Consider the following 72089-nt stretch of genomic DNA (forward strand, 5'->3'; position numbering starts at 1 on the left):
TACTATCATGAGGGATGTTGGGAGTCTATATTACCAAAGGTCCTTTGATTAGATATGTCACATGATTGCCTTAAGGGTATAAGGAAAAGTTGTGCCAAAGGTCACTTGAATGCCGAAGATCACATGCCTAACATCTGCCTTCGTCGATTAACAAGTGTATTTCAGGATCGTCCTCATTGACGAACGAAGCTAAACTTCGACAGAAAGCGGCACACAAAAGCACTTCGTCTATATGCAAACAATAAAAACAATGGTCGAAGGTAGCGACTTCGGTGTCACACCCGATTTTGGGGGCAAAACCGAATGCATAGCATATGTGTGCCATGATCCATTTTCCACACATATGTTGACGTCACAAGTGTAATATATCAAAAGACAATGCAATAAAGGCATAAAAGGGAGTAGATTAACTTTATTACATCATCCAGATCACAGTATCTTAACAAGTATCATTATCAAAGTACAACAGAATTATACATGGACACTCTTCCACAGGAAGGTGACTGGCGCATCGTTAGACTCAATATTCATCAACGTCATCTGCAATGTCTTCATCATCACCCTCTGATCAAAATAATAGCAAGGGGTGAGCTCACTTATGGGGGCTCTGCAAGTGGGAGGAATAATGCAAAGTTAACAAGGTAGGCTATGGATAAGCGGTAAGCATTTTAGTTGGTCAATATTTTATTAGCAATGTCTGACTTACTAATTGTAAGTGTATCCCAAAACCCCCAACTCAACATATGTACAGAATTATGTTAAAAACACTTAAGTGAAACCACTTAACCAAACCATCTGTGAATCAATGGATCACGATTTATTTTCCATCTTTAAGTTCAATTATCATGTGAGGGTCCAGGTTGCTCTTAACCATGAGCACGGCTGACATATCAGTTTTACACTCTGCAGATGTGGTACAACTTTACCCACAAGCCGTGTAAGGGGGAAAACGGGGGGCAGAAGAAACAACTTATGATGAATATAATGGAAGCTATTGAACAGACCCTGTCCTCAACTTCGACGGATAAAGCTACTATATCCGCCGATGCGAAGCTACAGCCGAAGCCAAGAATCTCGCAACCACCTTGTCGGAAATCGACAGACTTATATCGGATGTGGTTGTGGAGAAAGATGTAGCCGCAGTGACCTCTGATTAGGGGAAGAAAATTGAAGAAACCTCTTCGTAAAGCATGAATTTCGACCTACGGCACCTGGGCGACCAACAGCTTTCCGAAGAAGACATATCAGAACTAAAGGAATTTGCAATATCCTGCGGCTACCAGCCTAGATCAATGCTCTTCGACGGGGTTGATGAAGAAATTGTGGGATGCATTCGCGACCTCGCCGGGGCTAAAATTATAAACACTCTATCCAAGAGCATTGGATTCCCGAACCTTGAAAAGGATATCAGCTGCTACAGACGTCAGCACATCATCGGCAGCTTATTTTACTCGAACTTCAAAGTAAGACTCCTTTGCAAGTTACCGTTGATATCTTCTCGTTGATTTAAGTATTCTAACTTTACTTAATTTTTACAAATTTTATTGCTAAGCAAAGCTTTGAAAATGCAACAAGATGACGAAGATAGAAAGAATGAAATTGTTGTCAAGGGTTTTGAAGATAAAATCAAGAAACTTGAAGATTCTTTGAAAGAAAAAGATGATTTGCTGCATGCAACCGAAGGATCGCTTGCTAAAGCTCAGGCTCAGAATGAGAAATTACGCAAAGAGTTAAAGGAGACTCATATACTTTTGGAAGAGAACTCCAGCCGATTCAAATGTGAAACCGAAGCTTTGAATATGACAATCAAGGTTGAGGCTGAAAAGAACCTGAAGCTGAGTGAAGCACTTAAACTTTTAAGAATAAATGTTTTAACTTTGCAACCCAATGCACTGCTCGATTAAAAAGTATATTCAATTCAGTCGGAGCTGCATCCAAAGAAGCTAGTCTCTCTGTCGAAGATATCCCCGGAGCACTTGAATGCGTCAAGGAAGAAGTTGACGTCCTTGATGAAGTCATAACTGGCCACAGTGACTTCTGTGCGCTAGTAGCTTCTCGTGGCACGACTGTCGCTTTCATAAAAGCCGGGTGCAACCATGCAAGGGCCGTTAATAGGACAAACTTTGGCCTATCTCCAGCTGACCTTATTGACATTCCGGCTGAAGCCCGAAGCATTGGTAACAGATTTATTACCCAGATATGAGCGAAGGGCGGCCGAGAACTGGCTAGAGATGAAGCTCAAAATCTACTTAGTAAGGTACAAAACCTTTTTACCTTTGCACTTTTATTTTATATTTTATCTTACCACATTCCTTAGTACCTGCCTTTGTCATTCTTCAGGATGATGATACCAAAAGCTAGCAGACCGAAGCTATAACTGAAGCATTAGAGGAAACTTCGGAAGCTTCGTTTGCTAGTATCTGTATAAATACTTTTTGGAACTCTTTGTGGAAAATAGATGTATTATTTGACAAAAAAAAATTGTAATTAACTATGAAGAAATAGTTGTAAATATTTTTAAAATGGTTGGTAATGCTATTTTACCTTTTCTCCTCGTGTTATCTGCTTTGTTGTGGACGAAACCACTGCTCGTTACTTTTTGAGCCGAAGGCGAAAAACACCTTCCCTTCTTTTCATTCACACCGAAGCACCTTTCGATCATAATCAAACATCAACTTCCTCATATGCAATGAGACGAAGCATCTTCGTATATAGAAACCTTCTCTTTTCCTGTTTTGCTTTGTGCTTTATGTCATGATGATGAATCTACGGATGCCTAATGCATGTTTGTATGAATGCAAAAGTTGATGTAATGAAGCATGCAAATGTATGCCGAAGGTAAAAAATTCACACGAACGCATACACAGACTCTGCATCCCCTTAGGAATGACTTTGGAGTCTCTTCACCTTTTACTTAGGTGGTACTTCAGCTCTGTATTCCCTTGGGAACGACTTTGGAGCTAAGCTTTGCATCCCCTTAGGAACGACTTTGGAGCTTCTTCACCTTTTACTTAGGTGTCATTTAAGCTCTGCATCCCCTTAGGGACGACTTTGGAGCTTCTTCACCTTTCACTTAGGTGGCATTCTAACTCTGCATCCCCTTAGGGACGACTTTGGAGCTTCTTCATACTTTTTTACACTCGATGGTGTAATCCCAGATCCTTACATTTAACATGTGGGGAATCTGGCCCTTGTATTGCATAGGGCTGCACAAAAAATAAAAATTACAACCTATGGCCCAATTAAAAACCTTTCTCCCCTCTTGAAAGGAAAAGGGTGCCATAAGGAAAAAGTAAGAAAATTACAAAATTTATGCATAATATCTCCGAAGCTCATCTGCATTCCAAGACCTTGGAATGTCATTGCCGTCCATGTCTTTCAACCTGTATGACCTAGGTATTGACGAAGATACCACCAAGAAAGGACCTTGCCATTTAAGCTGAAGTTTTCCCACTGTATCTGGGTTGGCCACTCTCCGAAGTACCAAGTGTCCTGGCCTGATATTCTTTAGTCTTACCTTCCGATCACGCCATTTGACTATTTCGGCTTGATACTTATTGATGTGATCTATTGCTTGAAGTCTGGTCCCTTCAATGGTATCTTTTGTTATTTTACAATCATCTCCGTCTTCTGCCGAAGCTAAGGTCCTTATCGAACCCGCTCTTGCTTCTTCTAGTGTTATTGCTTCATCGTCGAATAAAATCTTGAATGGGGAAAATCATGTTGACCTTGAGACAACAGTGTTGTGGTTCCATACCACTTTTATTAGTTCATCTGGCCATTTTCCTTTTGGTCGATTGAAGATTGACTTTATTATTCCTGTTATTATGATTCCATTAGCTCGTTCTACTAGTCCATTTGATTCTGGATGTCTTATCGATGCAAAATGTATTTTTGTACCGATTTGGTCACAAAAAGCTTTGAACGTTTCAGCATCAAACTAAGTTATGTTATCAACTGTAATGGCCTTCGGCACACCAAATCGACAAACAATATTCTGCTAGAAAAACTTCTGGACCGTGGCCGAAGTGATTGTAGCTAGAGGTTTAGCTTCAATCCACTTTGAAAAATACTCCACTGCTACCACAACGTATTTTAAATTTTCTTGCGCTGGTGGAAGTGGGCCTAATAAATCTAGACCCCACCTTTGCAATGGCCAGGTGTGCTGGATTAGTTGAGTTAAAGACGAAGGTTGTTTTTTTATCTCTGGCGCACTTCTGGCAGCTTTCACATTTTTGAACTAAATCCGCTACATCCAAAGCTGCCTTCGGCCAATAAAATCCTTGTCTAGAAACTTTTCCAAGTAAAGGTCTGGACCCAATACGAGCTCTGCATAGCCCTGCATGTATTTTCTTCATTAGCTCCTGACGTTCGGTTCTAGACAAACACTTCAACAATGGAGAGCAAACGACTTGTTTATACAATTCTCCTTCTATGATTATGTAAGGCCTTGTCCTAGCTTCCATTCTTTTGATATAAGCTTCGTCATCCGAAGGACAGTTGCCTTGTAAGAAGGATACAATCTCAGTCCTCCAATCTTCACTGTGCACTAGTGAGATTGTAAGCACGGCTCGCGCCATGAGCTCGACTGAAGGTGCTTTTATTGTTTCAAAAACACTTCTAAAGGTAATGGGAGCCCCTGTGCCACTGACTTAGCTAATAGATCTGCATGTTCATTTTCTCCTCTTGGAATATTCTTTATTGAGAAGGCTTCCATTCTTCGGACTGTATCAAGATATTTTTCAAGCTTTGGATCTCTTGCTTTGTTGCTTTTTGTCGATGTGGCCTGTGATAACTTGTGAATCAGATTTGAGGATTGCCCTTCTTATTCTCATCGCCTTGAGTTTTCAAAGCCTCAAGAGAAGGGCTTCGTATTCTGCAATGTTATTTGTGCAATTGAACTCCAACTTGGCTGCATAGTAGGTTCTGATCTTTGATGGAGAAATTAGAATAGAAGTTGCACCTGTGTAGCATCCCAAAAATTCAAATCTTGGAATTTTCTCAAACTCGCTCTAAATTCAAAATGAATTTCAAATTTCATTTCAAAATGTTTGTTTGCGAGTTGATATCAGCAAATAAAATATAGTGGTATATATTCTCTCCAAATTCTCCTCAAAATATCCTACAAATATTTCCCTAATGATCACCCTCAATTTCTTTTCAGAAATACTGCCCAGATATTTCTCCAGTGATCCCCCTCAAATTCTTCCAGAAATACCGCCCAGATATTTCCCGAGTGATCCCCTTCAAGTTCTTTCCAGAAATACTGTCTAAATATTCCACCGATATGTCTCCAAGTATTTTCTTCCTAAGAAATACCTTCAGAATCATTTTTCAAGTCCCTACAAATATTTTCTTCATAACTTTCCTCATGCCCATACATATACGTATGCCTCCAGTGTCATACGTTAAGCTCTACAAGCTAATTACACTCATATAAGACAAATCCATGCTAATCTCCCACTAATCCTCTCATCCTCCCACTAATCCTCTCATCCCTCCCCCCTAATCCCCCCACCATGGCTATAAATAGAGGGGCAAGGGCCTCCTCTCATCCCACCCCAAGCCATTTCATGGCAACTCTCCCCCCCCCCCCACACACACCCACTCCATGTTCCACACAAGCACACACTAGCACAAGGATCGTTCGGTCGTTCTTCGATCGTTCGTCCCCCTGTTCTTAGTTGTTCGTTCGTTCGTCCGATCGTTCGATCGTTCGTCCGATCGTTCATGGTTCGTTCGTCCGATCGTTCGATCGTTCGTCCGTTCGTTCGTCCAAATAATCTTTTTCCTGCCATTATGCTGCCGAAATTCCGATCGTTCGTTCGTCCGATCGTTTGATCGTTCGTCCGATCGTTCATGGTTCGTTCGTTCGTCCGTTCGTTCGTCCAAATAATCCTTTCCTGTCGTTATGCTGCCAAAATTCCAATCGTTCGTTTGTTCGATCATTCGATCATTCATCGTTCGTTCATAGTTCCTATTCATCGTTCATCGTTCGTTCATCGTCACTATTTACCGTCACTATTTTACCATCAATATTTACCGTTACTATTTACCGTCACTATTTACCGTCACTATTTACCGTCACTATTTTACCATCACTATTTTACCGTTACTATTCACCGTCACTATTTTACCATTACTATTCACCGTCACTATTTTACCGTTACTATTTACCGTCACTATTTACCGTTACTATTCATCGATCATCCGATCACCCCAAATTTCAACTACTCATCCATCATGCTGTCCAGTCCACCTAAGACCAGCCAGACCCATATTCCAGTTATACAAACTCCGGTGACTGTGATTTTCCTTCCAGTGGGAACTTCCCATCTGGTCACCCATCCTAGGTTTCTCCAAGTTGAGCACGCTTAACTTGAGATTCCTTCGAACCAGGCTTCCAAACTCAGATTCCAATAATTCTCGTTTCTAAATTCTTATCAAACTATTCCCTATCCAACCATGTCATCCCTTAAGCATGGTTCATATTCCAGAAAACTCCCAAAATACTTTCGTCCCATATTCTGCCTATAACTCTCCTGTTCATACTAAGTCAGACGATTCATTCGTCACTATTCTCACCAACATTGAACTTCACCGTGCTACACCACATACACCCAGCTATAAATACACCCAGCTACCATCTCCCTCTCCACAAACACTCAACACTCTCAGCCAAGGAAAACACCTCACCCACTCAGTTACTCCGCTCTGCCGGCTACACGCATAGTGTCGCTTCGCCTCCAGTCCACCCTCCTGTTATCGGAGCGTTCGTGTCGTCTCGTGGAGGCCAGATCTGCAAGTCTACGCCAGGCGGTGGAGCCAGAAGCCAGTTTCGCGAGCTCTTCTTCCCCCTTCGCGAGCTCACTGGATCCCTTTGATGCATAAATTACCTATGATTTTTCAACCACAACCCTCAGCCTGTTATTTTATGCATGATATGATTTTGAGACAAGTTATTATGGCCACCTAGCCGCTTGCCGCAATCAATCCCTGATATATTTGTTACAAATGATTTGAGGAAAGGTGTGAGTTTTCAAAAGAAAATGCTTTTCAAAATGCGTATGATGAAGGGTTTTCACCCTTATCACCTTGTGAGTGGGATAATCAGGGACTCCCTGGTTTAGGGGAGGGCCTAAGGTGATGGCTCAGCTGGTTTAGGCGTGAGCAGAAGGATTGTCCCCTCGTATAAGGACCGGTTTGTCATCTTTCACTACCTGTACTCATGATAAGTACAACCACTCGAGACTGTGTGGGCAGTCACTCAATCTGAACTCGTACGGTCCAACCCCAGGGTTATGAAGGCTGGGGAGCACCGGGAGGATAAGGAGGGGGAATGTTTTGTCCGGTTTGGACATGGTGGTGGCCTGACTCCTTCCGGATAACCGTTAAGGTTAGGACGTGCAAGGGAGGAAAGAGATTCGGATTCGGGTCTCACTGATCATGAGATCGCAGAGCCGGACTAGTGGGTAAAGTGTACACCTCTGCGCAGAGTTTGAAAACCTATTCGAATAGTCCGTGTCCACAGGAATGGACGAGTCTGGTATGGTATGGCAATTAATGTTTTGTTTTCATAAAAGGCTGCGTTTGAGAAAAATGGTTTTTAAAAGGTTCGGCGGTTGAGTCGTGAGCTATGGTGGACGGGAAGTCCAGTAGCTATTTTTGAAAATGAAAACCAGTGGGAAACTGCTGATATACCTAGATGGTTTAGTCCAGGGGATTTTGTTATAATACTGAAAAACTTCCTGCTCCTTTTGGAGAGGATGCGCTTTGCAAAAATACGAAATGTTTTTCAAAACAACTCTGCATAAAATATTGTTGTTTCTGCAAAATATCCTGAGCTCCACATATTCCATGCATTATATCTGATTTCCCCATTCCGCGGGTGAAGGTGGGCTGCTGAGTACGTTTGTACTCACCCTTGCTTATTTGTTGTTTTTCAGAAAAAGGAGATCGGGTAAGAGTTACGACTGTTCCCAACCTTGCCTGTGGCTGTTGGACCGCTGATTTGCTTCACTGCGTATATCGGGCTGCTTCAGCCCCACTCTGATGATATGTCCCGAGTTGTGGACCAACTCTTAAAGTTGTTCGCCACCTTTATAGGTTTGTCGTTTAAGCAGATCTGTAATCATCTGATGTATAAATGTGTTTACTAGCCTCCTGGGACTAGTAATTGTATCACATTTGAGTCCCAGAGGATTGGGGACGCTTCAACCTGCGCCGAAGGTTCCCCATGACCCATCATAGAACAATGTCCAAGCTTCATTATCTTTTGTTCTTTCGTCGTCCTGAGCCCCTGGCATCCAATCAGCAATAAAGTCTGCTAATGCTTGAGATTGTATTGAAGACATGTGGACATAATCTATAGTGAATTCATTCAGCTCTGTAGTCCACTTTCCAACTCTTCCTATGGCTTCCATGTTCCTTATTATGTCCTTGAGGGGCTGAGAAGAAGGTACTACAATATGGTATGACTGGAAATAATGTCGAAGCTTTCTGAATGCCATCAATACAGCATATAGTACCTTCTCCATCTCTGTATAATTTCTTTTTGACAAACTAAGTACTTCAAAGATGAAGTACACTAGCACTTGCATCTTCGCTTGGCCATCTTGCTTTTCTTGCACCAACGCTGCACTAACTGCAGCGTGAGAAGCAGATACATACAATAGCAATGGGGCTCCTGGCGAAGGTGGGATTAATGTTGTCAGTTCTATTAGATATTGCTTCAGCTCTTCGAAAGCCTTTTGTTGCGTTGGTCCCCACTGGAAGACTTCGACTGATTTCAGCACTTCAAAGAATGGCAAGTTCCTTTCTGCTGATCTAGAAATAAATCTGTTTAATGTGGCCAACCTTCCTGTCAATCTTTGAGCACCTTTTTTTGACTTCAGTGGCTCCATCCGAAGTATAGCTTCTATCTTGTTTGGGTTAGCCTCAATTCCTTTTGTTGACACAAGACACCCAAGAAATTCCCCTTCTTCACTCCGAAGACACATTTCTTTGGGTTGAGCTTGAGGTCGACCTTTCTAAAATTGGCAAATGTTTCTTGTAAATCGGCGATGTGATTTTCTTGCTTAATACTTTTTACTATGATATCATCGACATATGTTAGAACATTCCTGCCAATCTGAGAGCAAAAGACTTTAGCAGTCATCCTGCTGAAGCTTCCTCCGGCGTTCTTGAGCCCCTCGGGCATCCGAAGGTAGCAGTAGGTCCCGCTAGGGGTTATGAAGCTTGTCTTGGACTCGCCTTCCTTCATCCAAATTTGATGGTATCCTGAATAACAGTCCAATAGACTCATGAGCTCCGAAGTAGCTACTGCATCCACAAGGGAGTCTATCCTTGGCAAAGGGAACTCATCCTTCGGACATGCCTTGTTAAGATCCGTAAAGTCATTGCATATTCTCCACTTTCCATTAGCCTTCTTCACCATCACAGTATTAGCTAACCACTTTGGATATATCACCTCTCTAATCACTCAATCACTTAGGAGTCTTTTGACTTCGTTTCTTGCACCTTTGGCTTTATCATCGGACATCTTCCGAAGCTTTTTCTTCCTTGGCCTGATAGCCGGATCTACATTAAGTGAGTGCTCAATAACGTCTCTGTTGACACCACAAATATCATTAGCTGACCAAGCAAAGACATCCTTGTTGTTGAACAGAAACCTCAACAATGTTTTTTCTTGTTCACCAGACAACTGAGACCCCAGCAACACCTTCTGCTCGGCTATGTCTTCACCTAGAAGCATGGGCTTTGGTTGATCTGCTGAGGCAGCCTTATCTCTTTTATGCTTGTACTATTGATGAGCTTTGGCTTCATCTATGTTATAGATAGCTTTTGAATCTGTCCAGTTCCCTTCGGCCCTTCTAGCGACCTCTTGACTTCCATGCACTGCTATGGGACCTTGGTCAGATGGCATCTTCATGCATAGATATGCTGGATGAAGTATTGCTTCGAAGGCGATTAATGTTCCTTGACCAATGATTGCATTGTAGGGATATTCCATATCAACAATGTCAAAAACAATCTGCTCTGTCCTTGTGTTATGAACATAACTGAAGGTAATTATCATTGTTATCTTCTCGAGTGCCATTATCTGCCTTCCTACGAAGCCACACAGGGGTGTGTTGCATCATGTATCTTATCATCCTGCTCCTGCATCTGCCTAAAAGCTTTTGCAAAGATGATATATGCTGCACTGCCTATGTCTACAAGGACGTTGTGCACTAGAAACCCCATGATGACACGAGATATGTTCATTGCATCATTATAAGGGTAGTCCTTGAGCTGAAGGTCTTCCTAGGATAAAGTGATTGGTATATGAAACCACTTGGACTTGATGAAGGGTCCCTGCACTCCAACATGTTGTACTCTTCTTTTTGCCTCCTTCTGCTTCTTGTTAGCTGGTTCAGAACTTGAACCGCCCGTGATTGGGAGCACCAGCTTCGTAGCCGAAGGTGCCATGGTTTGCGTTCCTTGCGAATCCATTGTCACTGTCGTGGAAGTGAGTTCACCGGAGGTGGTTGCCAATATTGGTCACTTGTTCTCAAATTTTGCGAATCAAGAACAAGGCAACACAATTGTTAAGTATTAAGGACCTTCGTCCTCCGAAGCATTGCCTCCTCTTGGATTTAGTGATCGTCGGACAAAGGTCATGAAGGACATGCCTTCATCATTTTGTGGATAAATAAGAATACATAAGGATGAAGAATATAATTCATTGGTTCATTCACATTTATATTTCATAATATACACATGAATATTAACACGGTGCTACTACTCATCAGTTTATATGCACGGGACGCAGCCCGGGTAAATTACATCTATGACCTTCAACACATGCTCATTAACGTGACGTAAATCGCTAAGGACTAGATAGTCTTTTCATCCTCTGCTTGGTGGCAGCTTCGGCGCTCGTCGTTGCTGCTTTCAGACGAGACCTTCATCTTGAGGAGCTTCGGCATAAATAGAAGTAAATCCTCAGTATCTCTTTGCTGATGGTCTATATCTTGAAGACCTTCGGTGGAGAAGAAGACCCCCAACACTATGCTTTCTTTAATTCGAAGCAATGACGAGGAAAAATACCGAAGTCGTCCCTAAGGGGATATAGAGTCGTTACATCTAAGAAATATATGCACACGTTTTCTTTTCCAATATGTGAAAAGAAGGTAAGATGTTTTTCGCCTTCGGCTCAAAAACGCGTGATTAAAAATTTCACACATCTCAAAGAAAAAGAACAAAAGTCAAATGTAAATGCAAATATATTACAAAACAGCCGAAGAAACATCGGAAGGAGTTTTAAACTTCGAACTATTACAATAAAACAACAATTTTTTTACAAATCAATTCCCTGGATCACTTCACATAGCTTCATCATAAATTGTTCACAGATCTTCAAGATCTCATCATCTTCAGCCTTGGCTTTGGCAGCAGCATCCTTAGCTTCAGCTTATGCTTTACCTCAATCACAACCTGTGAGGTGGAAACTAGTCAACAAAGGTTAGTAAAGCAGTCATTCGATACAAGTTTATTGAAAGTGTAAAGTCAAATACCTTAGGATTTTTGCTCTGAAGCTTTTTTCTAATATCCACTGCCTTTTCGGATGCTTGCCTTGCCTATAAAATTCTGCAGATAGCATAAACATAACACGCGGATGTAAAAAACTGACAAAGCACTTACCTTTTCTCTGTTCTTTATGGATTCCTCAATACTCGAACTCTTTTCCACCCCTTCTCCAAATCTCAGATAGAAATTTTTGTGACCATTCTAAAGCTTCGACAGTTGACCTTCGAACATCATCACCAGAGACTTTGAAATCAAGGTCTCTGCAGGCCTTCATGTGTTTGCACCCGACTTTTAGCAAAAGTGAAATAGTGATTCGGGCACCTATCCAAGCACATTAGTCCTCTCGAGCCGAGAGGACACCATTGAATGCACGAGTCTTGCTAAGCACCCACCACATTAAACCTTCTAAGTCAATATCTAAGAAATTTCTTTCGTTCGACAGAGCTTCGGCAGCAGAGAAGGTCTTCAACATCACTTGGTGGCATCTGTTGCCTAGAGTATGACAGTTGGCCAATAAGATTCAATAATTTTCATTCAAGCCCCTTACATGGTTTATTTCAGCCTTCATGTCATTCATTTTTACTTGACCACTGCTAAGGTTGGAAGCCACTTTGGTAGACGATTGCCTCAGCTTCTACATTTCAAATTCATACTCTTTTCTCATCTACTCCATCTCAGCTTCGAGTGATATGATGCGTTTTTTCTGTTCAACATTTGAAGTTTCAAGCCTCTGGACTTTGGTCCGGCTATCAATAAAGTCCTTTTCTAGTATCTTGAAACATTTCTCCTTTTCTTCGCAATCAAACTGAAGCCTAGACACTTTGGATCTGAGCTTTAAAATTTCTTTCTAAGCAGCTTCGTTCTCAAATTTTCTCCTGTTTTTCAAGGCTTTGCCTAGGAACAGGCCCTGTGAAGATACAAAGGATGAATTTTTTCGTCAAAGCAACCCGAAGCTAAAAAACAAAGGTTAACAAAATCACCTTGAGATGAGTATATGCTAGACAATCAGAAAAGTCTTCATCAAACATAGTTGATAGCATCGCTTCCAGCTTCGGGAAGCCAACATTGTTGGCCATATAGTAGCACACATCTATTTCCAGGTTGTCAGGGCAGCAGTATAGATAACCATCTTGCCCGCCCCCAAAAATAGTGGACCCCAAAGAGTACCCTAGTTGTTCGGCGAAGCCAGCGGCTTCGGCCAATTGCATTGCCCCCATCACCTTCCTCATGACGTGTTGAACCCGATACCTTTGGCCACTCAGGACTTGGTCAAAGGGCCCTTCATCGAGCGGTGTGTCATCTTTGATAGCCTTTTTGGCTTCCTCATCTTCAGCAGGCCATTTTCCTTTCTCCGCTATGGCAGGCTTCGAGGAACCCTTGTCTTTGGCTGCTATGGCTACCGAAGGAGTCACCGCTGCAACAGTCTGTCCAAGTTCTCCCTCATTCGGACCTTTGGCAGCAGTCCCATACCAGAAGTATCCTTCTCATCTTCTTCTTCGAAGACAACAAAGAAAGAACTCATTACTAGGGCTATTCGCTCCTCGTCATCCTCTTCTTCATCACTTTCTGGAAGAACCTCCAAAGGCTTAACCATCTGTGCTATCAAGTTGATAGCTTCTTCCATTTTTGCTTCTTCAACTCCCATGGGAGGGATCTCTTTAATCTCAGCTTCTACCTTGGCTTCGGGTGCAACCTGAGAAATTCAGAAACATAGAGTTAATAAAATAAATCCATAACAGTTATACCTACAATAAAAAGGCTTATTTACCAAGATTTCCTCCGAAGCCTGAGGAGTTGATCCGGCGTGGACCTTCGAAATCTTGCTTTGCCTTGTGGTCACTTTCTTCTTCCTTTTCTTTGAATCTTGAACCATTACAGGATAGTCAGGATAGAAGAACCCGATGGCATCAAAGACACGATTTAGTCGACACCTCTTTTAGGCCATGAGCCTCGGCTTGCGACTTGCTAAAATTACCAAGAATTTCATTGCACTTTGCTTGAACATAATCTAGCCAACCATCACTGGGTTCTCCGAACTCATCTTCGAATCTATACTTATATCGAAGCCTAACTAGCTCAGGCTCAGTGTCTGAAGCGTCCCCTTCAGACACCTTTGTCATGTCCCACTCAGCTACCAGTGGCCACGTTTTAAAGGCTAAGAACTCTTGAACAAGATCCCTCGTCCCAATATAGGTACTAACAACATTGAAGGCAACGTACTATGGCAGCTTGGGCTTCGAAGTTAACATAACATGTTGGCTTCTTAAATCCAAAACGTATGACAATAGGAGATTGAATGATGCTTGATATGTCAGCCTGCACGGTCAAGTCATTCATCATATAAAACCATTCCTTTGCCCATTCATTCGGCCACTTGCTTTGATAGACTAAGGCCGAGAACATTGAACCCCTTCGGTACATAAAGTTATAACAACCAAAATTGTTATGGAGGCCCCTTGTCACCTTCGTCTAAAAATGCAGTTCATGAATATGACTGAAGGCCTCACAGAAAGCTTCGACAACAAATTCTATTCCTTGACTTCAAACATCCCAAAAAAAGATTCATAAATGCACTATAGCGTTTGGGGTAAGCTTATGAAGATAGATGTTAAACCTATTCAACACTCCAACTACCGTATTATGTAAAGGAAACCTAAGACCAGCCTTCAAAAAGCATAGAAATACAACAATTTTGTCCTCCCTTGGACTCGGTACTAACTCATCACCCCTAACCGAACCGAGTCAATGTAGGCGAAGCAGTTAAGTACCTCGATGTGCCCTTCTTTAATCTTGGATTTCCCAAAGTCCACATGGTTGGGCTTCGTAGGGTAGATGACCGTGTTGTCCTCTTCAAAATCAATGCCCACGTTATCCTCACATTGGTTCAACGAGCCAGCTTCGGCCTGGGAAGCAGTAGCTCCGACCACCGTAACAGTTTCCTCAACCTGTGCCTCTGGCACATTTTTTGAAGGTGTCAGCGACATCTCTAACAACACTCTAAGCAAAAAGCAAGCAATCTCTAAAACTGGCTAAGGCTAGTTCGGGCACAAACACATAGTGTTCGAAGCTAGTTTCGAAGGCATAGCGGGCACTAGCAGCAGTGAGTACAAGCAGCAAAGGTCGTACCCTATAACACTAGGTACCGCCCCTTTTATATGTGCAATGATTTCAATTTAACTGTCGCACCTAATGATCATTGAGTCCCACTACGCGTGTCAGACGTTTTCATAACGAGCTTCGAGAAGGTGTTTTCTGACCTTTGGCATAAGGCCTCCCAATTATAATTTTTTGCGATCTAAGCTCGTTATGAAAAAACTAACTCATCGTGTAAGGGGCTACTGTTGGGGCCTATATTGCTAAAGGTCCTTTGATCGGTTATGTCACATGATTGCCTTAAGGGTACAAGGAAAAGTTGTGCTAAAGGTCACATTAATGCCAAAGATCACTTGCCTAACATCTGGCTTCGTCGATAAACAAGTGTATTTCAGGAACGTCCTCACGGACGGACGAAGCTAAACTTTGACAGAAAGCGGCACACAAAAGCACTTCGCCTATACGCAAGCGATAATGACAATAGCCGAAGGTAGCGACTTCGGCCACAAGTCGAAAGGAAGAAGTAACTGAGTGACGAAGGTTGGAACTTGTGAAGTCAAGAATGAAGAAAAGTACATTACTGCCCTAATACCATTTGTAAGTGACTTATGTAAAAAATAGATGGGCACTATTGTAAATCCGTACAAAGTCGATTTATCTCCCCTATAAATAGATGAATAGTACTCTGCATAAAGTACCTTTGGCTAGGTGCTACAACTTCGTACTGCTTAGCCTCCGAAACTCCTTAGTGCTATCTTACAAATAGAAGCCGTAGGTATGACTGTAATCTCGTTTCATATGGAGAGAGAAAAAATAAAATGCTAAGGCATATGAGATGAACTTCTATACCATGTGTCATTGTGTGACGTGTATTTCATTTGATTACACTCTACCTTCGTCCTTGACTTGTTACTTCGAAGGGATAACAGATAAAGGACGAAGGTTTCTATCTTTTAACTTTGTGTTGCCTTATTTTTTATTCCATGTAGTAATTAAAAACAAGTGACCAACAAGGATGCAATTAGAGCATCCCTCCTAGCCTTTACAGCATACTTAAACAGCCACCTAGATTCCCACCTATTCCTCTAAGGCTTCATGTTCTAGGTTCTATCTTTAACGTTCGTAGGTCCTAACCAACATTTAGTTTTCTAAGCAAGTTTTATTTTTGAAAAGTTAGTTATTATAACTTATTGACTTCTCTGAATTGGTTATGCTTCGGTACCAGCTATGGCGGAACTGCCTAGATTAGTCTAGCTGAAGTGCCCAAGACCAACCTCAAAGGCGGTGACATAGTTAAATCGGATTAAACTGTCTGTACGTTGGATCGAGTCCGATAAACCACTTACTCCAGATCGATAACCACTTTCTCATTCGATGATGAGACAAAGAGAAATACAATAATTCATAGAACCACAATTTAAATAGTAGCAAATGTTATTACATTATCAAAAATTATTCATGGAGCCCAGAAGCAGTAATTCAATTGTTTTCTTACATCTGAAATTCTGACGAAGGTAAATGAACAACATGGTGAAGTCGGGCCAAGCTACTGCTCTTGGTCGTCCCCCACAGAGGTAGTATCCCACTTGATGTCAATCTCGGTGGCAGGGTAGAAGACCAAGTCACACCATCAACCAAGTATAGGAGTGATGTACCTAAAAATTTTGGTACCACAAGCAAGACTGAGTATACTAATACTCAGCGAGACTTACCCGATGTGTGAAAATTACTCCAATACCTCTAGACATATGAGGCTTTTTGGCTGTGGGGTTTGGTTGCCAAAAGTAGTTATTAAGTCTAGTCAATTTTTAACTCTCAAGTTCCATAGTAGCATTTATCTAGGTAAGCTTCCTTCTAATCACACATGGTAGCAACCAACAATTATTGTCATGTAACCTCATTACCTTTCTTACTCAGTGCAATACATCAATCAAGCAGTTTCATTAGCTGTGAGAAACAGATGATTCGAATCGAGTTTTTAACTTGCAAGGTAAACCTGAAGACATAATATGTAAGGGTACTTTCGTCGCCACACACATTAACCGTCCTCATCGATTCCCAGAACGCAGATCGGAGCCCACTCCCTTGGATACAAGGCCCCATTGCTCCGGACCCAGCCGTGTAGTAACTTCACTTGTACCCACAATTGTCGGTATGGGAACCTCGTTCAGGAAAGCAGGGTAAATCGTCCATGGGTAGGTTCAGGTAATAGACTTACCGATTACCATATTCCTCAGCATGTGTATAGTACATTCAAACACTTGGCACAAAGTTTTCGCACATTAATCCCAAGTATTCGCACATTAATCCGATCATCAACAAGATACAAAGCTACCGAAGCAAAAGACTATGAACCGGTCAAAAGGATGCTCGAGGCTTTCTCTGTAAGAAATATGACTGTGCATTAATCCGTGAAAGTCTAAATTACAGAAAGATGACGTCGGAGGAAATGATTGGCAAAATAATTAACCATGAGATGATAGACTAAAAAGCCAAGTATGTGAAGGGCATATTCTATTCTTCCTCGCTACTCTCAACACAAACAACATCCTCATCCTTCGTTTTGATCTTCTTAGCTCTGTGTTCATCGCCAGCCTCCTTGCCTCGGCCACTTCCTGAATTGTCATGTGACCTCATCAGCTCAATGATCTTGCTGCCGTACTTCCTTGTCTTCACCTTCCCTATAACCTTTTCTAGCTGCAGGAGATGTGCTCGTCTTATATATCACACAAAAGATACACACTAGCGGAGGGGCACAGCTTGCATCAAATTCAAACCTCACCTCAGCTGGAGTGGTTGGCTTCTGGCTGCTCAGTAGTGAAATTTGTTGCGCAGTAAGAACTGCATGGGGAAATATGGCATCGCTACCCGTGGATGACAGATCCCTACGCAGTTCATCTAGTTTGGCTTCCAAATCACTCATGCGACCTCGTTTTGCGCCCTTGGATCTAACATCTCTATCTTTAGAAGCAATAGCAATCTCAAGCTTGACTACTCTGTTTCCTGTGTAGTAGGCAACATACTCATCACCACATTCCATAATCCAATTAATTGCAAACTAAAGCATTAGCATGGTACAGAAAATGGTTGAGATAGGTGCATAAATTCTGCTTATTGAACTGTCAGCAATAGGAACTACTAAGTCACTGCATATTATCTAGTAATCCCCAACACAACATATACGTGGAAAGATTGAGAGAAGAAACACTTACCTTGTAGTGCTGGCTTCCACAATGCTCCTAAGGTAACATAAGCGTTGGTTGAATATGCTGTGTGCTGAAATTCTTCTTTCTAAAAGTGAAAACAAGACCTTACCAATCATTTCTAAACCAACCAAGATCTCTGAGGCAACTGAAAGTCAATACAAACTAAACAAAACATAAGAAACTCTAAAGTGTTCGCAGATAATGTGTAACAATACATGCAATCGATGTATGGGAGTTAATGGCACAGTACAAATATTCTTAGCCATACATGTTCAAATAAACTATCATCATATACGACACAATGTAGAGAGGAATAGGTTTAGAAACCTTGTGTAGCTCAAATTATTTTTACTGTAGCAATTTCTTTAATAAAAGAGTATGCAAACATATGTTTGCATTTTTGTAACAAAAATATTTTAGTGGTTAGTTATGGACCAGTTTGGGCTAAAGCATTACTGTAGCAGCGCTACGGTTTCTAGGGTTTAGATATTTATTTCCTTAGTTGCGATTAGTTTCTTAGAAATCAAGTTACCTCGTCTATATATAGATGGGATTGTGCCCTAGTTCATTAAGCAATCATAGAAGTCAAGCTACCTCATCTATATATAGATGGGATTGTGCTCTAGTTCATTAAGCAATCAATCAAACAAAGAAATCCTTACCCAATCCTGTAATGTCTCTCAAGCTCTTGGCAAAGTATAAAGCCCATTTATCCCCTACCTCCCCATTATATGGTTATACGAAAAATGTGGTACCACAAATGAATATGCAGCTGCACAAACAAATGCCACACAACTTTTTGGAAGTATAAAATGATCTATGACATCAACTTTTAAGGATTGACAGAGATACACTATTGAATTAACTTGGCAATATTTGCAGGGCACACATACCAAAACATTGTCGAGTATAAGGTTAACTATCAACTGCTCAACTTCTTCTTTTCTAAGATCAACAGCTTCATTGAAACTACCTGCTTGAACATTATCAGCTGTAATGTAAGATCGGTTGAAATGATTTTTTCCTCCAAAGCGTAGAAGAACTGCGGATCATTGTATTAAGAAGAAAGATTGGGGTCTATTTACAACATATAATGCTGGATGATGATTGATAGCATAATAATTTCCAGGAAACAAGGCATTAACAAAAAAGGTAAATTTTTTTCTTGAACGCGCAGAAGAACTACGCATCATTATATCAAGAAGGAATAAAAGGTCGGTCCAAAGAGGACCAACACAGAGTACAAAACAGCCACTTCATGGCGGCCAAAAACGAGAGTACAAGAAAGCATCTCTATCCATTAAACTAGAATAAATCACCCTCTACTACAGCCCTGGAATAGGCGCCATGAAGAGGGAAGACTTCTGTCTCCTGCCATCTTCCATAGGACACCTTCCTCCTTAGCTTTTGTGATGGCTGTCTCCATATTGGGGTTTGCCATATCAAAAACACAACCATTTTTGTGGTTCCAAATGGTCCAAGCTCCTAGGATGATTAACGAATTATGGCCTTGCCTTGCGATGCCATGCACCTGCTCAGACACTTATTTCCACCAGTCCATGAAGACACAATCACCTGGCTGAGGCGCTAAGGTCTGAAGGTTAACAAGTCCTAGGAAGCGGAACCAGAATTCACTAGCAAAGGGGCAATCAGTGAGTAGATGATTAATTGTTTCAGGAGCCTGATCACAGAGGAGACATCTGTCCAGATGTGCAAGCCCACGCCTCTGTAACCCCCCACACCTCCACCAATCCCTCGCCGGATTCCACTCCGGACCCGGCGACCAACTCCTCGACCCCCACCCCCTCGGTGAATGCCCCCAGTCTAGCTAGTCGCCTGGTCCTCCAGGAGGAAGGACGTTCCAAGACCCAGAGATGGTGTGATGATGATAGTGGCGCTGCCTCGTCGGGAGGATCCTCTCTGGCCTCTTGTTCCTATAAAGAGGCACTTCTCCATACTTCAGGGCGTGCTGATATTGCTGCTTCCGTAGCAAATCACGCTCCTGCTCCGCCCTTCACGAAGACAACGGTTGGTGACCATTCGGAGGTACAGCGTCCTTCTGTTGTAAGCCGACATCTGGATGATGATGGATGCGGGTGGTTGAGCGCAGGAGGAGATATCGTGATGTGCACCTTCCTCGTCGAGGGTCCATAGTGGATCTCCGAGGGAAGTGTTATAAGTGTTTCTCTGCCTCCCACCTGGTGGATTCTTGCCGACGCCCTACGAGGTGTTTTCGCTTCTTCAAGTTTGGTCATCAGGCGGCGAGGGGGAAGACAGTGTGGTAGCGTCTGGGTCCTTGCGATGAGCGAGTTCCAATGTGGCAGAGGCTATCTGTTATGGACAATTCCACTCCACCGGTGGGCGTGCGTCCATCCTTTCAGCACAAGGCCCCAGACCCCAGTGTGGAGAAGGCTCTCCCTGCCACAAGATTCCTCAATGGTGGGCAGAAGATCGGAGGACGACATGCATCTGGCTGAGTGGCATATGAAGAAGAGAAGACGTTCCAAGCAAGGAAAAGGCAATTCTGGGTTGTACTCGGGGCCGAGCCAGCCCCACCCCAATCCTTCAGGTGTTGTTCAGACCTCTTTGCCTTGGAAACCTTCCTGAGTTTTGGAGTTCTCCACTGCATTGGCAAGGGAGGAAGTGGATCTTCGGAGAGCCTTGTTTGTTTCGGTGATTGGCACCAGGCCGACTGTTCGCGGTGAAGATGTGCTAGAGGAATTGGCGCGAAGCTTTGACATCAACCCTGATGACATGTCTATTCAACATGCCATGCCAGAGGATTTCCTATTGTTCCTGCCTGATGAACACACAACAACACAAATTCTTAATGAGGGAAGACCTTTCAGAGGCCCTAGGTTTTCTCTCAGTTTTAAAAGATGGTCGAGATTCTCGCATGCCTCGTCGACGTCCATGACGGCACTGGTTGATATTGAAATTCAGGGGATTCCAGCGCATGCATGGGAACTCTCCACGACAAAGATGCTGCTGCAGGACTCTTGCTGGGTCTTGGAACTACTTCGTGATTCAGGATCGACATTTCTGCTGCGCGCCTGGTGTTTTGATCCGAATCGATTATATCGGGAAATGGATCTGCATATTGTTGAGTCGGGTGTTGATGAGCAGAAGAACCGATGTCTGACATACAACATCAGTATTGCAGTTTCTCCGGTGCCCCTTCAGTTAACCTCCATCAGTGTTACTTCCTCCCCTTCATCAGAGGGTGGGCAATTTGGTGAAGGGGATGACCGTGATCCGTCAAGTTCTCAGCAGCGCCGCCTTCCCCCTCAACCTCGGCGGGGTTCAGTTCATCTTCGGTTAGGCTCACAGTGTGTACCTGGAAAGAATCGGACGGCGTGCATGGATGGGGAGAACAAGGGGACGTTTCCAAGCGTCTCGGGAAGTCAAGCGCAGCATTAAAAGCAGCCCCTTGAGGAAATCCTGGTCCAGGTGGATGAGTGGGAGAACAGAGTCTTTGTGGCGCCTCGTGTCCTACAAGGACTTTATGCAGCCAGCTGCCCACTAAAGCACGCGCTGCCTCCTTAAATGAGCCGCACCCTGGAGCTCGTGTTGCCTCCTTTAAAGACGTCGCTAGAACCAAGGTGCCGCCTGTTGTTGGGTCGCTGGACGGGTCTAGGCCAACCTCGCCCCAACACTACACTGTTGTTGCTAGGCCGCTGGAGTTGGACGGGACGGATTCGCCCCAAGATACCGGGCCTTTGGGATCTATTGATGATGGGCTGCGAGATCCGCTTAGCCTGACTTCGCCTCGCCAGGACGTTCCCGGGGCTGAGCCGCTGGAGCAGGCTATGACAGGTCCGTCCCATGACGCAGGTCGTACCCCAGGAAATATATTTGAAGTCATGTGGGCGCCTGAGGATCTAGGATCTACTATTTCTCCGGACACTGGGATGCCGTCCTCAACCAGGCCATCTCTGCCCCAACTCATCCACTGCACCAATGATGAGAATCTGCCTGAACATGATCATTTGAGGACACCGCCAATTGGGTGTCCTCACTCGCCCAAGCTGGTAGTATATTCAAGAAAGAGGATCAACAAAAAGAGTATTTCAGAAAACAAGGATGAAGAAAGGAATGGGCCAAATGAATCTGAGATGGGGGGTAAAGGTTTGCATGAGGGTCTGAACGATACTGAAGAAAATGCAGTGACAACGGTTCAGGAGAATGAAGTCAGCCCAGCTGCTAGCGTTGATGCTATTTAGTTAGCTCCACGGGTGGCTAAAACGAACAATATATCCTTTATGCATAAACAATTCTTCGACAAACTAGCCAAAAAGGTCTCTGACCTCCTTGCAACACCTCATGATCCATCTTTGATGTCGAAGAGTGCCCAGGCTCCTGATATTATCCCACGTCGTAGTCATCAAATTGCAGGGGTGGGGGTTGAATTTGACAAGCAGGACTTATGCTCAAGGTCCACAAAGAGAGTCATGCAGGCCCTGAAAGTGATTGGGGACTCGGAGGGAATCAGCCAGCAAGCCAAAGAAGACTATCTGAAAGTTTTCTCCAATGAACTACCTCTTTCTCATGTTGAAGCATTGGTGGCCTTCTTTGGATGGGCGGTGCCAGATGAATTAAAGATAGGCAGTAACAGCGTTGGCATTAGTGCCTGTTAATTCTCCTTCCCTAATTTAGTTGATGAAAATGTTATTAAATGGATCCAAAAAAATCTTGAGTTGGAATTGGAATGTAAGGGACCTTAATTCTGCATCTAGGAAAAGTTCCGTTAGAACCTTTATCGAATCATGTGGTGCAGATGTTATCTATCTTCAGGAAACAAAAATGCAGGAAATCAACAAAGGAAAGGTGTTGGCTATATTGGGAACATATTTTGACCAGTTCATCTTTTTACCATCTAATGGAGCTAGTGGAGGAATTCTGGTTTCTTGGAGAAGACATATAAAGGTGACAGGGCTTAATAGAGTGGATTCCTATAGTGTCCCAGTGCAAGAAAACTAATGGTCAGCCCTGGTGGTTAACCTGTGTTTATGGACCCCAAAGTAATAATGAAAAGATCCTTTTTCTCCAAGAGTTAAGGCAAATCAGAAGTGTTTTTTTGATCCATGGGTTATTGTAGGAGACTTCAATCTAATTTACAAGGTGGAAGACAAGAATAATGACAATGTAAACAGAGCAATGATGGGTCGAGTCAGGAAATTTATCAATGATGTTGGTCTGATTGATGCTCCCCTAATTGGCCGCAAATATACGTGGTCTAACCATCAAACTTCACCATCATTGGTCAGACTAGATAGAGTTCTTTGCACCTCAGACTGGGAGGCACTGTTCCCTAATCATCTTCTTCAAAGTGCTGCATCGGAGGACTCAGATCATTGCCCATTGATTCTTGGGCTTAATAGTAAGTGTTCTGGCACGCGTCGGTTTCATTTTGAATCTTTCTGGCCAAAACTGGAAGGGTTTCAGGTGACAGTTCAGGAAGCTTGGACCTCGGTCAAGGAAAGAAACTGTCCTTTCCTGACCTTTGAATTGAAATTGAAAGCAACTGCTAAAGCTCTTCAAGGGTGGAGTGCTAAAAAGGTAGGTCATGTGGCCTCCCAGTTGGCCCTTGCTAGAGAAGTCCTACATCAATTGGAAGTTGCTCAAGGTTTTCAACTCTTGTCTCCAATGGAGGTGTGGCTTATGAGGGGTCTTAAAAAGCATTCTTTAGCCCTTGCTTCCTCACGCACTATTGCCCGTTTGAGATCAAGAATCAGTTGGATAAAGGAGGGTGATGCCAATTCCAAACTTTTTCATATGCACGCTAGACACAGGATAAGGAAGAACTTTGTCGCCAAGATTGTCTCGGGTAATGACACATTCATTGATCAAGATGAGAAGGCCAAAGAGGTGGATGAGTTTTACTATAAGCTTTTTGGGCTGCAGGGTGGACAGATCCTTGACTGTTGATTTGGACTACTTGGGTTTACCCTCTCATGACTTGGCTGCTTTAGATGCACCGATCGATGAAAATGAGGTTCTGGAATCCATAAAACAGCTACCTTCAGACAAGGCGCCAGGTCCAGATGGGTACACAGGCAGATTCTATAAAGTGTGTGGGCCAATTATCAAAGGATATGTAATGGCTGTTGTTTCTGCAATTTGGTGCAGGAAATTTGGGCAGTTTGGAAGGCTAAATACAACATTTGTTACTCTTATCCCTAAGAAGGAGGGGGCTGAGGAGGTAAAGGATTTTTGACCTATCAGTCTAGTGCACAGTATTGCTAAGCTTGTCACCAAATTGATGGCTAACAGACTGTCCCAATTGCTGCATGATCTAGTTTCTCTAAGGCAGAGCGCTTTTATTAAAGGTCGTTTCATTCAAGACAACTTCATGATGGTTCAGCAGCCTGCCAGATTGCTTCATCAACAAAGAAAACCAAGGGTACTTCTGAAGCTAGACATCACCAAAGCCTTTGATTCTGTCTCTTGGCCTTTCTTGCTTGAAGTTCTCCAAAAACTGGGATTTGGACAGATATGGAGAGATATCTTAAGCGGGCTATTGGCAACTTCCTCCACACAAGTTCTCCTCAACGGAGTTCCAGGGGACATCATTCATCATAAGAGAGGGTTGAGACAAGGGGATCCTCTCTCACCTATGCTTTTTATTTTAGTAATGGACATCCTTGGATGCCTTGTTACTAAAGCAGAAGAGGAACCTCTCTCCTCCAAACCTAAACCCAGCTTTTTATTTTTTTCATCCAAGGGAGAATGAAATCCATACTATTCTCAGTATTTTGAATCTGGTTGGAGAAGCTTCAGGCTTAAAAACTAATATTCAGAAGAGTAGTGTTTATCCCATCCGATGTGGTGAGGAGGAGTTGATAACCCTTCATGATCGGCTTCCACGTGACCTATCTTCTTTTCCCTGCAAATACCTTGGTCTGCCTCTGTCTTTAAAGAAACTGTCCAAAAATCAGGTGCAACCCATTATTGACAGAGTGGCTGATCAACTGTCTGGGTGGAAAGCGGATCTAATGACAAGGGCTGGCAGAAGAGTACAGGTTCAGTATGTGATGACAGGCATGCTCATTTATTTAGCCATGGCAGTTGACATACCCCCAGGTTCACTCAAAGCTATTGACAAGATCAGAAAAGGCTTTCTCTGGCGTGGAAGGAAAGATGTCAGAGGAGGACATTGTTTAGTGGCTTGGGGCAAGAGTCTATAGACCTATCGAAATCGGCGGTCTTGGTATTTCTAGTCTCAAAGAATTAGGATGGACCTTAAGAATGAAATGGTTGTGGCTGAGAAAAACGGAACCGGATAAACCGTGGTCCTCACTGCCTATACAGTTTTCCAAAAAAAATGAAGGCCTTCTTTTACACTGCCATGCTCATTGAAATTGGGAATGGTTCTTGAACCTTATTTTGGCAAGACCGTTGGGTCCATGGAAAGAAAATTGAAGACCTTGCTCCTCGACTGCTTGCAGTTGTGCCAAACAGGATTAGGAACAACAGAACTGTTCTTGAGGCCTTAACAGATAGAAAATGGTTAACTGATATTAAAGGGGGCTTGACAGTAGGAGTTTTTGCTGACCTCATAGATCTCTGGGATGCACTTCAAACAATCCAGCTTCATCCAGACATGGAGGATAAACATATTTTCAGGTTTGCTACTGATGGAAATTACTCAGCTAAAGCAGCCTATGAGGGTTTCTTCATTGGGTCGACCCAAGCTGAGCATTGGGAGTTAATTTGGAAAACTTGGTCTCCTTCTAAATGTAAATTCTTCTTATGGCTTGCTGATTTAGGAAGATGTTGGACAGCAGACCGTCTAGAGAAAAGAGGTTTAAGCCATCCTGACAAATGTCCTTTGTGTGACCAAGATCAAGAAAGCATAGACCACATTTTGGTGGGTTGTGTCTGTGCTAGGAACTTTTGGTTCCAGCTGCTTGGACAAGTCAATCTACCTGGTTTTGCTCCTCGGCTGGGGGAAGTGAACACTATGCAGTGGTGGAGTAGAACCAGTGAGCAACTGCAGGGGATTGCAAAAAAAGGGCTTAATTCTTTAATCACCCTCGGGCTATGGACTCTCTGAAACCATAGAAATGGGTGTCTGACAGAATTAAACCCAGTCTAGAGGTAGCTATAAGAATAGTTGAAGAAGATATTGATTTATGGACGTTCGCGGGGGCCAAACATCTTGCTCTTCTCACAGCTCCCATTTCAGGTGTCTTACAGGAGTCTGGTAGAGGGAGCAGTTGACAACATCATAGATGAAGATATTGTCTGGTGCTGGGCTGGTGCGTCGGGTCTGTGTAGATGGTGGCCTTTTTAGGTGTCCGTTTATGGATGTTTTCATGTTTTCTAAGTTGCGGCCACCATAGGGTGTCCTTTTTTTTCTTTTCTTGTATTTGTAATTGGTCTATTTTTGGACCCTCCTTCCTTTCTTAATTTAATGATACACAGCTCTCCTGCGCGTTCGAGAAAAAAAAGTAGACAGAGCCAAGGAGGGGGAGGAAGCCAGCGCCGCCTGGGCGGGGAGGGTGGTCGTCAGCGCCGGAGTGGTTGCTGGCGAGGGGCTGGGGGTTGCGTGGCGCCGACATTGGTGGGAAACAAGGGGTGGGGGCATGAGCCGAGGGGGCAGGCACAGGCCGACTATCCATCTCTATCAACAAAAGAGGTAAAATTACATCAATAAAAAGTTACAACATCGTAAAAATTTTGTCGAGGAGATGTACCTAAACCTTTCCACTTTGACTTGAACTTATCCACCAGCTGTAGTAGTGTAGCTCTTTGATCATTAAGTTGCATATCGTGAAGAAGTGAAACTATAATTTTTGTATGGTCTAAACAGGAAGTAGAAAAAATTACTGTGAGAATATCATGAAATAAAAAACATTTTCCCCCTGAAATAAAGTGAATAAATGTTGGTCATTTGTTGTAATTTTTAAACTGACGCAAAATAAATCATACAGGTGACATCAATATCCTTCTGCTCAATAGTGGAAGCACAATTGTCGCACATTCCTGCAAAAAGAAATCCTTCAGAATGAATGCCCAAACGTTTGGCTCCTAACAAACATAAAGTATAAAATAAAATACCGTTGCAGTCCTGAGGGACCTCTCCAAAATGGCGAAAGAATGCACCATGACGACAACTCCTCTTAGACTGGGAAATAAACCTTACAATCAGATTTTGCTGACAAATGTACCACAAGGTTTCTCAAATGCAAATACTACAATAATTTGAACCCAAGTGAATCTATAAGGCTATCTTCTATTTGTATTTAAGAGATAATATATGCACAATTGTGTTTAGGAAGCTTCGTGGAAGAATCTCATAATTTTGCTTTCCACTCTATGAAGAACAATTGCTCTATCTTAACTTTGAGACCTTCTATTTCTAAGGATATGAGCATTCTTTTTTTTTCTCGAACGCGCAGTAGCGTTGCGCATCATTATATTAAGGAGAAGATAAAGGTCCAACATAGACCGGTACTATCTCCAGAACTCCACAAAACCCCTAACTACGACCAAGCACTAGTTAAAGGCTTCGTCTAGGAGATTCTGAAGAAGTCTCTCCAAACTGAGTGATGCTCCATTAAACACCACCTTGTTGCGATGTTTCCAAATCCACCATGCCACCAACATCACCAAGGAGTTGAAAACATTCCTGGTTTGAGGCGGGACTGGTGATTGGTCTCTCGGCTTCCCTCCACCAATCATGGAAGACTTTGACACCTGGATTTGGGCTCAACCGCTGGAGGCCGACTCTTGTCAACACCCTGTGCCAGGCCTCCCTAGCAAACACACAACCTTCAAGTAACTGTTGCACTGTCTCATCCTCCTGATCACACAACGGGCATTTTTCTGGGCGATCCAAGCCCCTGCGAGATAACTTGTCCGTGGTCCAACATTGGTTGCGAGAGGAAGCCAAAGAAAGTATTTGCATCTTGGTGGCGCTGAAGATCTCCAGATCCTATTAGCTGGCTCAAAATGGACAGCACCAATGAAATATCTGTCATACTAAGACTAGTAGCAGCCCGAGGAGCATGGAGTCCAGACATGGCAATCAGGTACATCCACATTAAGCTGAAAGCTTTGAAGCACATCCAACAACAAGAGGTATTCGATGATTACCTGGGCGGAAGGGTCACCCCGTATGTCTCTTACCCACTAAAGAATAGCTAAAGCATCCCTGACCGGCCTTTTCATAATCCTCTTCCAGATCAAGCCCACCAAAGCCAGCGCTAACTGCGAAATGGACTGCCTGTGCAGCCATCTGTCAGAGTCCAAAAGAGAGTGTTAGCATCATCTCCAACTTCTGTGATTACCGAGACAGCAAACATGTCTGTTGACATTGGGAGAGCTTGTATGTCTAGATTAGCCCAAAGGCGGTCAGGTTGAGTCTTCTTAAACCATAACCATCTCATGTTGAGAGCCCTACCAAGCACCTCCAAATCGTGTATCACAAGCCTTCCTAAATCCAGAGGCCTGCACACTTTATCCCAGCCAACTAAACAATGTCCACCATTAACAATTTTTCAACCTTTCCACAAAAAAACCCTTCTGATTTTGTCAATGGCTTTGACCAATGACCACCTATTTTGGACATTGAAGAGCAATGAGATGATGAACTGGAATGGCAGTTAGCACTGCCTTGATTAGCACTGCCCTGCCAGCTGGGTGGATAAGAGTTGTTTTCCGTGTGGGTAATTGATCTGCAATTTTATCAATCACCACCAACCACTCTGTTTTAGGAAGCCTATTGACTGATAATGGCAAGCCCAAATATTTGCAAGGAAAGTTGGCGATATTACAATGTAGAATCCCCTGTAAAATGGTCATATCCTGCTCATCACATTGGATCGGTGAGACCGAACATTTCCTGATGCTGGTCACCAACCCGGAAGCAACGCCAAAAATCCTTAGGATCTCTTTGACCAGGCAAGTTCCTCTGCTTTTGGATGGATAAACAGCACCACATCACCTCATATAGAGAAATCCTCGGTCCATTTCTCCTAAAAATGGGCTGCAGCAGGCCTTGCTCACTCGCTTTAGAGATAAGAGAATTAAGCACACCCATCGCTAGGATAAACAACATAGGGGATAAAGGATCCCCTTGCTGTAAGCCCCTCTGGTGGCATATAAGATCACTCGTTCACCATTCACCAACACCCTAGTGGAGGAGGAGCGCAACAGCTTGGAAAGAATATTACACCACCACTGTCCAAAGCCCAAGGCTCTTAAGACTGTAGGAATATGAAGTGCATGATGTATTGATAGGAGATGGGGTACAATATATAGACTCACAACCCTAACCCTAATGGGCCGGCAGCTCAACAGTGGTGCCGGCCCACTCACTCACACACACATAGTCTAACATCCCCGCGTAGTCGCAACGGGGGCACCACACACGATGAGACTGGAGTAGAGGCCGAAGGTAGGAGCCGACGGGTTGAAATCCCCCCGCAGTCGCAGAGTCGTGAGGGTGCGAATGTTGCGGCTGGAGAAGAGACCGATGTGAATTCCGAGAAGGCGATAGCCCCTGGATGCCGAGTTAGCCGAAGTCGAGGTGGCCGAGGTTGGGAGACACGCAGCAGAAGCATGTTCTTCGGGAGGGGTCGACGTTCGAGCGTCAACGATCAGCAAGGGCGACACAACAAAAGAGCACTAGCAGGTCGAACTTCTTGCTTCTTCGATCATGCGGACGTCGAGGAGGCCCGCCAGGGAGGCCGACGACAGTGCACGCGTCGGCGCCGGTCATGGTGTCCGCACCCGTGGTAGAATAGAAGGGGTAACGACGGATCCAGCCGCGAAGGCCACGGCAGCGACAGATCCAGCCGGGAAGACGCGATCCAGTCAAAGGGACGACGGAACGAGCCGCGAAGATCGCAGCAACGGTGAATCCGGCCGGAAAGGCCGCGACAGCGACGGATCCAACGAGGGCGATGAAGGGGTGGGCGGCGGGGCGGGTCCAGCCGGGCAGGTGCCTGTGCCGGACATGGCAGGACGGGTTGACGCCGGCGACGGGAGGGGCGTGAAGAGGCGTTGTTGGGCGTCATCGCGGGTAGTTAGGAGGTGGCCAGCGCGATGACGAGGGGCTGCACGGGCAACGATGTCGGCGCAGGGGTTTGGGCTGCACTAGGCCCAACGGCGGCGGGCACGCCCCCGAGGTCCCTCCGCAGCCGGTGTTGAGCGGCGGCGGATCGGGGCGGCCGGTAGCACGGGGAGGCGACGCGTCTGCGGCCAAGAGACCACTAGGGGCGGCGCCAGCGCAGCCTGGAGGGGGGCGCCAAGGGCGGTGCATATCGTGGCCGCCGGCTGCAGGGGGAGGCGACGCGGCCAAGGGATGGGGCGTCGGAGGAAGCGCGCATGGAGGGGCGTTGTCCAAGCGCGCGAGCGTCGAGGCTCGTCCTTGAACTCCGGCGAGCGGCACCGGCGCGCTGGCGGCGGCTGCCCCGACACGCGGGAGGGAGGCGCGCATCCGAGCATAGCAGGGGTGGGGCGACCACGTGGAGGGAGTGCGCAAATCCGACGTGTCTGAGGCGGCGGCGGCGCGCTGGGCGCTGGCGGCGGCACGGCCTGGAGAGAGGCGCGCCAGGGGTGGCGCGGCCGCGCCAGTGAGAATGGGAGGGGCGGCTCCGCGCCGTGGCTGGGGAGGGGCGGCCGCGCTGGGCGCGGTCGGGGCCTAGATGAGCCGCTGGGTGGGAGCCGGCGCTCGTGAAGGGGATCCGCGCCAAGGGGTGTCGCGTTTGCCATGAGGAGGGGCAGCCAGACCTGGGCGGGCGGCCGGCTGGTGGGAGGGGTAGCGCCGAGCTAGGAAGAGGAGAGAGGGGAGGCAGGGAGGAGGGAGGCCTGTGTGACAGGGGCCGCCCCCGGGAGGAAAGGTTGAGCCTCCTGGGGGGCAGCGGCGGTTGTGGGTGTCCGGCGGCTCTGGCGGCTGCTGTTGGGGTGGGTGGTGGCTGTGGGAGTTGGGAGGAAACCCTAGCCCTCTGATATAATATGTAGGAATATGAAGTGTTTGATGTATTGATAGGAGATGGGGTACAATATATAGACTCACGACCCTAACCCTAATGGGTCAGCAGCCCAACAGTGGTGTCGGCCCACTCACACAGAGTCTAACAAAGACATACAGCAGAAAAGGCCAAGATACCGAGTCAAAAGCCAAGCTGATGTCAAACTTCAGGAGCACTCTTGGTTCCTTTTTCCAATGGAGAGCCTTGGCTGTTCGCTGGACTAGGATGAAGTTGTCATGTATACATCTGCCCTTCACAAAGGCACTTTGATCGACAAAGATAAGCTCGTGTAGCCTAGAAGCAAGCCGCTTGACCAAAAGTTTGGTCACAATCTTCACAAAGTTGTGAATCAAGCTTATTGGCCTATAATCCTTCACTTCTAACGCATATGGAGACTTGGCCAGCTAGGGATGAAAACGGTCGGAAATGGTATTTATTCAGTAATCAGTTTTTTCTTTGATTACGAATAAATAGGATATAGAATATACAATACAAATTTGTATTCTTGTTTTTAACATCTAGCTTGTTAAGATTCATAAAAGGTAAACCTCAAATTCATCATATATTTTCTCAAATAATAGATATAAACTTCGGTATGGATTCGGAAACAAATTCGGTAATTTTTTCAACTTTTTGTGTTTTAGAGAGCAAATAATACATAAAACAACTTATATAATATTTTATTCATATTTGTACTAATGTGCTTGATAACATAAGAAAAGATCAACATCAAATTTTATACATATCTATTTTAAAATATTAAATTTGTTCTAACAGTTCGGATTACCACTTTCATCCCTATGGCCAGCAAGATGACATAAGCAGAGTTGAGAAGGTAGAGACGAGAGACATCCCCCTGCTGCCATGAAATCCATCTTAATCACAGACCAAGCCACTTTATAAAAGTGTCGGTATATCCATCGGGGCCCGGCGCCTTATCAGGCGGCAAGGATTTGATGTTGGCCCAAATCTCCTCCTTGGCGATGACCTCATCGAGTGCCAAAAGATCGATCATCGGCCGATGAAAGGACTATAAGTCATGAGTGAAGTCTCACTGGACCGCCGATCCAAACAGACTATTATAGAATTCCCAAACTGCATGCTACTTCTCTTCTTGGTTCTTGCTCTGTGGCAATGTGATCACCCACTTTAACTTTGGCTATGAAATTCTTCCGCTTCCGATACCTCGCATGCTGCTGGAAGAAAGCCGTATTAGAGTCACCTTCTTTCAGCCAACACAGTCAGGATCAGGACCTCATCCTAGCCATGTTCCTTTCCAGAGAGGCCAGCCCCAAAGCTTGGCGCTTAAGTTGCCGCCGTAGCCAATCTTCTTGAGCTGCCAAGGGTCTGATGTCTTGAGCCTTTTCCAACTGATGTAAGATTTCCTTCGCGTATTGCAGCTACCGCTTGACATGCCCAACTTTGCTTTGGCTCCAAGCTTGCAAGTCTCTAGCAAGCCAACTAAGTTTGTCGGCAAGGATCTGCAAAGGACATTCCGTCTCCACTGATTAACTCCAGGACTTCTCTACTTCGTCAAGGAAACCTTCCAGGCGAGGCCAGCATTCTGTCCCATGGCTTTCTTTCTCGCAGCTTCATGGAGCTGAAAAAGGCCACATTGCCACACTGTTTGCTGTTCAATGTAGCACAATAGCCCAAAGGTAGCTTGATCCATAAAACATTTGTGCTGCCTTCAGTGGCACTGATCAGTACAGTATCGTGTGAGCTATCCATTTAGGCAATTCCATTGACATTGATGAGCAGAAATGTGCCACATGAAATTCATAAATGCTTGATTACACAATTTATGGTAAAAAAAAGAGACTGAAATCAACAGAAGTTAACATACAGGGACTCAGACATATAAATCTGAAAAGATGACAGCCTTACACTTATTCACTGGCACTCTAAAGATTGGTCTAGTATTACAGTGGATTGCGAGAGGTCACCTGACAATACCGCACGATGTCATAAAGATTTTGCAGGCCACAGTTTTCATAGAACACCATTGAACTCTGTTCCAAAAATATATATGACATATATAGTGGTAAAAAAACAGAAAAAAAATTACATTAAAAGAGAAGCAATAAATATAGACTTGCCTGCCGTGGAACATCACCAGGCCGATAATACAAAATACATTCTGAAGGTAATCCATCCCGTCCGGCCCGACCACTCTCCTGAAGGCACATACGTAGGTTTATTATAAACTAATAGGGGGCCACTTGGTCGGTAACTGCATAAATGATATTAACATACCTGGTAGTATGTCTCCATAGACTTGCTAAGGCTGTGATGAATAACAAATCGAACTACACAAAGAAAATTATTTTGCTTAGAGAACTAGTCTCCACCAAACTCTGGGACATGCATATTGACTTAATAGGCCACTTTTTACCAGACGAGACTACATTCAAATATTCACATATGTGCAAATCTAATAACCAGAATTGACATTGGCCAAAGCATTTCAATTAAGCTGTGGAGAACACCATAATGCAATAACACCACTAGCAGAGGAAGAATATGAATAACATATCAACAAGCTTGGATCAGGTGGTACATTATTGTCTTAAGACGCTATCTCAATTTTTTTCCTCTTAGTTCCTACTCTGTTTCCCCAGTTTCTTCGATTCCTACATTTCTACAACCTCTAAACTCCTTAAGTCCTGAGGGATTTTCCCTACTGGAAACAAACGCCACCAGAAAAAGGCTAATTGATCTGTTTTCAAAATCCTGTTAGCATATGCATAACTAGATTCAGTAATGTACATCCTGACCACAAACTCCAAAATTGAGCATACCATCTGGTTTGTTGATTCCCATTCCAAATGCCACCTGCATAATTAACAGAAAAAATGCAAATGTGAGCGTGAGAAAGGTGCAGGGCAGCCGGGGTGTCTGGGGTATGTGGAAGGTGGGGCATACTGTTCCAACGATGACCTGTGATTTACCTTTGCTCCAACTGTATAAAGAAACAGTGAACTAGGTTATATGCTACTACAAGGGCCCAATACCAAACCGCAGTAGTGAATTACTCTGTAACAATAACAACAAAATTGATTGTATTGAAACATCCTATATAATAAACTTATGTTTTTTTTTCTCGAAAGCGCAGGGGAACTGCGCCTTAAATATATTAAGAAGATGAAAAAAGGTCTATAGAAGACCAGAGGTTACAGCAAGGAACTCCTTACGGAGGCCAACAACACACATAAATGAAAGGATCCATGGAAACCGGACTCAAAAACTACTAAAGAAAAACAGGGGGGATTCAGACGTCAGACAAAGGAGCTGCCAAGAAGGAGAGACCCTTGGCCCCAGCTAATTCCCAAAGTCTTCTCTCGTCGTCAGCCTGCCGAAGGATAGAGGGGAGACTGGGAGTCTGACCATCAAACACACATCTATTGTGGTGATTCCAAACCATCCAGGCCCCCAAAGAGATCAGAGAGCTCAATCCTTTCTTGACCATTCCTTGAACTGTTTCAGAAGATGTCTCCCACCAGTCTAGGAAGGATGTCAGGCCCGGCTGGGGAGCAAGGTTATCCAGCCCAAACTTTCTGAGCAGATTATACCAGAAAGTCCTTGCAAACACACATGAGACCCTTGGCCCCAGCTAATTCCCAAAGTCTTCTCTCGTCGTCAGCCTGTCGAAGGATAGAGGGGAGACTGGGAGTCTGACCATCAAACACACATCTATTGCGGTGATTCCAAACCATCCAGGCCCCCAAAGAGATCAGAGAGCTCAATCCTTTCTTGAGCATTCCTTGAACTGTTTCAGAAGATGTCTCCCACCAGTCCAGGAAGGATGTCAGGCCCGGCTGGGGAGAGCAGATTATACCAGGAAGAATACCGGAAAGTCCAAGGAAGAGAGGATGCTCGTGACATTTGGAACATTCTTAAAATGTCACATGAAGGAGACCCCAAAGCTAAGAGACATAGAATTGAAGCTTTGGAGAGTGAGCTTGCTCGATATGATTAAACTAAGGGTGAGTCACTTCAATCACTATTTGATCGGCTAATGGTGTTGGTCAACAAAATAAGAGTGCTTGGAAGTGAAGATTGGAGTGACTCCAAGGTCACTAGACTATTTATGAGAGCATACAAAGAAAAGGACAAGAGTCTAGCAAGGATGATAAGGGACCGCGATGAATATGAGGAAATGACACCTCACCAACTATTTGCAAGGATTCAACAACATGAATCTGAAGAAGCCCCAATCAAGACAAGAGACACTCATGCCTTGATCTCAAATGAACAAGATTCCCCCAAGAAGAACAAAGACCACAAGGCAAAGAAAGTGGTCGAAACATTAAGTGATGAAGATAGTTCAAGTGATGAAGACACAGCTATTTTCATCAAAACCTTCAAGAAGTTTGTGAGGAAAAATGATAAGTTTCAAAGGAAAGGAAAGAAGAGGGCATGTTATGAATGTGGCCAAACCGGTCATTTCACAGCGGATTGTCCTAACAAAAAGGAACAAGAAGCAAAGAAGGAATACAAAAAGTATAAGTTCAAAAAGGGGGGCAAGAACAAGGGATATTTCAAGAAGAAATATGGTCAAGCCCACATTGGTGAAGAATGGAACTCCGATGAAGAAAGTTCTAGCTCCGAAGAAGAGGAAGTGGTGGCAAACGTCGCCATCCAATCTACTTCAAGCTCGCAACTCTTCACTAACCTCCACGATGACTCCTACACTCCAACTTGCCTCATGGCAAAAGGAGATAAGGTCTACTCCTCTGGTGGGTCAAGCTGGGTGCTTGACAGTGGATGTACAAATCACATAACCGGGGAGAAAGACATGTTTGACTTCTTGCAACTAACTCAAGAAGCACAAGAAATTGTGTTTGGAGATAGTGGCAAGAGTAAAGTGATTGGTATTGGTAAAATTCCTATCTCTGACCAACAATCACTTTCAAATGTTTTACTAGTAGATTCTTTAAGCTACAATTTGATGTCTGTTTCACAACTTTGTGGAATAGGTTATAATTGTCTATTTTCTGATGTGGATGTGAAGATCCTTATAAGGAAGGATTCCTCAGTTGCCTTTACGGGTCGCTTGAAGGGCAAACTTTATCTTGTTGATTTCACAACAAGTAAGGTGACGCCTGAGACTTGTTTAGTGGCAAAATCCGACAAGGGTTGGCTATGGCATCGCCGGCTAGCTCATGTCGGTATAAGGAATTTGGCCAAACTTCAAAAAGATAGTCACATCATTAGACTAACAAATGTTGTGTTTGAGAAAGATAGGGTTTGTGGCGCATGCCAAGCAGGAAAGCAACATGGAGTCCCACATCAATCAAAGAATGTGGTCACAACAAAGAGGCCTTTAGAGCTTCTTCATATGGACCTCTTCGGACCTGTGGTCTACATTAGTATTGGTGGTATTAAGTATGGTTTAGTTATTGTAGATGATTTTTCTCGCTTCACCTGGGTTTTCTTTTTGAGTGACGAAGGTGAAACCCAAGAAACCTTGAAGAAATTCATGAGAAGAGCTCAAAATGAGTTTGAGCTTAAAATCAAGAAAGTGAGAAGTGACAATGGGACAGAGTTCAAGAATACATGTGTTGAAGAATTCTTGGGCGAAGAAGAAATCAAACATGAGTTCTCGGTCCCCTACACTCCACAACAGCTGCTTGGTAAAACGAAGAACAAGTTTGGGATGGCGCTTCCCCTCCCGCCTCTTGGCCTCCCTCCTCCACCCCTTCGCCTCCCTCCTCTGGCCGGCGCCTCAGCCCCTTCATCCCACAGCCTCACGCCGGTTCTTATTCCAAGGCCGGCGGCCACTACCCTTCCCTCCCCGGCGTCGGCCGCTTCCCCTATCCCCTCCCGCTCCCCAGGTTCCTTGCCCGGTGGACGTTCGAAAGCTCAGCGGTGGAGAGAGGAAGGCGGTTCGTCTTCTGCTGTTGCGCAGGATCGCAGTGAGGTCCAGCGCTCCTTCAAGGATGTGCTGTTGGCCGTGAAGCCTCCTGCCCCTGGTGGTGCTGGCGGTGTTGATGCTGATGATGGCTGGGTGAGAGTTGAAGGTCGTCAGGCTCGACGTCGAGCTTCTAACCATTCGAAGCCCCTCCCCAGGCCTGTCCCTGTCGATTTGCGCGGGAAGTGCTTCAATTGTTTCTCGCCTTCCCATCGTGCAGCTGTGTCGGAGCCTGGTTCGTTGCTTCTTCTGCCGGCGGCCTGGGCACCGAGCGATCGTGTGCCCCTGCCGGCGGACGGCCTTGCCCCCTCCGCGGCGTGCTCTGGTGTGGCGCCCGGTCTCCAGGAAGCCCCCTTCAACAGATTCTCCTGCCGGTGACATGGAGGGATGCTCGTTGGCCGGCATGGCTGGCCCTTCTGGAGGCTTGAAGAAACGCACTCGTCGTGGTCAGAGAAGGAGGAAGACTGGTCCTGAGGGAGGGCATCCTGTTCTGGTGGCGCCTCCACCCACGCCTGTGAGCCCCGCTCGACATGTAAGGATCATCGGGCGCTCCAGGGAGGTTGATCGGGCCGAGGCTGACCTTCGTCGGGCGCTGATCGTCACAGTTCTTGGCCACATGAGTTCTGATAGCGCCGCTATTGTTCTGGATGCGCTCGCCTCAAGGTTTTCTTTTGAAGCTGATGCGCTCCATCTTCGGCGTGCTGCGTCGAACTCTTTTCTGGTCTTCTTCCCCTCAGAGGATCATGCTACTCGTGTCTTCAATGGTGGGCAGTCGCTTTTCATTCCTCCTGTCAGGTTGCACCTCAAGCGTTGGTCTCGTCAGGCCTTGGCCTCTAGTGGAAGCGCCCTGCCTCTGCTGCTGGATATCGAGCTGAGGGGGATTCCTGCCCACCTCTGGGAGCTTGGTACTGCTGAAGTTCTTTTGAATGGGTTTTGTCTGATTCAGGAACTGCACCCAGAATCAGTGGAGGGCATTGATATGTCCGTTCTCAAGCTAAGGGCGTGGAGTTTTAATCCGGATTGTTTGCCTGCTGTTTTGGATCTTCATGTTCAAGAGCCTCTTGTTGAGGGGGAGGATGGTGCCATTTTCCCTCGCTCTTTGGTATATCCTATTATAGTGAAGGTTACCCGCTCCGGTGTTTGGCCGGAGGGGAGCTTGCCTCCGCCTCCGCCATCACCTCCAGGTGATGTCGACGAAGACCATGATCAAGATCATCAGAGGCGGCGGCTGCTTCAGCATGGCCCCTCGGCTTCCTCGTTTCGGACCTCGGTACACTCGCGGCTGGGCCCGCGTGCCCCTTCGTCTTCGGTGGCTGGTGGACCAGTTGATGCCGCAATTCTCCCGTCTGCTTCGGGTGAAGAGTTGACGGCGCCTGTGTCTTCCAGTCCGCTTGTTTCCTCGGTTCAGATGTTGGGAGCACCAGTTGAGGCCGCTACTCTCCCGATCACCTCGGTCGTAGAGTTGGCGGCGCCTGGGCCACCCCCACCTTGCTTGGACGCTTCTCCGGCGGTTCCTCCCCATGTGGTGGAGGCATCGCGTGCTGTTGGCTCTCACGCCCAGGATGTTCCTGTCAGTTTGGATGAAAGGAGTTTGGTGTCTACCTCGCTGCCCTCTGCTGGCTTGGAAGACCACAGGATGTTGGCGTCTTTTTTTGAATCTCGCTTTTCTTCTGAAGGGTTTGTCCCCAGTTTGAATGGGCTCCCCGCTGCTGGCTCTCAGTTATCTTCTGCGGGCTCAAGGGCTGTTGATGTTGAATTGGGTTTTCAGGGTGATTGCAGTTTAGAGGCATTGAGTTCTATCATCGATCTGCCTATGGGGCCAGCTATGCCTTTGGCATGCAGGTTGAATGCCAAGCCACCTTGTTTCAAAGTATATTCTAGAAGGAAGAAGGCTATTGTGGTTGAGGAGCTGATGCTGTCTACCCCATTGCAAGAATTCAAAGATGGTCTTACAAAGCCGACTGATGAGCTGTTGCCCCCTCCTGCTCTGATTGTCAAGCGAAGAAAGATGATGCCTAGCAATTTCAAGCCTAGGCGTAGCAGGAGGGTGGCAAAGTTTCCCCCTGAATTGGGATCTGACGCTGCTGCTAAAGTATGCAGGCATTTGGGTTTCTGTGATGAGCATGAAAATATTTCTTTCCGAGATGCTAGTAATTATGCTAGGCTGTTTCATTCAACACTGTCCAGGGATCATGTTGCTGCCCTAGCGGCTCTGTTTGGCTGGGAGGTGCCCCATGTGGAGCAGATCTGAGCTGGTTGCTGTGGTCGGTTTGGTAGCCTCCTTTTTGTTTTCCATGGAATCTGGCTGTTTTTTGATTTGGAATGTGAGGGGTCTCAATAATCGTGCTAAGAGACTCTGTTAAGTCGCTGGTTGTAAGCCTCAAACCTGCTGTTATTTGTCTTCAGGAAACCAAAATGTGCTCCGTTTCAGATTTTGACATTCTTTCTATTCTTGGGTCAGGGTACAGTAATTTTGTTTATGGCCTTGCTCATGGGTCTAGAGGGGGTTTATTAGTCGCTTGGCATGATGGATCTTTTGCATCAGTGGCCTCAGTGATCAAGGATAATTCTGTCTCGGTTCAGTTGAAGAGCGTTTCTGGTCCTCTTTGGTGGTTCACTGGGGTTTATGGGCCCCATCAAGATAGCTTAAAGCCTGCCTTTCTTCAAGAGTTGAGAGACATCAGGAATGCCTGTGTAGGCCCGTGGATCATTGCTGGTGACTTCAATCAGATTTACAAGTCAGAGGACAAGAATAACTCAAATGTCAATAGGGCTTTATTGGGCAATTTCAGAGATTTGATCAACTCTTTGGATCTGAAGGAGATTCCTTTGAATGGTAGGAGATTTACTTGGTCAAACCAGAGGGAAAATCCCACTCTTGTTAAGTTGGATCATGTTTTCTGTTCTACCTGTTGGGAGGAGGCTTTCCCCGATTGCTTTCTTTACAGCAGTGCATCTGAAACTTCTGATCATTGTCCTCTAATCCTTAAACTCAGTTTGGATCTTAAAGGGAAGCGTAGATTTCATTTCGAGAGCTTTTGGCCTAAATCCCGGGTTTTATGGAAGAGGTTGCTGCTTCTTGGGACCAGCCGGTTCAGGCTTCTTGCCCTTTTGAGAGGGTGTCGATAAAGTTTAAAAGATTAGCGAGAAGATTGCAATCTTGGGGGCATAACGCGGTCGGCAATGTCAGTTCTCAGCTGGGGGTGGCTCGTGAGGTGCTGCACAGGATGGAGATGGCTCAGGACAGCAGGGTGTTGTCGTCTGAGGAAGTGTGGCTGCTGCGCAAATTGAAGCAGCATTGCCTTGTCCTTGCTTCTTTGGAAAGGACAGTTGCACGGTTAAGATCCCGGGTCCATTATTTGAGGGAAGGAGATGCCAACACAAAATTTTTCCACTTGCAGGCTCGCCACCGCAAGAAGAGGAATTTTATCTCTCATTTGGAGGATGAGGGAAGGTTAGTCACCAGCCATGATCAGATGCAGGAAGTTCTGGATGATTTCTTTTCCAATCTTTTGGGTTCTATTGTCCAGAGGCCTTTTACTCTTGATCTGGCTAGTTGCCATAGAGATGCTATTGATTTGAGTCTCCTGGAGGCTCCTTTCTCGGAAAAGGAGGTTCAAGACACGATTGGAGCTCTCCCCTCTGATAAGGCTCCTGGTCCTGATGGGTTTACAGGGAGGTTTTATAAGCGTTGTTGGCATATTATTAAGTCAGATTTGTTGGCAGCTATAAATTCGCTTCATCAAGGAAATGCTTACAAGTTGGGGCTGCTGAATTATGCTTTTATAGCTCTTCTTCCTAAGAAAATTGATGCCTTGACAGCAAGGGACTTTAGACCAATTAGCTTAATTCATAGTTTTGCTAAGTTGGTCACCAAAATGCTTGCTAATAGGTTGGGTCCTCACCTACAGGAGTTGGTGGCTGCTAACCAAAGTGCTTTTGTGAGAGGAAGATCGATTCATGACAACTTCATGTTGGTGCAGCATTCAATTAAATCTCTCCACAAGAAGAAAGTCTCTAGTTTGTTCTTGAAGTTGGATATCTCCAAAGCCTTTGATTCAGTTTCTTGGGCTTTTTTGACTGAAGTGCTTTCACATCTTGGTTTTGGTCCTGTGTGGCGAAGTATGATTTCAAATTTGCTGACCTCGTCCTCCACTCAGGTGCTTTTGAATGGGTCTCCTGGTATTCCTATTAAGCACCGGAGAGGGCTTCGCTAGGGGGATCCTCTTTCTCCTATGTTGTTCGTCTTGGTTATGGATGTGCTCAACAGTTTATTCAAGCTGGCTGAAAACAGGGGGCTGCTGCATAGATTGGAGGGCGCTAATATTCGAAACAGGCTGTCCATTTATGCTGATGATGTAGTCCTTTTTGTTCAGCCTTTTGAGGAAGATCTTCACTGCGTCAGAACAATTTTGGATTGCTTTGGTTCAGCCTCTGGGTTGGTGTCTAACTTGCAAAAAAGCTATGTTATTCCAATTAGGTGTAATCAGCAAGCGGTGCAGGTGGGCTGCAATATTCTTCAGTGCTCTTCTTCATCTTTCCCTTGCACTTATTTGGGCTTGCCGATATCAGACAAGAAGCTCAGAAGGAATGATCTCATGGTTTGGGTCGACAAAATTGCTGATCGGCTTCCTAATTGGAAGGCCCGGCTGCTTAATCTGGCTGGCAGGACAGCTATAGTGCGCTTCGTGCTTTCGGCCATCCCGGTATACCTTCTCATTGCCATGAATATTCCCAAGTGGGTGATTAATTCTATAGATAAGATTCGAAGAGGATTTCTTTGGAAAGGAAGAAAGGAGGTAACTGGAGGTTGTTGTCTTGTCTCTTGGGATATAATTACAAGGCCTTTATATCTTGGTGGCCTTGGGATTTCTAACTTACTTTACCAAAGCTGGGCGCTGCAGACTAAATGGTTATGGTTGGAAAAAACAGATCCAAATAGGCCTTGGGTTGGGCTGAAATTCCCTATTCAGCAGCATGTCAGGAGATTCTTTGCTTCTTCAATTATTACCTTGGTTGGAGACGGGTCTACTACTTTATTCTGGACAGATAGGTGGTTGGATGGCTCTTGTATCCAGGATCTTGCCCCTGATGTAGTTGCTAGTGTTGGGAAAAGGGCTAGTTCTTCCAGAACGGTGGCCCATGCTCTTGAGAACTGGCAGTGGGTCAGCGACTTAGAGACCCCTCTTAATTTGATTGGGCTGCAGCAGTACCTACAGCTTTGGGACGCTATAAGAGGAGTGGTGCTCACACAAGAGGCTGATAGACATGTGTGGATTCATTCTTCCTCTGGGCAGTTCTCTTCTAGATCATGCTATAAGGCTTTTTTCATGGGTTCGATTACCTTTGAACCTTGGAAGAGGTTATGGAAATCTTGGGCTCCACCCAAATGCAAATTCTTCCTATGGTTGTCAATAAGGAATAAATGTTGGACAGCTGATAGACTTCAGAAGAGAGGGCTGGATCATCCTGAGGTCTGTCCTCTATGTGATCAGGAGCCGGAGAATATCCAACATCTCCTTTGCAGTTGCATCTTTGCTAGACAGTTTTGGCATTGCATTCTTGCACCGTTGGGGCTTGCTAATCTTTCTCCTGCTTCTATTGAGATATCTTTTGCTGAGTGGTGGAGGAAGGTGTGTAAGCAAGTGCACAAATCCAAAAGAAGAGGCATTAACAACGTCATCATCATGGGGGCTTGGTGTTTATGGATTCATCGTAATAAGGCAGTTTTCGAGGGTGTCAGTCCTTCCATAAGCAGAATTCAAAAAGTTTTCTTGGAAGAGTTAGAATGTTGGGGTCTAGCCGGTGCCAAGCATCTTGAGGGCTTAGGCCTAGGTGCTGCCATTATTAGGTCCAGGGAGTTTCTGGGTGAGTAGTGCAGGTGTGTGTGGGGGGCCTGTTGGCACGTTTGTTGTTTGCCTCCTTTTGTTGGAGGTTGGGGCACTGTGCACAGCAGGAGGTTGGTGGGTCTGTTTGTTCTGCCTTTTGGGCTTTGTACTTTGGTCCACTTTGGACCCTTTTCTTCTCTTAATATAATGATGTGCAGCTCTCCTGCGCGTTCAAGAAAAAACACTCCACAACAAAATGGTGTAGTAGAAAGGAAAAATAGAACACTAATTGAAGCCGCAAGAACCATGTTAGATGAATACAAGACACCTGACAACTTCTGGGCTGAAGCGGTCAACACCGCCTGTCATGCAATCAACCGGCTATATCTTCATAAGGTCTATAAGAAGACTGCTTATGAGCTTCTCACTGGTAACAAACCTAAAGTTGATTACTTTAGAGTATTTGGTTGTAAATGTTTTATTCTTAACTAGAAAGTCAAGAGCTCGAAGTTTGCTCCTAGAGTGGACGAGGGCTTCTTGCTTGGTTATGCATCAAATGCGCATGTATATCGTGTTTTCAACAATACCACTGGTCTTGTTGAAATAGCGATAGACGTGACATTTGATGAGTCTAATGGCTCGCAAGGGCATGTTTCTAATGACATTGCAGGAAATGAAGAACCACCTTGTGATGCCATAAAGAAGCTTGCAATAGGTGAAGTAAGACCTCAAGAAAAGGATGACGAGGAAGGAACCTTGTGGATGACTAATGAGGATTTTGATGTGGGCGCAAAGGAGGTGGGTGATAAATCCTCCACTCAAGCAAATCCATCAACCTCAAGTCATCCAAGTCTTGAAGAAGGTCATCAACCCCAAAAGATGCCAACCCTGGTGGAAGGTGAACATGAAAGTGTTGATGATGAAGTGCCTCTTGATCAAGTGGATGATGAGGAGGAGCAAATTCAAAGACAATCATTAGTGCAAGATTCGAATTGGATTGAGGATGTTCGGGGAGCTCTCCTTTGATTTCTTGATATAGTTTCTTGATTTGGCTGAGGTTTTGGAAGGGTTCTTGCTGCAACCTGAAGTGCAAGATCGCCATGTTTGGAGGTTTTCTGTTTGATGTGAATATACGGCAAAATCTACATACACAGCAATGTTCCATGGCTCAGTTATGTTCAAGCAAGCTGATAGAATTTGGAAGACTTGGGCTTCTAACAAATGTCGCTTCTTTATATAGTTAGTGGCTCACAACAGATGTTGGACTACGGATAGGCTTGCAAGTGTTACTAACCCTGGGATTGACAAATGATAATTAGTCCCTAAGGACATATGATATATATAGGCAATAGGCCTAGGCCTAATGGGCCTTAACACACCTCCTCAAACTCAAGGTGGAAATGGAGGATCTGAAGCTTTGAGTTTGATCAAGTGAAACTGATGTTGTGCTCTTGTTTGTGCTTTTGGTGAAGAAATCTGGCAATTGAGATTCTGAGGACACATATTGAAGATCAATAGTCTTCTGCTGACAATGAGATCGAGTAAAAGATGCATCGACACCAATGTGTTTAGTAAGTTCATGCTTCACTGGATCATGAGAAATCTGTATAGCACTCAAGTTATCACATAACAGAGGTGTAGGAGTGTCACAGGAGACACCAAGATCAGCCAAGAGTCAGCGCAGCCAAATAATTTCAACAGTGGTAGTAGCAAGAGCCTGAAGTTCGGCTTCAGCACTAGAACGAGATATGGCCGCTTGCTTCTTGGATTTCCAAGCAATAGGAGAGGATCCAAGAAGAATACAGTAACTTGTAGTAGAGCAACGGTCAACAGATCACTTGCCCAAGTGGCATCAGAATACGCATGTAGCTGAAGTGGGCTATCAAAAGCATAGAGTAAACATCTGGATCTTGTCCCGCGTAAATATCGAAGCACACGAAGCAAATGACCATAATGAACTGAGGTTGGTGTGGATACAAATTGGTTCAACATATGAACAGCACGAGCAATATAAGGTCTGGTGATGGTGAGATAAACAAGACTACCCACAATATGACGATATCGAGTTGGGTCTTCTAGTGGTGTCCCATCCTTCAGACGAAGTTTTAAATGAATATCCATTGGTGTTGCAACTATGCGTGTATCAGTAATTCCAGAGCGATCAAGAATATCTTGTATATACTTGGACTGAGACAGATAAAAGCCTTTTGGAGTCTGCGGAACTTCAATACCCAAGAAATAGCTAAGTGGACCCAAATCAGACATCTGAAATTCCTTACTAAGATACTGCTTGACATTAGAAATATGTTCTGAGTTGTCACCTGTAATCAGCATATCATCAACATATAATAGAAGTAAAGTGCGGCCTTTTGGAGAGACATGAACAAACAATGCAGGATCATGTTCACTAGTAGAGAAACCAGCAGCTGTGATGACAGAGAGGAATCGCTCAAACCAAGCACGAGGGGCTTGTTTCAGTCCATACAATACGCGACAGAGACGACAAACGTGCCATGAGGGAGTATGAACCCCCAGAGGAGGATGCATATAAACTTCATGTAGATCACCACTGAGAAAAGCATTCTTGACATCCATCTAGGAGATAGTCCAAGAAGAAGAGGCTGCAACTGCAATCAAGGTTCGAACAGTAGTCATATGCACAACAGGTGCAAAAGTCTCATCATAATCAAGTCCTTGAGTCTGTTGGAAACCACGAGCCACAAGACGAGCTTTATACCTCTCAATGGAACCATCTGATTTTGTCTTAACTTTGAAGACCCATTTACATGTGATAGAAACAACATGCGAGGGTAAAGGAACGATATCCCATGTATCAGTGCGTTCAAGAGCAGCCAATTCATCAATCATAGCTAGCTGTCACTCAAGAATCTCAGAAGCTTCTTGATAAGTAGTGGGTTCAACAATTGCCACACTAGCTCGTGGAAAACCATAACGATCTGGAGGTTCAATGGTACCACGGTCACGAAGACGATATCCCTGATTAAAAACATCATTAGACTCATTATTATTAGTACAAGAATCGGGTACAGGATCACGATCAGGGCCAGCCGTAGAAATGGAGCGGGAACGACGAATGTAGATTTGGATGACAGGTGGTCTGAAAGACTAAGAAGAAGATGACGTGGAGGTGGAAGGTGTGTTATAAGAATGAGAACATCAGATGTGGATGTAGAAGATGACGGTTCAGATGCAGGAATGGAAGGAAGACACATGAAAGAAGTAGATTATGTGAAATAATATGAGGAGTGAGTAGACTGATTATGAAAGAAGGGGCGATTTTCATTGAAACTCACATCTCTAGAAATTCGAATACGACGAGTAGATGGATCATAACAACGATAACCTTTGTGTTCAGAACCGTATCCAAGAAATACACACTCTACAGAATGAGCAGTCAATTTAGTCCGCTCACGTGGTGGTAACAAGACATAACATATACATCCAAACACACGAAGATGATCATACCGTGGAGGAGTCACAAAAAGAACTTCACCCGGTGATTTGCCAGAAAGTTTAGATGATGGTTGTCTATTAATGAGATACACGGTAGTGGAAACAGCTTCACTCCAAAAGTGTGAGGGAACAAAAGAAGATATCAAAAGAGTACGAGCACGCTCAATAATATGACGGTGTTTGCGTTCAGCAACACCATTTTGGGCATGAGCACCAGGACAAGAAAGTTGAGCTAGAGTACCCTCTATGGTCAATATCTGGCGGAAATTATCAGATAAAAATTCACCACCATAATCTGAACGAAAAATTGTAATAGTAACAGAAAACTGGGTGTGAACCATGCGAGTGAAGGACTTGTAAACAGAAGGCAATTCCGAGCGGCGTTTCATGAAGTAAATCCAAGTATAACGAGAATAATCATCAATAAAAATGACATAATATTATGACCACCTTTAGAAACAAACGGGTAAAATATGGAGGTTGTATTTGTTTGCCAAGATGACAACCTTTACAATGAAAACTAGACTCAACATGTGTAGGACCTAAACATCCTGACTTTATTAGAGTAGACAGACGAGATCCACATAAGTGACCAAGACAATGATGCCATTGGGCGAACGACGTCGAGGGAATGAAGCAGCAAGCACATGAGTTGTGGTGATATGGTGTGAAGGAAGATGCAAGGTGTCCAAGATGTAGAGGCGAGGCGAAGATTTACGACGATGGCCAGTCCCAATCACATCCCTTGTGTGTTCGATCCTGTACAAAACAAGATGAGTCATCAAATCCAACAAAACAATTGTGATCAGTAATTTGACCAACTGATAGTAGATCCATGGATAACTTAGGTACAAAAAATATATTTGGGACAGTAAAATTTGGATCAGAAAGAGAACCCTTGTGGGTGACATGACATAATGTACCATCAGCAGTCTGAACAGAAGTACCCTCGGTGACAGGTGTAGTAGACGCCAACCGTGATTGATCAGATGTCACAAAAGAAGCTCCATAATCAAGAACCCAAGATGATGACAAAGCACCAGCAGATGAAGTAGCAGCAACTGCAACTGAGCCTCTAGGAGATGGTCCTGTACCACGACCACGAGTAGCACGACGGACACGGAAATCAGCCAACTTCTCTGGAAACTTAGCAAAGCAGTTCTCAGACCGATGAGTGGCCATTTTGCAATGTTCACAAGGCTGGAAACAGGTGTTTCTTGACTTCTGAGCAGCGGCCAACACACTGTCAGAACTCACACCAGTAATAGAAGACATAGACTTAAGACGAGTCTCTTCAGCAAGTAATTCAGACAACGCCTGAGCCATGGTGAGTATCAGAACTGTGAAGCAGTCTTGCACGAAGAGAATCAAATTCAGATTGAACTCCCATAACAAATCTGTAGGTAAAAAACTTCTCGATGAACTTGTGAGCTGGGCAAGGCACAGCTGTACAAGCAGGCACCATAGAGGTCAATGCACTCATAAGACGATCAAAGGCGGAATAGTATTCATCAATGGACATATCATGTTGCTCAATGACATGAGTCTGTTGCATAAGGGTATGTAAAAGAGCACCGCTGTCCTGAACAAACCGGTCCTTCAGATGTGACCAGATAGCTTTAGCAGTGGTGAATTTGGACAGACTCATAATCATAGTTGGTTTAGTGCTTTTGACCATTGCAGTCATTACCTTACCATCATTGATCTGCCAAGTCTTGATTGCAGCAGCATTGCTTCTATCGGCTGCTAAAACTGGTGAATCTTCAGTCAAATGAAATAGTAAACCGTGACCTCTTAATGCAGTCTAAACACAAAAGGCCCATTCTGGGTAATTCTGCCCATCAAGCACAATATTGACAACAATAGCGTTGGCTGACATATTGAAGAGCAATAAAACACTAAAGAATAACAGATCTGAGAGAGACTGGCTGAATGGTACCAAAATCCCTAGCGGGAGCAGCGGATGAACAGTGGATACGCCGGTTGCATTCCTGGACGAAACCGTGCAAATTCATAGCAGATCGAACAGAGTACAGCAGATCTGGTCTAGGCTGCGTGCGACGCAGAAGCAGACGGCAGGACGACGCAGATGGTGCGGCAGCGAACACCCTGTGTTGCGCGCTGACGGCGAAGAACAGCGGGGCCGCGACGAACGGCGCAGATGCGGGGGTCGCAGCAGCTCCGCACGCGGGGAAACCGCGCAACAGCGGCTGACGGGAGGCCGCGACGGCGGCTGGCGAGGCGGACCGCTCGCGGGGGAACCGCGCGACGGCGGTGGACGAAGATGATGCCGGCGGACCGCGCGCACGACGACGGGCTACGCGAGGGGAAGCCGCGCGGCGGCGGACGAAGACGGCGCGCGCGACGAAGGGCCGCGCAGCCTGGTAGAGGCAGAGGACCTCGACGGCGGCCAACAGGAGAGGACCGCGACGGCGGCTAGGTGGGAAGGCCGCTACGGCTGATGGGTGGGAAGGCTACGGCGGCTAGAAATTTAGGAAAACCCTAATCTTAACATCCTCTATTACCATGTTACTAACCTTGGGATTGACAAATGATAATTAGTCCCTAATGACATATGATATATATATAGACAGTAGGCCTAGGCCTAATGGGCCTTAACAGCAAGAAGAGGGCTAACTCATCCCATCCATTGCCCGCTATGTGATCGGCAGGATGAGACAATCAACCACCTGCTGGTGGGCTGCTCCTTTGTGCGGTAGTTTTGGTTTGAGCTGCTCGGGCCCTTTTTTTATCGAACGCGCAGGAGAACTGCGCATCTTATATATTAGAGAGGAATGCTCGGGCCCTTTGGGATGCACAACCTTCATCCAAGGCCGAGTAAGAATGATTTTGATCAGTGGTGGTGCTTCAATAGTGCTCGTTTGAGTCGGCTAAGCAAAAAAGGATTTGACTCTATGGTTGTCCTGGGAGCTTGGATGTTGTGGAAACAAAGGAATGTTATTGTCTTTCAAGGATCTCCTCTGAATATGGTCGTGGCTGTTAGGTTGGCAAAGGAGGAAGCCTTTTTGTGGTTGTTGGCTGGTGCTAAGGGGATTTCCTTCCTTCAAGCGCAGAGTCCTACGGGTTAGTTTCGGCTAGGTGTAGGGGTGTCTACATGTGTTGCAGGCGTGCTTCCTGCTGCTGTTTCCAGTTTGGAGCCGGCAGATGATTAGGGTCCCTGTAGTGTGTGCCCAAGCTGCGCGCTGTGATTGTATTGGGGTTTCTTTCCCCCACTGTTATTTGTTTTTTTCTTCTTCTTAATATAATGACACGCAGCTCTCCTGTGTGTTCGATAAAAAAAATCACACTCAACTGAAATCAAACAAGGCTTTAAAGCCCGCACGGACACCCCTGATCCTGAACACACAAACTGGCTAACACACCAAACATAGCCGAAAACGTAAACAAGAACTACGCTTCTTCTATTCAACATTTCCCACATGAACTTCAGTAGCCATGGCACCATCAGTACTGGCACCATCTAGCTAGCCACCTAAAAGTAGGGGGTTGGGGTGTGAGGTAGGGAAGGACGAGGACAAGAGTGACAAAGAGAGTGGGGATGAAGGAGCATGCATCGTTTGAAAAAAAACACCAGACTCTTGCATTACAGCCATTGACAATGCTTCGTAACCCAACTCAGTTATCATTTTCTTTTTTGAAAGAATACTCCAGGGAAAACCCCAGAATTGTAATATAGTGTGGCACCACAAATTCGAACCCGGATCAGCACACTCCTAGCCCATGGACTTTACCACAGCATTGTAAGCACCTTCGCTACCTCAATTATCATAACTTCCTCCGATGCCTCACCTCCTATTTTGCCTGGAAGCATGTCCATCTAGTCCAGGAGCAGGGTCAAACCACAGCGTTGTGTCTAGTCAATGCCTAGGTACTGCTAGGCTCCTATTTTTTAAGCACTACAACGTACCATCCAGAAAAAAGCTGGAATAGTCACCTAACGGCTCAGCATTATGATTCACTGGCTTGGTGGTTTACTCATGGATGGCCGCTCCAACTTTTTTTTTCCGAACACGCAGGAGAGCTGCGTATCATTGTATTAAGAAGAAGGGTCTAAAAATTAGACCAATTACAAACACAACAGAAAAAGAAATATAAAGAAAAAGAAAAAGAAAAAGGAGAAGAAAGAAAGCAAACTAGACCAGCCTGCCCCCACAATCTAAACTTAACCAACCAACACCCTTCCCTTATGAGGTTAACTACTGAACTCACTCCTAGATACCCTTTTTGGCTAGAACGAATACCGGGTAAGGCTTTTTAAGTGAACCTAACCAGTCATGCTGTGATTCTCATTTTATTCGGTGACCCTGACGGTTTTCCTTTCCATGTGCTTCATGGATTGCATTCAGCATAGAAATTTGTCGGATAAATCAACATGTTGAGTCATTATACCACTGTCTGATAAACCATTATTTTGGTGCAAAGAGACAGAAAATTTAAGCATAGAGAAATAAACAAATGGAAAGGGAAAGAAAATTATGTGCATACCGCATATGAATTTTCTCACGATTAACGATATCCATGTCTGCATGATAATAATCTGCTGAAATACCCCTTTCGCGCAGTTCTTTTGCAACCTGTTTGTCAAGAAAAAGTACATGGTTTTTAATGATGTAACTAGTTGAAGGAAAAAGGACATCGCAAAGATAAGAATTAGTCTCGTCGTGCAATAATTTCCACGCCAATTTGACAACTGTTTTCATTACAGGGATGTTTGGTTGCTTACCTAAGCCTGCCACATGTTCAAAGGCCAGTGTTTGGTTTAGTACTAAGCTTAGGCTACCAAATCCTCTCTCTCTCTCCCTCCCTCTCCTTGTTACATATGCACAAAGAGTTCTGTTCCAGAAATGAAATGTACAAGTTTTGGGTTTTTGACCATCTTCTACTGAATCACCAACAAAATACACTGGTTCTGAATATTAATTCTGTGATGAATTCAAGTTTAAACATTTTTTTCCGCTCAGCATGCAAAAAGTACTTATATAGTTACACCTGCCCAAATAATACTGATTTTAATCCACTCTTACTTCCTCACAGGGAAAAAAATCTGAAAACTAGTGACATTTTAAGCACTGAGATCAACTGTTTAGCATGTTGATCAGAATAAAATTGTCAAATAATTGTCACATAAACTCAAATGTAGTGGAATAGATTTTTAGGATATTTAAGAAACATTACAAATAATAGAAACTGCAACATACGCATTATGCCAACCTGTTCACATTCCTTCCTTGAAAAGCAGTATATAATTCCAGACTCATTATTTGGGTATGATTCACTTATAAACTTTGTGATCTCATCAATGACAACCTTTCCAACTGGCGATTTCTCAGACACCTACATGGTAAACAAGATTTCAAAAAATCCTGTTTTACTCTTGTGCACAATACTTCTCACAAATGAATAAGGAATACAAAACTATCAGAACTTGCAATTGAGGAAATGCATATACCTTATAAAAAAGGTTGGGCCTGTTAACTGTGCTGACAAACTTGATGCATCTCGGGATGTGGAGCATCTCCATTAAATCCATTTGGACCTTACTTGTTGCAGTTGCCTGCAAAATATTATAGGCTCAACTGCTGGAGTTCACGCACAATTTACTTCTAAAATTGAATGTTATTTGAACTTTTTTACTTTACTTACAGTTAAAGCTATCATTGGAACACTGGGAAATTGAATTTTCAAAATGCCAAGATTCTTGTAGTCAGGACGAAAATCATGACCCCATTGGCTACAGCAGTGAGCCTCCTGCATGAGAACTGTCATTTGCAGCTGACAATTATAGATAGATTCCATTGTGCTTGAAAGTGAGAGAGAGAGCTACAGTGCTACAGTAACCCTAGCTGAGCTACAGTACAGATATATCCTAATGGGTCAGGCCCATGTACACATCACTCTAACACCCCCCCCCCCCCACCGCAATCGAAACTCTAGCCAATGCAGATGTTGAGACTGGACCGAAACTCCATAAACACCGTGGATGGAAGCCCTTTGGTGAAGACGTCGGCGAACTGGGAGGTGGTCGGAACGTGTAGAACGCGAACAGCTCCACAGGCAACTCGTTCGCGGACGAAGTGAAGATCGATCTCGACATGCTTCGTGCGCTGGTGCTGGACGGGGTTGGTGGAGAGATAGACGGCTCTGACGTTGTCGTAGAAAACCAGGGTGCTCATGGCCAGCGGACTGTGGAGCTCTTGAAGAAGCTGGCGTAGCCAGGCCGCCTCAGCCACGCCGTTGGCCACGGCGCGATACTCGGCCTCGGTGCTGGGGCGGGAGTCGACCGGCTGGCGCTTGGACGACCAGGAGACGAGGTTGTCCCCGAGGAACACGGCATAGCCCGAGGTGGACCGGCGCGTGTCGAGACAGCCTGCCCAATCGGCATCGGTGTAGACACGAAGCTCCCCGGTCACGGCGGAGAAGGAGCCCGAAGTCGAGGGTGCCACGCAAGTACCGCAGTATCCGCTTCATTGCGGTGAGGTGCGGCTCCCGAGGATCGTGCATGTGGAGGCATATCTGTTGGACGGCGTAGGCGATGTCGGGCCGGGTGAAGATGAGGTACTGAAGTGCCCCGGCAATGCTCCGGTAGCCGGTCGGATCGGCGATCGGGGGGCCGGCGGCGGAGACCTTGTCCTGCGTGTCCACCGGGGTCGCACAGGGCTTGCACTCGGCCATGCCAGCGCGCTCGAGGAGGTCGACGGTGTACTGGCGCTGGTGAAGGAACATGCCCTGGGGACGACGCTCGACGGTGATCCCCAGGAAGTGATGGAGCGCCCCAGGTCCTTCATCGCGAACTCCTGTTAAAGGCAGGAGATGATGCGACACAGGAGCCCAGGGGAGGAGGCGGTGAGCACAATATCGTCGACATAGAGGAGGAGGTACACAGTGTCCGGGCCGCGATGGAGGAGGAACAGGGACGTGTGCGACTTGGCTTCGACGAAGCCCTTCGAACACAAGAAAGTGGCGAAGCGACTGTACCAAGCCCGGGGGGCCTGCTTGAGGTCGTAGAGTGACTTGCTGAGCTTGTAGACCAAGTCAGGGTGAGCAGAGTCAATGAACCCAACGGGCTGAGTGAAGTAGACTGTCTCCGTCAGGGTGTCGTGGAGGAAGGTGTTCTTCACGTCGAGTTGGTAAACCGGCCAGTCCCGGAACAGAGCGAGAGTCAGGACAGTCCGGACGGTGGCAGGTTTGACCACCGGACTGAAAGTCTCATCGTAGTCAACTCCGGGGCGCTGGGTAAAGCCCCTAAGTACATAGCAGGCCTTATACCGCTTCAGGGACTCGTCGGCATGCAGCTTCAGCTTGAAGATCCATTTCCCGGTGACCACGTTGGCGCCATGAGGACGCGGCACCAGGTCCCAGGTGTGGTTGGCCTGGAGAGCGTCGTGCTCCTCTTCCATGGCACGTCGCCACTGCGGATCGGCAAGCGCACCACGAACAGTCGTGGGAACCGGTGGTAGGACCGGAGAAGAGGTCGTGGCGAGAATCAGGCGATCAGGGGCCCGGAGGACACCCGCCTCGCGCCGGGTGACCATCGGGTGGATGTGGTGAGAATCCCGGTGGACGATGACGGGGTGATAGGCCGGGGGTCGACGCGAGGGCGAGCTGAGGCACCGCGACGACTACGGCGCTGGTACGTCTTGATGGGGTTGGTGTAGCGAGACGACAGGGCCGGTCGAGACGATGCTGGAGACACCGAGGTCGCACGTGGCTGTGCGGGGGAGGGCAGCGCCGGTGGGGTCGCGCGAGGTGACGCAGGGGACGCCGAGGCCGCACGTGGTTGTGCGGGGGAGGGTAGCGCGAGTGGGGCGCGCGAGGCGACGCAGGGGACGCTGAGGCCGCACGTGGCGATGCGGGGGAGAGCGTCGCAGGCGAGGCCACGCGAGGAGGCGCGGTGAACGAACCTGCAGGATAGGGGGGGCTATAGTGGGAGACACAGGGGCGGGATCGAGGAACACGTCGAGCTCGGTGAGAGGCAGTGGAAGAAGAAGAGGAAAAGGGGAAATCCGACTCGTCGAAGATGACGTAATGAGAGATGAGGACTCTATGTGAGGTGAGGTCGAGGCACCGGTACCCCTTATGGTTGGGGGAGTATCCGAAGAAGACACAGCGAGTGGAGCGGGGCGCTAACTTATGGGGAGTGGTGGAGGCGAGATTAGGGTAGCAAGCGCACCTGAAAACGCGAAGATGATCGTAGGAGGGGTGGATGTCGAAGAGAGCAAAGTAAGGAGTGGGGTGAGCAACCGCCTTGGTGGGCAGACGGTTGAGGAGGTAGGTGGCAGTGGTGAGGGCCTCAGCCCAGTAGGGAGCAGGAAGGGAGGCCTGAAAGAGCAGGGAGCGCAAGACATCGTTCGTAGTGCGAATCATGCGCTCAGCCCTGCCGTTCTGAGGAGACGTGTAGGGGCACGACATGCGAAGGTGGACACCGCGAGAGAGAAAAATGTCACGGGACACATTGTTGTAGAACTCACGCCCGTTGTCACATTGGATACTCCAGATGGTATCACCGAACTGAGTGGAGACCCAGGCAAAGAAGTGAGACAGGGTGGGAAAGGTGTCCGATTTCTGACGTAAGGGAGAAGTCCACAAGTAGTGCGAGAAGTCATCGAGAACGAGTAAATAATATTGATAGCCAGAAATGTTGATTGCAGGAGATGTCCATACATCACAGTGTATCAGGTCAAAAGTGCCTGCTGCCCTAGAGGAGGAGGTGGGGAACGGGAACCTAACATGGCGACCTAACTGACAAGCATGACATAGGTGCTCAAAAGATCCCCTACAACCAGAAATAGAGGTACTACTAGAGAGCTTGGATATCACATCACACCCAGGGTGGTCGAGACGACGATGGCAAGTCACGGAGGAGGCGGCCGCAGCAAGAACAGGCAGGGCAGAGGTCGATGTAGGAGAAGCAGGCAGGCGTAGCGTGTAGAGGGGCCCCTCCCCCCCTCCCTCTTTGTTGGGGGCCTTCTATGCCGAAGATCACTCGTTTAACCTTTTTACTTCGGCACAAGCTAGTATGTTTCAGTAATATCTCTACTGATGAACGAAGCAAACCTTCGAACGGGAAGGCGTGCAGAGAAGCTTCGCACATACGTGCGAGTGGAAGAATGTTAGCCAAAGCTGATAGCTTCGGCGACAGCATAGAGGTTTCGGGCGCGAGCCAAAGGAGAAGGCAACGAAGGCTTGAACCCGCGCAACCGAAGCTGAAGAAAATACGCTACTGCCCTAATGGCATTTGTAAACAGTGAAGGGCACAATTGTAATCCTATATTAGGTCGGTTCATCTCCACTATAAATAGATGAACAGTATCCCGCATAAAGTACCTTTAGCCAGGTGCTACAGCTTCATATAGCTCAGCCTCCGAAACACCTTCGTGCTATCTTGCATCAAGAAGCCGAAGGTATGATTGTAAACTTATATGAGAAGAGGAATAAAATATTAAGGCACAGGAGATGAGTTCTCATATCTTCGTCATACTTCGTGTATTCCATTCGATTATACTTTGTCTTCGTCCTTGAATCGTTATCCCGAAGATATGACAATTCAAGGACGAAGATCTCTACTTTTTAACATTGTGTTGCCTTGTTTTTGGTTCTATACAGCAATTGAAAACAAGTGACCAACACTCTTTTTACTCAGTTTTTTCTTGAAGAAAACAGATCGTATCACTTAGATGTTAGTATATGTGAAATTGTTAATTCCTATTACCCCCACACACACACCCCACAAGCTCCTTATGTTATGAAGGATCCATCCTCCAACATAAGAAAGATGCATCGGCAAACAATTTATATTTCAGATAAAATCTTTATGTAATAGTGCTAATGAATAAAAATTAAACTGCAGGTGCAAGCAACCATTCAATACCGCATAGTAAAATAATGTAAATAAATGTTCACAGATGAATAACAAAAAGGATCCTTTTTTGAGAGAAACCAGGATATGTAAATGTCATGAATAACTGTGGGCATTGCTGACAAAAAAAAAAGATAAGCTTGTAATTACTAACATCTATTGCAATCAGAGAAAGACGACCGGCATGATGGCATTTCTCGAGCTTAGACATGAACCTTTTACTTTTTGAGATCTTTTCAGGTGTCACATATAATATCTTTAGTTCTCCTTCTCCTTTATCAAGTGTCTTATAGATGAACTTCTCAACTTCCTTGTTGGTAGTTGAAGTTAGCATGTATGCTGGTATACCTAAAGCTGACAGTCCCATGACCTGGATTGATATAAATTTTTCAAGGATCAGAACAAGGATGTATAGGGAAACCAAAAAATATTTACACTTTAACCACCTGGTCCTGAATAAGGGAAAGTAAAGGACTGACAACCAGTGCAATTCCATCACGAAGTACAGCTGGGAGCTGGTAACATAGACTCTTCCCTCCACCAGCTGCCATTATGACCAGAACATCTCTTCCACTCATGACTGCATTAATTATCTATAAGCAGAATATGTTTAATGGGTGCAAAATGAGAGGAAACTGTACAAGAGGAAACTGTACAATACGAAGGGGGTGTTTGGTTCCCCTGACTAAAGTTTAGTATGTGTCACATCGAACGTTTGAATGTCAATTACGGATATTAAATATATCCTAATTATAAAACAAATTACAGAGATGAAGACTAAACGACGAGAAAAATTTATTAAACCTAATTAATCCATGACTAGCAAATGTTTACTATAGTGTCATATGAGCGAATCATGTACTAATTAGGTTTAATAGATTTCGTTTAGTCCTAACCTATGTAATTAGTTTTATAATTAGAATATATTTAATACTTCTAACTAGCATTTAAACATCCAACATGATAGAGACTAAAGTTTAGTCCCTGTATCCAAACAAGATCAAAACAGCGTTAAGAAGAAAATAACTGCAACCATTTGTTGTTCGCTAATGAAATTTATAGCAACTCCGAATGGTACTGATTAAAAAATAAAAACTTGCAATTTGAGTTTTCACCTGCAGTACTCAAGAGGAGTGAAAGAGTTTAAAATGTCAGACCAGTCTCCTATAAACTTACTTCTCGTTGATTTGATCGGTAGGAGGAAATGCCAAATATATTGAACCTGGTATCGTCAGCCTCCAGATCCCATGGGAAGCTCCCAGACCAATCTTCCGGAGCAACTGAAGATGTGTTAATTGTTGTATTTCTGGTCAATTTAGATGCTTCGAGCAAAGCCTTCAACTGTGCCTGGCGTTCATACAACTCCTCTTGGCGATCGAGTAATGTTTTAATTTGTCCTGTAAAGCATGAAGTTCAAATGTGTACATGACTAGTTCGGAAACTAGATGAAAGTTGTCATGGAAAAATTCATGTAATGCTATTATTATAATTGGTTGTGATGATACCTTGGATGTCGTGGAGTTGTGACTCCACGAGCAACAGTTCTCCCTCGATGTTTTCTTCGTCCTCCATGCCTCGGTTCTGTATAGACACAAGAAAAACAGTTCGATTGTTTTCTTCATCCTGAGCAACTATTGATGCCATCGTACCGAGTAATAGGGCCCTTCCCAATGCCAGCAAGCCAGCCAGCGGAGAGGCACAAATTTCCTCCCCATCCGCCGAAATTTATTCCCATACCCGCCCGGCGCAAGGACCCAGCCTAAATGTCAACTGCGAAAGCAAGGAGGAGAATTGGGAATTTGAACTCAGCTCTCACCTGGGGTAGAACTCAGCTTTCTGCTCGGTAGAGGCTGCCGGGGAGCCCGCCGTGCTTCTGAAATCGGAGACGGACGGGGTACCAAGATGAAATAGGGATGTGGTCCGGACACCCCCGTCGGGTCCACGCTACAGCCGCTGATGATCCCAATCCGAAATAGGAAGCGGAAAGCTTGCCTTGCGTCGGCTAATTCCATTAGTTTTGGGCTACACGAGTGCGAGTTCCAACTTGGTACCCTAAACCCTAAAATTTTCTTTCTCGCATGGTTACTCTAAATTCTTCTTCTATGTCTCATTATAATCATAAAATGTCATTTTACAACTCTATATATCATCCAACATTACTTTTTCACAACTAATAAATACCAGCGTGCACAGAATACGTTGAAAGGGGGCCTACACAGTTTATCCTGGTTGTGGCGTGCTATCGTGTGTAGAAGAGACAAAGGGATGGGATAGCGCCCAGCGATGCAGCTCAACGTTAAGGCTGTCTCTAGTAGCGTCCCCTAAATTTCGTCCCCTAAAGGAATATTCTTTGTCCTTTACAGCACACTCTAAAAGATTATGTTCTCTATATCTTCTGTGTCTCCAGCAACGTCCCCTAAATTCGGTCTCCTAAAGCTACAGTGTTAACAGAATTCCTTTTTCCATTTCTTTTTCTGTTTTCTTTGTTTTGTACCCATTTCATGCTATTCAAAGGATACTAAAAATATTGTATTCAATAATTTTAGAAATAATAATCTAAAAATAATGGTTGATTAATAATTTCGAATTGTACAAAATAAATAACATTCAATTTTATGTTGTGTGTCATTGTTGTCGAAAAAACATGTCACAGTATTTGAATCGTATGAAAAAAAATGTTAGAAATTGACATGCTTCCACCGTAAGCCACGACACTTCTTCAACAAGCTATCGACTAGCTTCGGCTGCACGACAAGAGCATGGCTTCTCTCCTAAGCCTATCCCTTCTATAAATAATCACTACTTCAACACTTCACTCACACTTCGCATACACTCCTCCACAACAATGAACCGGTTCGCAGATTCCAATATTTTTCTTAGGATGGCGCAAGACATGGAAGATGAAGAACATGAGCTCGAGGTTGCGACGTACCAACATCGTAGGCGTCGTGCACTTAACGAGCGTCGGTATGCTGGTTCCATTCCCGGTCGTGTTCGAATCCATCGTGACCATATCAGTGGTGATGCAAGAATCCGAGCCGACTACTTTTGCGCGCAACCGGTTTACACGGATGCACAATTCCGGAGGAGGTATGTTTTTTTGTACGCACATCTATTCAAGTCCATAGTACGTACTTCACACTTGTACTGACAAAATTTTGCAATATAGGTTTCGCATGCGTCGCTATGTGTTCGAGCGCCTCGTTCTTGCTGTGCAACAAGTGGATCCCTACTTCGTTCAGCGTCCAAACTGTGCCGGTGAGCTAGGTCTATCTGCCCTTCAGAAAGTTGTTGTTGTCGTACGTATCCTTGCATACGGTGTTCCTGCGGATGCCGTTGACGAATACGTACGCATTGGTGAATCTACGCCACATGAGACTTTGAAACACTTTTGCACCACCATCCAAACCGCTTTTGGGGGGTACTATCTCAGGAAACCTACTCCTGCTGATATCGCTAGGCTTCTCTAAGTTGGAGAGTCACGCGGTTTCCCTGGTATGCTTGGTAGTGTGGATTGCATGCATTGGGAGTGGCGTAACTGCCCAACTGCATGGAAGGGGATGTTTACCGGTCGCGGTAAACACCCTACAATGATCCTCGATGTTGTTGCCTCATATGACCTATGGATTTGGCATGCATACTTCGGCATGCCCGGTAGCTGTAACGACATCAATGTTCTTCAGCGTTCAAACCTGTTTGATTCGCATCTTACCGGTGATAGTCCACCAGTGACTTTTTCCGTCAATGGACACACGTACAACATGGGATATTACCTAGCAGATGGTATTTATCCCGACTGGCCAGTGTTTGTCAAGACAATCTGTCATTCGTATGATGTGAGGACCCAACACTTCGCCACTATTCAAGAGTCCGCTAGAAAAGACATTGAACGAACTTTTGGAGTACTACAGAAGCGATGGGTCGTAGTGCGTGGCCCTGCATATGGTTGGTCTCCACAACACATTGGAGATATAATGAAAACTTGCACCATCTTGCACAACATGATCGTAGAAGATGAAGGTCCTTCGTCTTTGAACACAAGCTTCGACAACATCGGAGTTTTGGCGGACACTACTCATGGTTCCATGTCAGAGCGCAATGAGTACATCAATAATAGGTACGACCAACTACATGATCCAGTGAAATATACTCAGTTGCAGGTTGATCTAATCCACCACCACTGGGCGCGGCTTGGATCCGGAGCTGCTTAAGTATGAAGTTTATGTTTGCATCACCAATAAAATGACGAAATTTTATAAAATGTCGTAGTGTCATGTGTAATGTGTCATGTCGTAGGTTATGTTGGTCCCAAGCTACTATGTGTACTGCAAACAGAAGTTCTTGACATTTCTGGTTGTGGAATGTGTGATGGTGTAATTCACGAATGAAATAACAAGTCTACTATTATTAACCAACATGACAGAGTTCAAACATCACACAACAGAAAATTGTCAAGTTCGCAAGTGCAGAAACATAAAGTTGTTCTCAAAAACAAATAACAGTACTTCCTCAACCACTACAATGCCTTGCTCAACGTTCACTTGCTTGACGACGAGGTTCTAGTAACCCTTGCCAGTATCTCCTGTTGTTCCGATAAAACCACTAACAAGGATCGAGTACCAATTTCTCACACGAAGGTGAGACATAGAGAAATACAATAAAACATGAAACCACAGATTAAAGAAGTGCTTGAGTTATTACATCAATCGGAGTTTAACATGGAGAAACATTGTTTTTAAATACATCGGATAATAACTAACGACGATAAATGGGGAGTAGAGCGAAGCCTGGCCCACTACTCCGCCTGATCCTCGCCTGCGGAGGAAGCAATTCACTCAACCGTCCAACTTGGTGGCAGGGTGGCTGGCCAAGTCACCCCATCAACCATGTCCTGCAACAAACCTATAAAATTATGCCACAAGTAAGGTTGAGTATACTAATACTCAGCTATACTTACCCGGTGTGAGGAATCTACTCCTCTACCTCTAGACCATGAAGCTATTTGGCTGAGGGTTTGGTTTGTTAAAGGCACTAGCTGAGTCTAAGTCAAGTTTTACCTTATTCAAGTTCTATAGCATTCTTAAACTAGGTTTGCTTCCTTCTAAGCATACATGACAATAAGAAATTAATGCAGTCAACACTTTATCTCAAGAAACCTCTTTCACTTGTTACTCGATGTAGTACAATGGATCAAGCAGTCTCATTAGCTGCGAGAAGCAAACGATTCGAATCGAATTTTAACCTTGTAAGGTAAACCTAAACACACAACATGTAGGGGCACTCCATCCCCCCACACATCAACTGTCCCCATCGATTCCCCGACAATAGGACAGGGCTCACGACCTTGGCATACAATGCTCCACTGACCCAGGCTGCCACCGTGCAATGACCGCACTTGTATCCACCATAGATAGCATGGGAGACTCCATCTTAGGACCAATGAGGAAGAAAGTATGTGGGGCAGGTTCAATCGGGTACTAGGCTTATCAGTTACCATATTTCCCGACATGTGTTTAGTACGTTCAAACGCTTGACTCAAGTAGCCACACATTAATCCTTAATCTTGTTTCTGTCTCATAGATAAGGCATCCACCCAGGACCCATGTCCATAGACAATCATAGTTCCCGTTATCAAGATGAACACAACCAATTCCTGACCTCGCGTGATTGCTAGAAAAATCACTCGACTTCTACCAAGATCCTTAAATTAGCAAAGCAACTACTCGACCTAGCATACTAGTATCCATCTCAAAAAGAATCATGTGTTTATGCAACTATGGTTTCAAGCAATTCCTATACTTAAGTGCACAGTACAAGCCTACAAACAATAATTACAATAAAATAGCATATATAATGGTTATGCATAAAACCGGGTCTTGCCTTTGGGTGTAGGTGCAGCGGGGAGTTCTTCGATGGAAGGTTCGGGAGCTGGCCGTTGGGGGCCTTCCTCTTCTGAAGGTCCTCAAAAACATGACTAACCATCTGCTTTTAGCATAACATGGATTATTACAGGGAGCTTCGGCTTTAGGATGGAAGTTTTCTCCCATGGCAAATGTATACAAGACAAAGATATAGCCCAAAGATGATAAGAATGTCTGCTAAAGCTATAGCCGAAGAGTAACAGTTTTGGCTTAAAATGATGACGAAGACCAAATATGATGCTGACCCGAAGAGAAAAAGACTAGCTAGTCCCTAATGATTTATGTTATAGTTGTGAATAAATGTTGAGGACACAAATGTACTTTTACTCGGGCTGCATCCCGTGCCTATAAATAGATGAACAGTAGCATCGTACTGTTCACACGGAATTGTAATCACTCTCGCATCTTCACCTTCGAACAAGCCGAAGGTATCAATGTAATATAAATTTTGTTGATATTCATGTGCGTATTATGAAATACACATGTGTAAGAGCCAATAGATTACATCCATTGTCTCTATGTACTTTTACCTTCATGAATCATGAAGGCTTGTCTTTTATGACCTTCGTCTCAAGATTATTATATCCGAAAGTAGATAGTACTTCAGAAGACGAATGTGACGGAACCTCCCAAGGTATTAGGCCCACCTACAGTTGTCCTTGTCCTAAGGACCTTGGACAACCTTGTAGATGCACATAATCACTCGACAAGTTCGATAACTGTATCCTCATCATTTCGCCCAAGAGCGCTTCACCCGTCACACAAATATTACATCATATTGGAGAAAAGAATAAGCGGAAGCAAATTACAATAACTTAATTTACATTCATCAAATATATAGAGAGAGTATTATTATTATTACTATTATTATTATTATTATTATTATTATTATTATTACAATACCAGGGTATTACGAGTGCATAAGGTATTATTATTATAGACCAGGGAGGAAAAACACCCTCTCGCACAAAAGTTTATTGATTTCAAGGTGGGAGGCCAACATCCTCCTGCGACAGACTTCACTGCTGGGGCTCTTCCTTGGGTACCACCTTTGAACAGAAACAACAAAACTCTGCTTTTTCCTCACCTACAACAATATGGGTTCGAAAACCCTGAGTACGGAGTGTACTTTCACAAGTCTTACCCGACAAAAGAAAAGACTCTCAAGGATATGCTGGCTTGAGGGAGTCAAGGCAAGGTTTTTAAAGAATAAGGACTTTGTTTGCAGAAATGCTTACTAACAGTGGATCCTTAAAAATCCAGTTTTATTATCAAGTTAAGTCATTACCTGTAGCTAGAGTGCTTTCTACCCTAGTTCAAGCACTTGGCCTGCACTAGCCATCTTTTATCACCCTTTTTCTTTACTGGATTGCTACGTGTAGGGCAGTGACCAAGCCTTCATTTCTGAGAAGTAACGGCGATCCGAATCGATTAATACCCAGCTGGAGATCTCCAACCACACGACATATGTAGCACTTAACCCTTGCATATGTCAACTCGCCACTGGGGTTCTCAAGACCAGACCGGGTTCACGCCAACCGAGAGCACAGATACACCACCGTCCAGCCTCTTGCCACGGAGGGTACACGCTACTCTCGCCATCTCTCCACTCCCATTGTGTGTTGGCCTTTCTGGTATTGGTCTGCCCGAGGCAAAGCTTACCCATGATGAGTCATGTGGCCAGTTAAAGGGTCCTCAATCAGCAAGCCTACATCGGTACGGTCCTTAATCGACTCAGACGGGGAGACTACACCGAGACTCCCTTCTCGTGCAAGTCACCCATTGGTCTCGTCTTTATCATTTTCAATCCCAAAACTTGGTACCTGGCAGAGGTACATCTTGTCCGATGTTGAACCCATCACGGCCATGATGGATCCACCATCAAGTTTTATTTTTGAAAACATCCCATTCCATCTGAAGCATCATCTTTTGTTAAAACCAAAACATTTTTGTTTTCTAAAGCAAGACTAAGCATCAGAAAATCTTTTAATAAAATAGGTAATCAAGGAAGGGTAAACAGTTCCAAGGAAGGAAATACAGCAATTAGTTTAACACCCAACTCCTATCACCTAATGCATCATTCAAGTGATAAAGAGTTTAACATCACAAGGAAAAGGTAAATGCACCGGGGCTTGCCTTGTATTGTAGGGGATTCGGGATCTGTTCCATAGATATCAAAATAAAAACTACTCCCGACAGGTGGAGTCTCAGTTGGTGGTGCAGTCTCTTCTTCTTCGACACTTACTTCTTCTTCGTTTTCTATACATAACCATATATATACATGAATGCTCATGTGATGCTATGAATATGCAGTTATGATAAAACATGGTAAGTTATATCTTGAATATAACTTTCCTTCACGGTACACCTGGGTAACTAGGGTTTTCTGAGGCAGTACTCTATTAGGATAAGGCAAATATTACCTTAGAAAGCTAGGGTTTTGGGTTTGGGGATCAAACCATGTCCAAAACATGTCAAACTTCACTCAAGGGCTCTAATTATCATATTAAGCTGGTCCAAAAAGTTTTATGATTTTTGGATCAATCAAGTAATTTCTAAAATTCTAAAAGGCTAGGTTTAGGCCTTCTTAAATGTTAAATAATTCATGGTTGGGACTAAAAATCTTGGAACTATTTTTATTAAATACTAGGGAATTTTAGAAGTCCAGTAAAATTGGTCTCACGATTTTATCATTTTTTCTATAATTTCCTATAAATTCTCTAAGTCTGGTAGAAAAAGAAAAGGGAAAATGATGAACAGTGATGGGTTGAAACCAGCCCGAGTCGGCCCACGTCCAAGCGAAATGCGCCTACGCGCGCGCCCGCGATGTTCATTTTGCGCAGAGGACCTCGGCTGTTCAAATAACCGGTTAAGAACCCTTGGCCACTATTCACTGTCTCTCTGACAATCACAGTTAGCTCCCTATACTTCTGTTTCTTCGCAACGACAGGTCCCCGATGGTGAGAGTTGGTGCACTGGGTACGTAATAACCTAGCGGACCTGGTTGACCACTCAATTTATAGACTCTATCGGTGGTGGCGTCCAATTTGGAGAGAGCGCGCTGGCGGCCGAAGAGAGGGGAAGTCACTGGCGCGAGTGTTATCGTGGCTTTCACCGTGGCAAAGCCTCCGGCGATGGACGGACTCACTGCTACGGTTCGCTGCGACTTGTTAAAGCTCCTAGGCACGTGGCGCACGGGCGACAAGCGGCCAACACTGGCGAGGATTATCACGGCCGGCCATAGAGCAAGTGGGTACGGTGAACCATCTAGTGACTGTGTCCGAGCTTATCTAGGCACCAAGATCTTTTACTCCCCTCGGTTATCCACTTTGCGTCGAGCACAAATCACGACGACCGGTGCGAATCCGAGTGCGGGATCACCGGCGGTGAGGTTCAGTGTATCTGAGATTTTTCTGGTTACTGTACCATGGCAATCATCATCAGAAGTTCTGACAGCACGACTTGAAGAGCCTTGTTCTCCATTTTCCATGTGACAACTTACTAATCTGTTTGTAACAAATTTACTGACCTATAATCTAGCTACAGTTCAACTATAGAAGCCCTGAGCGAATTCTGATTAAATCACACAGAATTCAACCTCCAAAGTTCATCCGAGCTCGCTGTCAGTCCAACCCTAACCCATGATTCGACTGATAGCTTAACTTTGACTCCATTTTACTCAAAATTTTGTATGTCACCAAGGCTTAGTCACTTAAGCAAAGTTATACCCCTATCATAGCTCTACAAATTTGATGTGTTGACCTAGGGCAAAATCCTTATGAACTTAGAGATATAGAGCTCCAAAGTTGACTTCAATACACTGAATTTCATACTTAGCCATATAGTGTTCATGTGACCCTTTTGCAAATAAGTCCAAATTTCATCATTCAACTTGAAAATTCTCCAATGTAAAAGCTACTTGGTTTATGGTGTTCTATCACTTTGATATTTGCACTTTTGTCCAAAAGTGCATAAAATTTGTATTTACCCCCCTAGGGTTCCAATTAGGGTTTTCTTGGGTTTCTTTTAGGGTTTTGGGCACACTAGGGTCTTTGTGCCATTCAAATCTATCACTCTTAATCACTTTTGGGTGTTTCATCTTGGTTTCATTTCCATCCATAGGTCCTAATTCCATGGTTAAGTACCCTACCCTAAGGTTAAGCATTCTTCAAATCACCACATCACAACTTGTTTGAAAATTTTACCTAGTGAATGCATTCTAGATGTAACAAACAATCATGAAATGTTAATGCACATGATGTTGTGCTCAAGTTTTAGTGCCAGTAACACCAGGGGTGTTACATCCTTCCCCCCATAAAAGAATCTCGTCTCGAGATTTAAGGTCCTAGGGTAAGTAATGGAAAAGGAAACACGTCACATCTTTATTTCCTTATTTGTCTTACAGAGGAGGGGTGATATGGGGTTTATCCCAACTTTACAATCAAATGTACACATCTTACTGGTTACATGAAGCTAAAAACCCATGGAAGTTCTTTTCCAAGAAGTCTTGAGTTTCCCAGGTAGTTTCATCTTTAGTATGCTGGTTCCATTGTACCTTATAGAATTTAAGAGTCCTTTTTTGGGTGACCCTATCCTTCTGATCCAAAACTCGAATGGGATGTTCTGAATAGGTCAAATCCGGTTCCAAAGCAACATCCACCACATCGATGGTTCGATCAGGAATCCAAAGGCACTTCTTCAATTGAGATACATGGAACACATTATGCACTGCAGACAATGTTTCTAGTAGTTGGAGTCGGTAGGCCACTAGTCCGTATCGTTCAAGAATAAGAAATGGGCCAATATACCGGGGTGCTAGTTTCTCTTTTTCGCCGAAATGGTTCACACCTTTCATTGGTGATACTTTCAGGTATACATGATCATTACCTTGAAAGACCAAAGGTTGGCCTCGCTTATCCGCATAATTATTTTGCCGAGCTTGTGCCTCTTTCAAGTTTTGTATGATCCGTTGGACTTTTTCTTCCGTCTTTTTAACCATGTCGAGCCTGAAAAACCACCTTTCTCCAGGTTCTGACCAATTTAAAGGTGTCCAGCACCGTCGCCCATACAGTGCTCCAAATGGTGCCATTTTAATGCTCTCTTGATAGCTGTTATTATAAGAAAACTCTACCAATGGCAGACAATCATCCCATTTTTTGTGAAAACTCTAAGACACATGCCCGCAACATATCTTCAAGTATCTGATTTACTCTCTCAGTTTGTCCACTTGTTTGAGGATGATAAGCCGAACTGTGGAGCAACTTAGTACCCAGAGAATTTTGGAGCTCTTCCCAAAATTTGGATACAAATTGTGGTCCGCGGTCCGACACTATTGTTTTTGGAACCCCGTGAAACTGAGAATACGAGCAATATAAAGTTTCGTGTATGTGGCCACTGTATACTTTACTTTGACGGGAAGAAAGTGGGAAATCTTTGTAAGCCAATCAATTATAACCCATATAGAATCAAAACCTTTGGCTGTTTTGGGCAATCCCACAATAAAATCCATGCTAATATCCTCCCATTTCCAAGTTGGAATGGGCAAGGATTGCAATGGTCCAGCGGTCTTCATATGTATTGCCTTGACACATCTACATGTGTCACATCTTGCCACATAGCATGTAATCTCAATCTTCATTTTTGTCCACCAATAGTGTTGCTTTAAGTCTTGATACATCTTAGTGTAGGATTACGGGGAGGTTACACTAGCGCAAAACAAAATTTTCAACCCCATAATACCAAGAACTACTGCGGTTATAGGTCATAGAATTACCACTAGACGCGCAGAGCAGCGGAAGACGTCTCGATGTAGACGAACGCGTCGAGCAGTGTCGTGCAGTCGCCGGCGTCCTTCACGTCCTCGCACGGTTCGTCCAAGTGCTCCAGATGCAGCACCTCCGAGGTATCCACACGTACAGGGAGGAAGCGCCGCGTATCGAACTGCTAGGTTCGCGACGGCGGCTTGGCAAGGGCGAGAGGTGAGCGGCGGCTGCTGGTTTGCAGGTGGCGAATTAGGTTATATCTTAACCGCGCCCCCGCCCCTCATTATATAGGCGTTATGGTGGGCTTCTGACGCCGAGGCCCATCATTAATCCTAAAGCCCAGTCTAATTTCGGATCTAATCCGAATTAGGCTTCCTTCCCCTTAAGTGTGTGACCCTATAGGTTCACGTACAAATAGACATAGCCCGAGTACTCTTACTTGGCCCAATAATTGACAGCGGCCTCTAGCAAGACATGTCAACTCCTATGTGTACGTAAAGATCATATCAGACGAACCATTGCGACATTACGTACATGCTGTTCCCTTTGTCTCACGATATTTGGTCTGGCTCTAAGCTGACCTCTCTTTCTCGATACTGTGAATTGGAATCCTTTCAATGGTTAACTCTTAACCCTAGCACGACCATGCATTTCTTGATCCAATCACTCGAGGGGCCCAGAGATATCTCTCTCACAAAGAGAGGGACAAATTCCATCTTGACTGACCATGCCTCAAAGCATGCTTCCTGACAAACCCAAAACTACCTTTATAACTACCCAGTTACGGGATAGCGTTTGATAGTCCCTAAGTAAGTCAATTCACATCTTGAGAACATGCGACAATCTCAGGTCTAAGGATACAGTATTCATGTTGCAAGAAGAGAACTATATTACAATATCTCACGTTGGGTCGGTCCAGCCTCATGTCATACATGCGCCCACATTATTAGTTTAACATCTCCATGTTCATGACTTGTGAAATGTAGTCATCAACTAATACATGTGCTAGTCATCGACTCTGACTAGGGACATCATTTAGAATAACCATATAAGTAAAGAATCTCACAAACAATTCACATAATTGCTAATCAATACAAGGTGCCTTCCATGGATATTCAATTAAGCAATATATATATCATGGATACAAAGAAATATGCTCATCTCTATGATTATCTCTAGGGCATATTTCTAACAGTCTCCCACTTGCACTAGAGTTAATCTAGAAGATATCTAATACCCATAGATCTCACGTGTGCCTCATGCTTAGGTTGTGGAAGAGGTTTTGTCAAAGGATCAGCAACATTCAAATCCGTATGTATTTTGCATATCTTTATCTCACCCCGCCTAATGAATTCCCGTATGAGGTGAAACTTCCGCAGTACGTGTTTGTTTTTCTGGTGGTTCCTTGGCTCCTTAGCTTGCGCAATAGCCCCATTGTTGTCACAGTAGAGGTTCAATGGGCTAGATGCATTAGGAAACACACCAAGCTCGATGAGGAACTTTCTTATCCAAACACCTTCCTTCGCAGATTCAGAAGCTGCAATGTACTCGGCTTCTGTTGTAGAATCAGTCACAGTCTCCTGTTTGGAACTCTTCCAACTAACAGCACCACCATTTATTGTGAACACAAAACCTGATTGCGATTTTAACTCGTCTGGGTCAGTTTGGAAGCTAGCATCGGTGTAACCAGTTACAACGAGCTCCTCCTTACCCCCATATACCAGGAACATATCTTTAGTCCTTCTTAAGTACTTAAGAATGCCTTTTACCGCTGTCCAGTGATCCTCACCTGGATCAGCCTGGTATCTACTCGTAGCACTTATAGCGTATGAAACATCTGGGCGTGTACTTATCATGGCATACATGATTGAACCAATTGCTGAGGCGTATGGTACATTACTCATGCGCTCCCGCTCATTAGCCGTTGCAGGACATTGCATCTGGCTAAGGTGTTTACCATGTGACATAGGTATGAACCCTTTCTTGGACTGTTCCATGTTGAACCGTTTCAAAACCTTGTCAATGTACGTATCTTGACTTAATCCTATAAGCCTCTTCGACCTATCTCTATAGATCCTTATGCCCAAAATATATGCTGCTTCCCCTAAGTCCTTCATAGAAAAACTCTTTTTCAGTGAAGCCTTGACGGACTCCAGCATAGGAATGTCATTCCCAATCAATAATATGTCATCCACATACAAGATCAGAAATACAACAGCGCTCCCACTTTCCTTCTTGTAAACACAAGCTTCTTCTTCATTCTGATGAAAACCAAGCCCTTTGATCACTTCATCAAAACGAATGTTCCAACTCCGAGATGCTTGCTTCAACCCATAAATGGATTTCTGAAGTTTGCATATCTTTCCAGCATTGATCGGATCGACAAAACCCTCGGGCTGTATCATATACACGTCCTCATCTAGGTTTCCATTAAGGAAAGCTGTTTTGACATCCATCTTCCAAATCTCATAATCGAAATATGCGGCAATAGCTAGAATGATCCGAATAGATTTAAGCATCGCTACTGGCGAGAATGTCTCATCATAGTCAACTCCTTGAACTTGTCGAAAACCCTTTGCAACAAGTCGAGCCTTATAGATGTGAACATTTCCATCCATGACTTTCTTCTTCTTATAGATCCATTTGCATTCTATAGGTCTAACACCATCAGGCGGGTCAACCAAGTTCCAAACTTGATTTTTGTGGCAGAACCACCCGAATTATTCCAGCTTAAGTGCCTAAGTCACGCCCCAGGGGTCGTAACACACTTAAATCGGAATAACCCGTCAGTCCCTCAGATCTAGTCTGATAGAGCCACTTAACCAGGATCAAATTCCACAATCCCACTCGAAGGTGAGTCACAGAAGAAATACAATAAAACAGGAAACCTCAAATTAAGTACTGAGTTATTACATAAATCGGAGTTTTTGAGTCGCAAATAAAGTTCACAAAATAAAGTGCAGCGGATAATCGATGTCGTCGGTAATGAGGAGATGGGCAAGGCTTAGCCCACTACTCCTCATGCTCCTCTCCTGCCGGAGCAACATCCCACTCGACCGTCCAACCCGGTGGCAGGGTGGTAGGCCAAGTCACACCATCAACCAATTCCTGCATGGTACCTGCAAAAATTGTGCCACAAGCAAGGCTGAGTGTACTAATACTCAGCTAGACTTAACCGGTGTGAGGAGTCTACTCCTCTACCTCTAGACTATGCAGCTGTTTGGCTGAGGGGTTTGGTTTGCCAAAAGCACTAGCTGTTTCTAAAATCAATTTTTAGCTTTTCAAATTCTACCATCATTAACTTAGCTAGATTTGCTCCTTCTAAGCATTCATGGTAACAATCAATTAGTTCAATCAACAAGTTATCTCATATAACCACATTCCACTTCTTACTCGATGCAGTACAAGGAATCAAGCAGTCTCATTAGCTGCGAGAAGCAGACGATTCGAATCGAGTTTTAAACCTTGCAAGGTAAACCTAAACACACGGCATGTCAGGGTACTCCGACCCCGCACATGACAACCGTCCCCATCGATTCCCCGTTCGCGTCCAGGCCTCACCGCCTTGGCATACAATGCTCCACTGACCCCGGCTGCCGCCGTGCAGTGACCGCACTTGTACCCACCATAGCTAGCATGGGAGACCCAGTCTCAGGTCGCATGAGGGATAAAGTCCGCGCCCGGCTTCACTCAGGTACTAGGTTTACCGGTTACCATTTTTCCCGGCATGTGCTTAGTACGTTCAAAAGCTTGACTCAGGTATCCACACATTAATCCTTAATTCATTTTTCCCGTCTCATGGACAAGGCATCCTCCCTGGATCCAAATCCATAGACCAACATAGATCCCGTTATCAAGATGAATACAATCAATTCCTGACCTCGCGCGAGTGCTAGAAAAATCACTCGACTTCTACCGAGATCCTGATTAGCAAGCAGCTACTCGACCTAGCATACTAGTATTCATCTCAAAAAGGAACCCTAAGTTCATGCAACTAGAGGTTTCAAGCAACTCCTACACTTAAGTGCACATTGCAATCCTACAAGCATTAAGTGTAGTAAAGTAGCATATAATAACATGGTTATGCATAAAACCGGGGCTTGCCTTCAATTGCTGGGGCTGCGGGGAGATCCTCGATAGCAGCCTCTGAAGCCTGCTCCTGGTCCTCTTCTTGGACAGGTCCTTGCTCGGGGATGAGCACGTACTCTCCGTCGGCAAGATTACAATCTAATGAATGCAATGCGTAAGATATATGCATGATATGATATGTGCTTTTAGAAATTACAACTTTAAAGGTGTATGATCTTTTGAGTTAAAACAAGTTAACTTTACTTATGTAAAACCCTTAGTGGTATGCTTGGTAAATTGGGTTATACTTAGCTAAAGTAAGGGGTAGGTTTTTTTTTGGGGTTCCACTGAATTCCTTTTAAGTCTTAGGGATAAATGATAAGTTCTCAAGT

At 44.8% G+C, this 72089-nt stretch overlaps 1 protein-coding gene and 1 long non-coding RNA gene across 8 annotated transcripts; both read right to left on the bottom strand.

Annotated features, from left to right (window-relative positions):
• Positions 1 to 16925: 16925 nt before the first annotated feature.
• LOC100382802 (Mediator of RNA polymerase II transcription subunit 34) lies at positions 16926 to 58196 on the bottom strand. Of its 7 annotated transcripts, none has more exons than XM_035959349.1 (21): positions 57763 to 58196; positions 57452 to 57527; positions 57123 to 57343; positions 56393 to 56539; positions 56101 to 56316; positions 51734 to 51838; positions 51540 to 51644; positions 51302 to 51424; positions 50576 to 50664; positions 33779 to 33815; positions 33655 to 33688; positions 33110 to 33162; positions 32953 to 33030; positions 32800 to 32865; positions 26934 to 27000; positions 26805 to 26858; positions 26570 to 26677; positions 18764 to 18861; positions 17877 to 17955; positions 17447 to 17667; positions 16926 to 17361 (listed from the first exon to the last, which is right to left on the bottom strand). In XM_035959349.1, exons 2-21 carry the CDS (start codon positions 57516 to 57518, stop codon positions 17179 to 17181), a joined length of 2151 nt encoding a protein of 716 aa, XP_035815242.1. In that variant the 5' UTR covers positions 57519 to 57527; positions 57763 to 58196; the 3' UTR covers positions 16926 to 17178. The 7 variants fall into 7 exon arrangements, with proteins under 7 accessions (XP_035815242.1, XP_035815241.1, XP_020393864.1 ...); XM_035959348.1 differs by having other exon boundaries at positions 18764 to 18912; XM_020538275.3 differs by having other exon boundaries at positions 18764 to 18843; positions 57596 to 58132.
• LOC109943444 (uncharacterized) lies at positions 46475 to 50568 on the bottom strand. Its single transcript, XR_004855318.1, has 2 exons — positions 46993 to 50568; positions 46475 to 46828 (listed from the first exon to the last, which is right to left on the bottom strand). It is a non-coding gene; the product is annotated as an uncharacterized lncRNA (long non-coding RNA).
• Positions 58197 to 72089: the final 13893 nt, after the last annotated feature.

Source organism: Zea mays, chromosome 1 (genome assembly GCF_902167145.1).
Source record: "Zea mays cultivar B73 chromosome 1, Zm-B73-REFERENCE-NAM-5.0, whole genome shotgun sequence".
Classification (NCBI taxonomy): Eukaryota; Viridiplantae; Streptophyta; class Magnoliopsida; order Poales; family Poaceae; genus Zea; species Zea mays.

Bases quoted from the DNA above. Each gene is read 5' to 3' on its own strand.
- LOC100382802 (XM_020538269.3), bottom strand. From the start codon at position 57,661: ATGGGGAGGAAATTTGTGCCTCTCCGCTGGCTGGCTTGCTGGCATTGG. The intron at 51,425-51,539 runs GTATATGCATTT...TTTACCATGTAG, and splicing joins GGCCCAACCTTTTTTATAAG to GTGTCTGAGAAATCGCCAGT. The intron at 26,859-26,933 runs GTATTTTATTTT...TTCTTTTTGCAG, and splicing joins GGTCCCTCAGGACTGCAACG to GAATGTGCGACAATTGTGCT.